Source organism: Rhinichthys klamathensis, unplaced genomic scaffold (genome assembly GCF_029890125.1).
Source record: "Rhinichthys klamathensis goyatoka isolate OS25496 unplaced genomic scaffold, OSU_Roscu_1.1 h1tg000311l_1, whole genome shotgun sequence".
NCBI lineage: Eukaryota > Metazoa > Chordata > Actinopteri > Cypriniformes > Leuciscidae > Rhinichthys > Rhinichthys klamathensis.
This window is the reverse complement of record NW_026606829.1, coordinates 1158610-1230698: the sequence shown is the minus strand read 5'-3', so window position 1 is coordinate 1230698 and position 72089 is coordinate 1158610. Positions and strand designations below refer to the sequence as shown.

General features: G+C 39.0%; 2 protein-coding genes across 4 annotated transcripts; one reads left to right on the top strand and one right to left on the bottom strand.

Annotated features, from left to right (window-relative positions):
• Window positions 1-12861: 12861 nt before the first annotated feature.
• On the top strand, window positions 12862-25840 carry gipr (gastric inhibitory polypeptide receptor). Of its 3 annotated transcripts, none has more exons than XM_056271126.1 (13): window positions 12862-13224; window positions 14037-14133; window positions 14469-14576; window positions 14915-15036; window positions 19568-19678; window positions 20045-20194; window positions 21784-21943; window positions 22205-22265; window positions 22370-22439; window positions 23891-23979; window positions 24657-24795; window positions 24950-24991; window positions 25476-25840. In XM_056271126.1, exons 1-13 carry the CDS (start codon window positions 13168-13170, stop codon window positions 25821-25823), a joined length of 1554 nt encoding a protein of 517 aa, XP_056127101.1. In that variant the 5' UTR covers window positions 12862-13167; the 3' UTR covers window positions 25824-25840. The 3 variants fall into 3 exon arrangements, with proteins under 3 accessions (XP_056127101.1, XP_056127100.1, XP_056127099.1); XM_056271125.1 differs by having other exon boundaries at window positions 12865-13224; window positions 14466-14576; XM_056271124.1 differs by having other exon boundaries at window positions 12871-13224; window positions 14466-14576; window positions 19568-19674; window positions 20041-20194.
• A 3489-nt stretch (window positions 25841-29329) lies between these two features.
• On the bottom strand, window positions 29330-54748 carry LOC130104530 (cytochrome P450 2M1-like). The gene is made up of 9 exons (XM_056271129.1): window positions 54454-54748; window positions 35337-35499; window positions 35091-35240; window positions 34730-34890; window positions 30609-30785; window positions 30327-30468; window positions 30068-30255; window positions 29839-29980; window positions 29330-29603 (listed from the first exon to the last, which is right to left on the bottom strand). Exons 1-9 carry the CDS (start codon window positions 54643-54645, stop codon window positions 29419-29421), a joined length of 1500 nt encoding a protein of 499 aa, XP_056127104.1. The 5' UTR covers window positions 54646-54748; the 3' UTR covers window positions 29330-29418.
• Window positions 54749-72089: the final 17341 nt, after the last annotated feature.

Sequence of the window (72089 nt, the reverse complement as noted above, 5' to 3'; positions counted from 1 at the left end):
TTTAGCCTGGTGGAAAAATCATTTGTGATTTACATGAATACAAAGGCAAAATATTATTTTTTGTTTATTTTATGCATTTTAGACCTGAGCTCCATTTAAGTCTTGCTCAATTTTTATGCCTCCACATAGAAAGTTGATTAGGCTAATACTCTATTACACGACTTGTGATCAATTTCTGAGAGACGAAATCAAGTAAATTTGCTTTTATACTCAATGTATTGTTAATGTACCATATTATTTTAATGGATTTTGATAATAGTTTTATTTTAAACATATATATTTTTATTGTTGGTTTATATATGTCAGAAAATAAGAGTTTGTCTCACATGTGTGTTATTTTGTTTATCATAATTATTAATGCTGTGTTGAATAATCTAAACAATAGGGTTACTTCTTGTTTTGCAAAAGGCAGAACAAGAATGCTGATGATAGATCATGATGACCTTTTGGCATGATGAACAAGCAGGCAGAGCCATTGTGAGAAAATTTCTTACAATACAAACATTTCAGCACAGTGCAATTTAGCCTGTATGTGTTCTTTATCTATGTATGTCATTTCACTATAGCCTTCACATGATTTAAGTCGGGTTAATTTCGCAAAAGCGATCGAGTTAGTGTATTCTCACGAATTATGACTTTATTTTGCTCCTGCCCCTTTAAAGAAAAAGAACATCCTTCTGTCTCACTGTGTTTTGTAGGTGACGCGCGTCCACACGTTGTGTTGTGCGCGCGCTCTCATGCTGTCTATGTGATGAACGTGTGGAAGCGCAGTTTCATTTCTTCTGACTTTTGACTTCTAGAATGATTCATTTTGCCCAGAAGCCGAGCTACACAACTTTTCTCATTTACTAAGGATATTGGATTGGCTAACAGCACAGCACCATTTCAACACGACCAAAGGAATTCAAAGAACATTTCTTATTATCCAAAAACATGTTTCTCTGAACGGTAGGATGTTGAATATTTCATACTAGTGAAATTGTGTTATGTGTGTCTATACCTCTATGTTCTGTTACTATATGCTTAATATGAAGTATGGACACTATCTATAGCTAATTAAAACGAGTTTATTTTTATAACCTGAGTGATAAAATATTTTCTCTGCATATGGGTAAATTGATTATCATGCTGTTGTGTATGGTTCCTGACCATGGTGCTCTTATCATTTGCAAATTAATTTAGGTGGTCAATATGCTTGACTTGACTAACTATCGAGCTAAATCTGTCTGTGTTGTGGTATTTAGCAGATTATAAATTATTATTAATCAAAGAATTGCCATTGCTTGACGTAGCTTATTGAATTAATGTAACCGTGCTCTTATGTAGGACTAAGTGACATTTTATAGCCTATCTAAGATGTTCATAGCAACAAGGTGCTGTGCCATTAGACCCGGCTGAGGGAGTTTTAACCAAATGGTCATAAATGTAGGTGTGATTCAATTGGTCATAATATGATATTTAATTTTAGATTGACTATCATGTTAATCAATTTCATCATCTGTTTTGTTTGGTGTTCAGCCCATTAAAGTCTTTTTGAGCTTAAAATCAATTAACGGCATGCAAGTGAAACTAAAGAACGTGGGATTGTCTTGAAAAAAAAAAGCCCAACGCAACGAACATGTCTCAACAGCGGGCAACACGACTCTTCTCGTTCTCTCTCTGACCGGCTCTATATTGTCCATAAGGCTTTATATAAAATGTAGGCTATTTTAATATAAGTCAAATATGTCAGCTGCAAGGAAACGATGTCACTTCAATTGAATTTCTGTGGCCTAAATATAAACACTTTCTAAAAAAAAAATTCACCGTGGTTTGTGTCCAATGGTTTGGATGAACATAAAACGATGAAGAAGACAGACTTTATTGCATTAGAATGTGCTATTAAAATAAAATAAAAATTACAAAAAAATAAAAAAATAAACACTACAAATAACCAGTGCAACTTAAAAATGTATAACATCTGAAATCATTAAGTAAAACTTACGGTGTGGCAAATGTTGACTTTGAAGAACAATGAATGTAGTTTTATAATGTCTATTGGGTTCATTAAAAAAAATAATGTGTGAATTATTACAAGGGATATGAAATTGAAAAATTTCAGTGAAGTGCTAATGTTTTTCAACACTTCGTCATAATGTCATAAGTAATAGGACTATGTCTATGTGTGTGTTCATGTGAAAGTTTTCCACTCTAAAGTTAAAGCAGTTAATATGCTCACAGCTGAGCTCCCTCAGTCAAGAGTTCAGTTTATCATTGATTGTTTTTTTATGCATACAGTACTTTTGTTTGCCAATTTACTTGCTTGATTTGAGATTGATCAATTTGTATCCATGATTTGGTTTGCAGAATTGTCTGTTTGTCATGATAGTTCATGGAAAGACCTGTCTCTTGTTCTATTTGATTATTCACCCTGTTTTCAAATCCCCTTCCTTATACTAGCAAATGAATTTATACTCCTTACTTCTTCCTTGTCTTTAAATGTTAATGTTCACATTTCTCTCACTGGATACCAGCATCAGTATTTATTCCTGGATTATAAATTGGTGCCATTCTGATCGTCTTGCTTTGTATTTGGATATGCCAGACTGATCCTCAACATACAATAATACAGCTGTGGGTCTCAGGGGGCAACATGACATCATGTTGCATCATGACTTTGCGTAAACATACACGCCACTTTCAATTCAAGTGGCGTGTTATCTATACGCATTTTGATCTATCCGCGTGTATGTCCACGCCGAAATCTTTTGCGTGTATGTCTACGCCATTAAACGTCCGAGTGATTCCGCGTGTATGTGTACGCCGTTAAATGTCCGAGCGAAACGAAGCAAAATCTATATTCTACATCTGTGGAGCGATATTTCTTTTCCTAGGATGGTAGGAGAAGACTCATAAATGGTATTAACCCCAGTGACGGGTAGGTTTAGGGACGGGGTTGGGGTAGGTCATATATTTATATGTACATAATACAGTAATATAACGTTAAGTCAAAGGCGTTGATAAACACGCTGAAAAGCGATTATGCGTGTTGATAGCACGCCAAAAATGGAAATACGAATTGGCGTGTCATACATACGCCATTTCATGAGATCAGTCTGCAGGGGGATCTTGCATTTGCATTTACCTAAAATAGAAACTAATGAAAGTTGTTATGAGACTGTACATTCTCAGATGATGTTTTGTTTACTCTTGTGCAATACATGTTGTGAGTGGATGTGCAGTGCAATGCAGTTCATCATGGGATAATATTGCAGTGTTATGGATCACTGAGTTTCCACCATATCCTCAATTGGAAATAAGGAACATGCCAGAAAAGAATCTGACACATGATTTTCTCATTTGAAATGAGAGACAATTTAAAATAAAGTAAGGTGAAGTTAACTTTTTGTGAGGTGATGTTTCATGGTGTGTTCTTCCCTACAAAGGCAGAGAAGGAGATAAAAGGAAATTTGATATTAAAACAATAAAATGTAATTATAAAATATAATATTTTTAATATAATATACTATATCATATTTTTTATTTATTTTTATTTGCTTTAGTGTTTGTTTTGGTATTGAGTTTAGCTTTTGTAGGGCCAAAAACAATCATTTCCAAACTCATCAATTTGTTTTGTGCCCCTGAAATTAGTAGTTTGATTTCCTATAATTCAGATTGTAATACTAATCTGAATCATAATAGGATATCAAACTACTAATTTCAGGAGCACAAAACAAATTGATGAGTTTGAAATGATTGTTTTTGGTGTAAAAGTAGAGGCACGAAACAGGACCCTAGATGGAGGACGTGGACATTTGGGATGTGTCTCAGTGGAGTAACTTACTTTATGTACCAACACACTCTCGTGGCAATTCCTAATTATTTTACATTTTGGTAAAATAGTTTGGTGGCGAATTTGTATGAACATTTATATGTTTTTGTAGGATCTGCTTATGTCCCACTGAGGGTTCGGTTTATGGGTGGGCCTTCAATGCTTTAAAAGAAAAAAATCAATCGAATCAATTTTTACAAATTCAAATGAAACGTAAATTATTTACCGGTAAGTTTTCTTATGAGATTGGATTGGTACGTACTATGTATTTTTTTATAGTAAATATAGTTTAAGTCACTATACTATTATTATATATATTGCCTTATAATTTCACAGAACTTTTTTTGTATTACACTAAATTGAGGAATCTTCAATTGTGCACAAAATAACCTCATACACAATCTTATCTTAAATAATTCTAAAGTTCTGCATGTTGGCTTTCTTAAGTTTGATATTCTAAACTCTTTGTGGACTTATTGCCAAGTCCAGTTTTTAAAACAAAAAACCTTTGATTTGAGTCATTCTGAATCACTCTCTAAAGAAAGGACTGCACTGAGGATACATTACAGTCCTAGAAATAAATAAACTGATACAGCTAATGGAATCCCCGCTTTTATCCTTTTTGAACCTTCTAACTTTGGGACTAGTTTTGGGAAAACCATTTTTGATCTTCATAGATGGCTTTGAAAGATGTAGTATATGAATGTTAAACAAGCTGCTTTGAACAGAGAGTGTATGCCATTTAATTCAGTGCAAGAAGGTCCTGTGTTTCAGTGCTTTCATAGATCTCCAAATATGCCCATTCTGCATTCCTCAGAGTGGAGAACAACAGTCACCCATCAAACGCAATACTGACCTTTGATGATTTATATGAATTATATATCTGGCTTGTTGAACTGAGAAAGCATCATCTAAATCAAACTAGCCAGGGGTCTAAAGCAATGGCTATCATTTCTGTGCTGGGTGAGCCACCAACAAAAGTACTCTTTGCAAACAACTGTGACCTTATTATGTATTTGTGCACATTAATTGACAGAAATATGATGTTGCACACGGTTGATGGGGGAACCCTTACAAAAAATAAAGTTTATTCAAGTGTGCTGTTAGTATACTTCTTTTAAATTAAAAATGAGCAAGTATACTTTTTTCAGTCTACTTTTTATGTAGGCTACTTCTCAGAAAAATAATTAAAATTACACTTAAGTATACTTGATTTATACTGACAAAAAAGTCTAAGTATATTTGGCATATACTTGTTCTCAATCTTTTTATCCAGATATAGGCCTACTTTAATGTATAATTATGTAAGTATACTTGGATTGCCTTGTAGTTGTGTTTAGTCTTTTGATTCGGTAGCCTATTAAATACGTTTTTTACTTAGTTTTACACACTGTCTTATAAAATATTGTTTGAAAATATTGATTTATAAAGAAAACAGATTAAACAGTTCTAAATTCTGAGTATCTGAATTTTTGTGTAGTGGAATTTACTTCAAATCTATGTAGCCTACGTGTAATTCTTTCCCCTCCATTGACATAATTTCCCGGCAATACATTTTTTCACTGTTATACCGTAGTGGGCGATATTAGGCATCTTCTGGAATCTGGAATCAATAAACTGAACTTAAGTATACTGGGTTTTTTTTAAGGAAGTATGATGTAACCCTTTAAAAATTCATTTAAAGTGCATATTGTTACGATGACATTTTATTGTTGTTACGAGTTACGACATCATATTGTTACGAGTTACATTTTTAGGCTACACTGTCTCTGGTCTAACAGCGCTCGTCAAAATGACTGAGATGGCCAATCAAATCAAAGAAGGCAGCCCTTACTGTTCACAGAAATGTTAAACCACCTAGAGTAAGATATAGTGACGCAAACTACTTTTTGATATACAATTTTGCTGTTTTGTATATTTGCAAACAGGTAGGTTAATTCATAACTGAATGTGACAAGACAAGAAATGTTGCATTTTCAACTTATTAGACATACAAATAAGAGTGAATGTGTGCATATTTAGATGGTTTTTCAATTGATTAAATTAGACGTAGAATAATCTAAGCCCCACCAATGTTCAAGACATGGTTACAGCCCTGGTTAGATGCCACGGTAGACTGTAGGATACGTAGTCCACTTACCTGGGTAAAAAATGATGTCTGGTGCATTCAAGGTCAGATCGCAGGCAGACGTTGAGTTGTGTAAACAAGTAAATAGCCGTAGCAAATCTGGCTCATTAATGTTGCTGCTTCTTTTAAAGTTTAGTTGGTGTTGCACTTGTTATTAGTGACAATGTTAGTGCGTGAAGGTCTCTGAGTGCAGGACTGCCTGAAACATTAGCTATATTACTCTGAAAAAATCTTTTCAGTTTCTGTTTCTCTCAAGCATTAAGAAAAGTGCAGGATTGATCCCAGATTCTATTTGGGTTGAATTTTAAGTGATGTTTAAAAACAAAATGTTGCTTTCCGGAAATTGCATTGAAATGTCTCATGTATCTCAGCAAACAATCATTAAAGTTTCCTTACAAAATAATGGTTACAATAGTTTTGCATAGACAGACAAAGTCTGGTCCTCATTGAAGCTCATTCTTACTCCTAGATATGAAATAGTTGATGTCACACATGTTACGTTATGGTGCACACTGTAAAAAAAGAAGAAAAAACTCAATTTAAACCGGTAAATCCAACAGCCCTTTCCTGCTGAAGTAGCAATTGGTCAAACTGCTATAAATCTGTTTTGTACTTTTTACATATTGACATAACACAGGTGGTAAATAGAAAAACCACATGATGAATCAAAGTTAATCACAAGATTTTCCACAAGAGGTAAATACTGAAATATAGAAGGTGCACAGTTAGCACAAACACAAAACACATAATGGCAACACACTAAAATAATAACACTAAAATAATGGAATAAACATTTATTTAACAACACAATGTAACATAAAACCCTAATGTACATAGCTGATCAGAAAAAAATAAATTTATATATAATAAATTTATATATATAATAACATTTAAAAACAATTTACAAATATGAAGTTTCATAAAAGGAATTCTGGGATATGTTTACATTTTTTTCACTGTAAATTTTTAGATGATTTCTTCTTTTTACTTCCAAAAGTGGTACATTTAATAGTATTTTACTGTACAATTGCTCAAAATGTAAGGTTCGATCTATTACAGTGTCCTCTGTACGGGAACTTACCGTTAAACAATTAACAGGTTTTTACTGTCACATTTTTACAGTCTTTTACAGTTAAAATTACAATAATTTTTTACAGTATGCACTCTATGGTGGATTTTTTGACAATAACATACAAGTAACAGAAATGTTCAAAACAAATGTTTCTGCACAACTGTTCAAAAGTTTAGGGTCAGTAAGATTAAAAAAAAAAAAGAAATTAATCATTTAATTCAGCAAGGATGAACAGTAAAGATGTTACATTGTTACTAAATAAATGTCATTCTTAAGAAAATTTTACTTTGGCATCACAGGAATAAATAACATAAAATAATTTATCAATTACATCACAATAATACTGTTCCCTTTCGAGAGGTCTCTCGTATTGCGTAAGTTAGTTTGGCTGTGCTGCGGCAACTACCCGAACCTATGGCGTGGCGGCTAAAATGAGCGAACCAATCAGGTCGCTTCGCGCCAGGATGCGTCATAGCCCGCCAGTATGGGCGTGGCTTATAGCTAAATAAGCCTCCATTTTCGCCATAGAATTCAGATTTAATCTCCTTCAGCAAGTTCCACTTCGCTGGCCTCCGGTTGAGAAGCCTTAACCGCCGCCGTCGAAAGCCTTCAGCGGAACAAGCCACCAGCTAAGCAGCTCTGAGGACGCCGGCTTCCTGGTTTTCAACTAGAGGCCGCCTTCAGCCCGCTGTTCTGCTGTGCCATCATGCGCGCATATATCCTTTTTAAAGCAAACTTAGTGTGTTCGCCGCTGTGACTCACTATTTAAAAGAGCAAAGTTTCTAGGCGTTGTTTCAAATGCCTCGAGACACCTGGGCCTCGTGCAGAGACCCTCTCTTCGGCGCGGATCGTCACATCTTGTGCGCTCCCTGTCTGGGCCACGACCACGCTGAAGCTGCACTCTAAGGGCGGCTGCCCAGAGTGCACTGAGATGGCCCAGTCCCCGCGTGCCTCGCTCTCACCCAGAGAAACCCCCTCGCCGGTCCTGTTCACACAGGCAGACCAGCGCCCCTCTCAGCGAGCGGCCGGTCTCGTCTCTTTTGGGGGATCGGATGAGGAAGAAGAGAAGGATGACAGCCTTTCCCTTGCTGCATCCGAATGCGAGGGGTGGACAGGCTCCATGACGGACCACGCACCCTCAACACAAGCCAGCACCAGCGGCATGAGAGTCAGCCTTAACTCTGAACTTCTCTGCGTGCTAACTAAGGCTGTCAAAGACCTCGGGCTCGAGTGGTCTTCGCCCGAGGAACCCACGCGAAGCAGGCTGGACGAATGGTTCCTGCAGGGGCGCCGACAGGCCCCTCAGCAGAGACCTGCTCCTTTCTTTCCTGAGGTACACGACGAGCTAACGAAGTCGTGGAAAGCGCCGCAATCAGCTCGTCTCAAACCCTCCACCTCCTCAACGCTCTCGACTGTCGCTGTGGAGAAAGGATATACTAATAAAATGAATAATTTGTTACATTTATTTAGCGCTTTTCTGGGTACTCAAAGCGCTTTACATAGAAGGGTGAATCTCCTCAACCACTACCAATGTGCAGCATCCACCTGGATGATGCCATGGCAGCCATATTGCGCCAGAACGCTCACCACACACCAGCTTATTGGTGGAGAGGAGACAGAGTGATGAAGCCAATCAGTATATGGGTATGATTAGGAGGCCATGATGGACAGAGGCCAAGGGGCAAAGCTGCTTCGGCGCTTCACACCATGGCTGTTCTCCAGGTTTTTCAGGTCAAACTTCTCCGCTCTGTGGACGAGTCTGGTCCTGACCCGGAAGCTTTCAGGGACCTGCACAGTGCCACAGACCTGGCTTTGCACACCACTAAATCAACCGCCCAGGCGATTGGTAGAAGCATGGCGAACTTGACGGTGCTAGAGCGACATCTCTGGTTGAACTTAACAGAGATGAAAGATGCAGACAGGGCCGCCTTCCTGGACTCCCATATCTCCACCACCGGCCTGTTCGACCCAGCGGTAAAGGGTTTCGTGAAGCGTTTCACCGAGGCAAGAAAGCACCGCAAGCGATGCGCCACTTCCTCCCTAAACGTTCCAGCTCTGCTTCGGGCCGCCACAAGAAAGTGCCGCTCCCTCAGCCAGCAAAGCCAGCGCCGCCGGTCTCTCAGTCTGTCACCGCTCTCGTTCAACGAGACGACGGCAGTTCCCAGAGCGCTGGGGACCCCGACCCAAGATTGTGTTGGACCCCGAGCCTCGGAAGCATTCCTAGCCTGGCTGAACAGAAGGAAAAGAGAGTGGTTAAGTCCCGCCGTGGCCGGACCACCCTCCAAAAAGCCGTTTACACATCTCCCAGTCCCCTATTTAGTTCAGGCGGCTGGAGATGCCAACATTGCAGTCAACGAGTCTGTTCTCCCTCCTGCTCACGTGTAATAAATAGGGCTCGAGTGTATTAAAAGTAAATTAATTAAATTAACTAAATTACCTTTTACCTGCTAAATGACTGTTTTCATGCTGTTATTTCATAAGATGAATAGTAATCCTGTACGTTATAATCAGCAGGACGTACAACATTCTAACTGATTTCCTGCAGCCCGGTGATGATGTACCTCTCAGCAGTGTTGCTCTGTAAAAACTGTTGATTGTCTTTTGGAAACTGATATGTCTGGTATAAAACACAATTGCCAAGCTTAACTGGCAGGCGAGTTTTGCCTTTAAGAGATGTAATATCTAAAGATATCTTTTCTTATCCTTAAATGGTTGCTTGTGAAAGGTCGGTTGATGTGCCAAAAGGGTTGGCAAACTGATGTAATTTACAGTCGTTCGACTGTGTCCAGTGTTTTGTGTGATTTATATGTTTGGCTTTGGCACAAGTGGATATACTGGGTTATGAATTAATCAAAAGAACCTTTAAGGTGAGGCAATATAAACATTGCAGAATTGGTTTCTGGCCTCCAAGAGTAAATTATTGCATACTCATAGTCATGGAGCACACCCCACTTAGAAATTACTTATTTGTTTAAAAATGTGCCCAGAACTACAACACAGTCATTACGTAAATAAAGGCTGATGAGATCTGCTGAAGATACTTTAATGAGGTGTTGACTCAAACATCTAGTCCTGGTCATAGACAACAGGGGAAAACAATGCTAAATGCAGTTAAAATAAAATCCAACTATTAACTAATAAGGGTGTCACGATTTCGATTTTAAATCGAAATCGATCGAAATTAGAAAAAATTCGAATCGATCGAATTAAAAAATGGAATCGTCGATGCTGCCATGCCCCCATGTCACGTCCGGTCAGCGTGCCAAGCGGGAAAAAAACACGCGTGTTGTAAAGCTGCGAGTCTATGGTCAACCTCCTCTAACTTAGCTACAGCCATTCAAAAGATAGCATGGCAACTGCAGATGCAGGAGACCCATCGACAGAACTTGAACCCCCTCCTCTTTCATTGAAGTCGCAGGTGTGTACGTTTTTTGGATTTCCAGTGAGTTATGTTGACAACGTTCGCGCTTCAAAAAAGCCACAGTTTACTTTGCAGACATCCCAAGTCTCGCGGAAGTTCCTGGAGTCTCCCGCATATTGATCATAGACAGTATAAGAAATGGACAGAGCTATCTCATTGGAACTCAGTTGAGACAGTTGAAGCCCATTTTTAGCGATTTTTGAGCACTTCCGTTCCTGACGCGCAGACTCAAACCGACTCAAACTAAGCTTGATGACGTGAGCAACCTGTCTGACAGACGTAAATATTCTAGTGGCTGTGCCAAGAGGAATCTGAATCATTCCCTTCCGAAACTTGCAGAGCCGGAGATCGTGAGTATTAGCTGTCCATGAGCTAGCAGTAGGAGCAACTTTACAACTCTCTATGGGCTTCTCCCTTGACTTTATGCCTCCACGTCCCCCCGATTGCGCGCGAGTTTCTACTTCTGTCTATACGGTAATTTTCTCCAGTGTGCGCCAGAGAGTCGCGTGTTATGACGCAATCGTTAGCCTAGTTTTTAAAAAACGGCTTCTACGGGGCCATAACGTAAGATACAAAGTAATGGAGCCTTTTATACATTGTCGTGTTTCTTTAGAAATAAATAATGGACAAATGGAGTCTTTAAATGCCTCAGATGTAAAGTTATTCGCTGTCAAAGTGACGCCAAAATGAATGGGAGTCAATGGAAATGCTAACGCAAGTGAAGTTCTGCTACAAGATGGCGGCACCCGGCCGGCTTCAACTTCCGGTCGATGGATTACCCCCTTGATATTGATAGCGGCTCCCTGATGCCCGCAAATTAGTTAAAATCTCCCGGAATCTAGAGTGAGCGAGCGAGCAAGAGCGCGCAATCGCGCATGCGAGACAGAAAAAACTGTGCTCCAAATCGTATAGCTCGCGCACGGGAGAGAGCGAGAGATCTTGCGTATGTGCCTCATGAACGCATGTAAGACAGAGAGCATCCTGATTGGCCGGTTTCGGCTTTAAAAAAATAAATGTAAAAATCGAGAATCGAATCGAACCGTGACCTTAGAATCGAAAATTTAATCGAATCGAGGATTTGGAGAATCGTGACACCCCTATTAACTAAAATAGGCAACAGCATTTAAAAGGGCGAAGAAAAAAGACTTAAAATTTAAAAAAGACTTCCTGCATGTTTTGTTGTTGTACTGTATTTTGACACAAATGATTAGAGAAATGGTTACAAACATGGTTAAATATGGATTGTGTCAAAATATTTGCAATAAATTATTCTCTGTTCTATTCATTTTTTCTATTCAGTTTATTTCATGCAAATAGTTTTGTAAAAAAAAAAAAAAAAAGTTAAATAATACAATTCAGTATTTGATAAGATTTTTTAATAACAAAACCAGTTGAAAACTACTGCTTCAGTGTACCACTATTTAGGGAAACTTTTTATATAAAGGAAATATTACCATTTTCCATGTTTATATAATGAACTAAACTAATTATATAATCATAATTATCAACTCAAGCATTAAGACTTCACAGACCGCACTCAAGGTCAAAGTTGTGCCCTTTTTGTTGAATTATTGAAATTACAGGTAAGGTTCAAGGGAAAGAGATGGAGTAATCTGTTTCTATTCCCCTAGCAATGTGATTAGAGTGATTACATGAATCTCCTCTTCCGGAATTTCCTTCTCTAAGTCCTCCATGTGTGTTGTGTTTATACCCTCAGCACTTTGCAGCCTGTTTAGCACAAAACCAACTAAATTATTCAACACCTACCTGATCATACATGATTTAGCAGGACACTCATTTATTTACACTTCATCTCGATTAAGCATACTGTTTCCTCCTTTCGGGCACGCTTGAAGAGACTTCCGTCAAGTGTTCTTTTGAAGATCAAATGACCTTCCTCCTTGAACCATTATCGATTTAAGTTGAGATTTAGCAACAGTGTCTGGATTATATTGACTTCTGAAGGACAACCTATTCAGTCAACCAATTCTGACTAAACATAAATGGTTATTTTAATCTTTTATGCATTTTTTCTAGTTTGCCCATCAATAATTCCTGTTCAAATACACTACTTTTGCAAAATTAAATTAAATTTTCTTTCTGTATTTAATTCTTCTTTTTCCGCAGACATTATTTTAGTTGTTTAGGGATGGTTTAATATACGGATAATTATTAATATTAAATTCTATACTATTTAATTCTATACATTTAAATAACTAACATATATAAAAATACATATATGTTCATATTTATATTGAGATTTGTACAAGATTACATTTAACAGTGTTATTAAAGTATTAATGTATTTCATTCATTTTAATAGGCAGATTTATCTTTCTGTATAATGACTGTAAATTGTTATGACTATGTAAAGACTGAAGTACATACAGTGTATGTAGATGTGAGGGGAAGAAAAGAATCGAGCAGTATTCAGGTTGAAGTTAAAGCAGGTTTTGGCCACATGGAGTACTTTCATGTGTTACGCAGTTTTATTTCAAAGGATTGAATAAGACCACATAAAGTATAGACTGACAGAGACTGGAAGTTCAAGAGCTTGAAGCCATCTGGTTATTAATTCATTTTGAGCTGTCAGATTTCCCTTAGTATTCTCTGCTATGTTTCGGTCCTGAAGGGCGCAGCTGGTGGCGTACAGGTCTGAAAGAATGGCCTGCTCTGGTTCTGGTTGGACGAGGGCCCAGCTCTAAGATGTCTGGCCCCTGGTACCTGTCTCAGTGATGAAGAACACCTCCACCATCTTCCTCCTCACTCTGTCCGTCTTGTGCAGAGCTGAGGTATTGATCGACATACATTTTGCAGCAAAAACTAATAGCTTGCTGTTAATGCATTTCTTTGTGTTCATTTTGAAGGAATAGTTCCTAAAAATACATTAATTCTGTTTGAGTGTGTGTTTTCCATAAAGCTCTCATAAGGCCTGCAATACTATAGGCCTACTTATATTACTTTTAGGCTGTGTGTCCACCAAAGTATTTTTAGCCAGCTGCTCGATAGCGCTATGGAAAATCCATGGAAATGTTACTAGTTTCTGATTTCGCTGATAGTTTGTTTCTGAATATAAAAATGTTGACACAATGTAAAGTACTTGCTCTGTCCCTTGATTTGGATAAAGATATGGCTGAACCACGTAGAAAGAGAGGACAGTTGGTCAGTGTGGTGTTTGTCCTGCACTTCCATTGTGATTGAATGGCTTGGTAAACAGTGACAGTGATGAGCACTGCGTTTTACCCACTGTTGAACATTTTTCAACTCTCGACAACCAGACGAAAAAAAAGCCACGCGCTCAGCATGAAATAGACGCTCAGCACCTCGTCACGCTGCTGCTGTAGTTTTCAAACATGGGGCGCTCTCATTGAAAAGTCTTTGGTGGACACATGGCCTAATAGTGCTTTTGTGTACATCTTTTACCTTTTTTTTTTAATTTTTCTGTTCATTAATTGCAAGGCAAAAGACATGGTAACTGTCAGCATTTCTTGCATGCAGCGTTGTGTACAATAAGATCAGAAACATGTATTAAGACAGTAAATAAGGCCAATTTTGATTTAGTTTTAAGAAAGTTGTAACCTCATGGTGTCATGTGTTATTTCAGAGTGTGAGTGGGAAGACGGTGAAGGACACAGTGCAGGAATGGAACAGGTATCGGAACGAGTGCATCTTGAAGATAAGCTCACAACCCACACCTTCGGGTAGGCATTAGCTCTTCCCATCCGTGTGTGTGCATGTGCGCTTCTATATCAACACTGGAAAACAGCTAGTTGAGATTTACTATGTATATAAAGAGAAGTAAACACACAGACATACACTAACCACCCCAAATGTTTGTCATGAATCTTTCTTGCCATATAAATCTTGCTTGCATAAGGAGTGTCAATAAGGATATTTTTAGTTTTACTTCTAACATGGAATGCAACAATTAGATATAAAATTTTATATATGAAATAAGCTCTGGCAGGAGTATATAAAGTTATTAAACCTCTCTGGATCACCTTTATATTCACATTAACTCTATTTTCTCAAGTAGGTTTGTTTTGCAAAAGCATGTTTGATATGTACGCTTGTTGGACAGAGGGAGTTCCCAACACAACGGTGAAAGTGCCGTGCCCCTGGTATCTGCCTTGGTATGATCAAGGTACAACTGCCAAAAATAGTGCCTGTTGGCATAGAAAAATAAAAATATATGCTTCATAAATGTCATTCAATTCACCATATTCATTTTTAAAAGAGGATCTTAAAGCTTACCATTTGTTTATGTGAAAATGTTTATCTTAAACTCATTTTATCTTCTACCGGTAAAAACCATAAGACAGATTTAGAACATACTAACATAAGAATGAGTGACTACCATAAATGATGCTGTTGGTTGTCATTCCCATGCACTCAATTAATAAAAAGGTTCATAGAAGACTCTCCAATACTAGACATGTTTGGAGTAAAAGAAAACCTGTTATGCATTACTGTCCTCTTTAGTGCGTAATGGGTTTGTGTCACGGGAATGTGGTCCAGATGGCCAGTGGCTCACTGTCAACCACAGCCGCACATGGAGAGACCACTCACAATGCAATGCAGATGGCAGCCAGCAGATAGCACAGGTAAAGAGACATGTATAGCATCTAAAATGAATGTACATGTATACAGCTGTGGTCAGAATTAATGGCACCCCTGTTAAATATGATCAAAAATGTCAGTAAAAAATAAATCTGCATTGTTTATCCTTTTGATCTTTTATTTAAAAAAAATCGCAAATATCGAACCTTTCATTGAAGTAAAAGAATTGAAAGTGGGGGGGAAATCACATTATGAAATAAATGCTTTTCTCCAAAACTCGCTGGCTATAATAATTAGCTCCCTGTTATTAAATACTTTTTGCAACCTCCTTTTGCCAAGATAACAGCTCTGAGTCTTCTCCTATAATGCCTGGTGAGTTTGGAGAACACCTGACAAGAGATCAGAGACCATTCCTCCATACAGAATCTCTCCAGATCCTTCAGATTCATAAGTTCATGTTGGTGCTTCTTCTCTTCAGTTCACACCACTCATTTTCTATAGGGTTCAGTTTAGGGGACTGGGACGGTCATGGCAGAAGCTTCATTTTGTGCTCAGTGACCTATTTTTGTGTTGATTTTGATGTTGGTTTTGTACCGTTGTCCTGATGGAAGATCCCAACCACAGCCCATTATAAGATTTCTAGCAGAGGCTGTCAGGTTTTGATTTTTTATCTGTTGGTATTTGCTAGAATCCATAATACCATGTTTCTGAACAAGGACCTCCAGAAAAAAAAATTTGCCCACAACATATAAGATCTTAGCCTGATGTCGTCATACTCAGATTCTAGTCAGAATGTGAGTCTGATACTGCTCCATTGGGCTGTGATTATGGGGCGTGTTTCAACCGAACCAGGAAAGAAAATGCCTCTGCACTCAATTGGATCGACAAATGCCTTGATCGCGGTTCTCTGTTCCTCTTTTAAAATGAATGCGCTGTCTACATCTTCTATAACAGACGCGATGGCTGAATCTACACATCTAAATTCTCCAGCGGCAGCCATTCTTTGTTGTAAACGAATTCAACCCAAGCGCTCCTTGGTGACGTGGATGATTACGTTATGGTTGATCATCTGTCCATCATCGTATAAAGCCCGCCCTGACAATTTGATTTGTCCGAACAGCTTTGGTTTGGGCATACTTGCTTCACAACGGATCAAGTCACTTCCCATCCTCAAATGTTGTGGGTGGGGCTAAGTTCGGCTGGCATCCTAATAAGATCCAGCAGTATATTTAACCGTAGGCATGGGGTACTTTTTATCCGTGTTTGCACCAAATACATCTGGTAGGTTTGCTGCCAAAAAGCCCTTTTTTTGTTTCATCTGACCATAGAATCCGGTCCCTTTTGAAGTTCCATTCGTGTCTGACAACTGAATAGGCTGGGGTTTATTTTTTGAAGGAGCGAGGAGGATTTTTCTTGACACACTCCCAAACAACATGTGGTGATGTAGGGGTTGTTTGATATATCTTTTTAGGCTTTCTGACCCCCAAGACTCAAGTAATCTCTGCAATTCTCCATCTGTGATCCTTGGAGAGTCTTTGGCCACTCAAACTCTCCTCCTCACTATGCATTAAAGGGTCATGAAACCCCCCTCTTTCAGCTCAAGTCTAGCTCACAATCTTTTTGAAAAATGCAACTTAAATGGGCGTGGATGGCTGTGAGAAGGGGTGTGGTAAGGCCATCACTGTCATCGCCAGTATCCCATGCATATCGACTGTCACTAAAAGCAGTGGTAAAACGTGAGGAAATGCTAGATTTTTTTTTATAGCTGGCAAAGTTAAAGTCTTATGAAATACGACACTTTATTATTGTCCTTTCAAAAGTAACTGAATGCCCTGCTATATTAGCCTAGTAAGCCTACAGTAATCGTAATTCTATTGAGAACATATTAATGTAGGCTACATGTATAATTATAATGTCATTATAAAATATATAGTTGTTTATAGACTCTATACATATATATTTGAAAATTCTTAATTTTCCGCTTTAAAAAAACGTTCCGTGCATAGCCTAGATCTACGCGCCCCCTGAACCCCCATAATAAAGATGGCTCTGTGGAGGGGGATGACTTCTCATTTTAGACACACACACACACACACACCTCTGAAGGGATAGAAAAGTCCTCGGGACTTGGTGCCGCATCACTCGGAAGACGCAACCTGCATTGGTTGTCAACAAGGCGAAGTCCACCATTCTCCAATTCTCGAAGCTCAAAAATGTTTGCGGCACACACGTTTAGATGTGTCCGTGGTTGATGGAAAACCAACCGCCCAGAGCCAGAGTCTAGCCCAGGCAGCATCGCGGGGAAACATATTCAACCCAATTGGACTTTTGCACCACGAAAACAAACACTTGCGTGAGTCCCATGATTGCCTCTCTCATATACTATGCGATATCACAGTTTGACATGTCTGTCACTGGAAAGATCCAGTGGTGTCATGAATAATTAAGAGACAGTGTCTTCTCATAGGATATGAAAACTCAGTCTCATTAATAATTGTGAGACACCGATGAGTCATCAACGCACTATACTGTGCTATGCCACGTCACAGCCTGCGATGAAGATTTTAAACCCGGAAGACGAAAATAGCGGAAAGAAACTAAAATTTCACCATTTTCACCCTACTATTAAATCTAACAGGTGCTAACATTGTCTTCAATGGTGTTCAACACACATACCTCTGATAAAATCTCAGAAAATTTGGTTTAGGGTTTCATGACCCTTTAAGACAATATAGACACACGTCCTGTTCCTGGCAGATTCGTAACATCTTTAGTTGATTAGAACTTCTTAATATTGCCCTGATGGTCAAAATGGGGATTTTCAATTCTTTAGCTATTTTCTTACAGCCACTTTCTATTTTGTGATGCTCAACAATCTTTTGATGCACATCAGAACTATATTCATTGGTTTTACTCATTGTGATGGATGATTAAGGGAATTTGGCCTTTGCGTTTCCTCATATTTAAACTCCTGTGAAACAAGAAGTAGATAATTTCATGTTCCTAGTCACTATAAAAAAGGTAAATATTAATGGGAATATACTTCAGAGATATTTTACTCAAAAAGAAAATCTAGGGGTGCCAATAATTGTGGCCACGTGTTTTGGAGAAAAATATTTATTTTATAATGTGATTTTCCCCCAATGAAAGGTTAGATTTTTGCAATTTTTTTGAATGAAAGATCAAAAGGATAAACAATGCAGATTTATTTTTTACAGCCATTTTTAATCATATTTAACGGGTGCCATTAATTCTGACCACAACTGTATATGGTTTGTCAGTGGTCCTGAAGTTTTTAGCAGATTGCATTTTCCTTCTATGTAATGTTTTCGTAAGATTTTTTCTTTTCTTCTGCTCACCAAGGCTGCATTTATTTGATAAAAAAACAATAATATTGTTAAATATAATTTAAGAAAAATTAAAATAACTGTTTTCATATTTTAAAATGTCATTTATTCCTGTAATGGCAAAGCTGAATTTTCCAGTCTTTATCAATTTACTCCAGTCTTCACAGTGATTTCTCATTGATCATTTTTCAGGATTCTTTTATGAATAGAAAATTCAAAGGCATTTATTTGAAATAAAAAACTTTATTACTTTTAAATCAATTTAATGCATCCTTGCTGAATACATGTTTTTGTTGAAAACAAATTTTTTTTCAAAAACAATTCTGACCCCAAACTTTTGAATGGATATGCCCTATGGGTGAGATGATTAAAATCTTCAAATATATAAGTATATGGCTTCCTATGCTTTATATTATTCAGTACATTTTGTTGAACTTGGTTTAAGAAAAATATCTGCAGATCAGGAAATAAATGAGTAATTTGTCAAATGAATCATGTAATTATTTAAATGATCCTGGACCAATTAAATTAGTTTTGTGGCTTAGTTGAATCATGCGAGTTGCAATTCAGTAAATTCCACTTACTGTCATACAAGTTCAAATTCCAATTTAACTTCCTGTGGTACCAGTTCATTAAAATTCCAATTCATGAATTGAAGGGAGTCAATTCTTAAATTCCGCCATGCTGACAGCCATTGAAAGCTTTCTCAGGCAGAGAGTAATGACATCTTTATTTTCATGGATCACATGTACATGTTGTTGTTCAAAACGACTGGAAAAAGTCTCAGTGAAAGAAACCAGTTTGATTTGTGGTGTATGGAGAATTTATGTAAAATATGAAACTGGCTGTGTGAATTTTTATGCGGTTCTGTAATTTCAAGAACCAAAGCACTTGGAAAGCAATCCCACTAGTGTCATTTGCAGAGCTCTGCTCTCATTTCTTTTTGGCAAAGGAGACTTTATCTCCTGCTCGCAGAGTTATTTTGCAGAGTTATTGGCTATTACTCGCTAGTGTGATTCGTGAATATAAAGATGTCATTACACTCTGCCTAAGGCAGCTTTCAGTGGTTGTCAGTATGGCAGAGTTAGAAAAATGTCTGAATTGCTCTGAAGCTTTGCCTTCATGTCCCACACAAGACATTTGAGAAGGTTTTTCTTTCAGAGTAGTCACATGAATTAAATTTGCTCATGTCTGTATAGTGCTATTCTTTCTCTCGCTCTGTTCACAGGAGAATCAGATGATGATCTTGGCCTATTTCAGGGTGATGTACACAGTTGGTTACTCTCTGTCCCTGGCCAGCCTGTCTTTAGCCCTCGTCATACTTCTCATATTCAGGCGAGTGACCGCTTTCCTCCAGAAAAGTGAGCAGAACATGGCATGCAGAAGAAGAAAAACAAACAATATAAAGCTGTTGGCCTAATTCATCATCCTGCAATAAAAAGACAAAAAAGCAAGAGCCTTAATGTAACCATGCCGCGTGCTGTTCGCCCAATCAATGACACTGCTCCAAATAAGAATGTTAATCCAGGGTTCAGGAATTTACAGTGTGAAACATCAGTTTATGAGTACCTAGGATTAATTGTTAAGTTATGAGCAGTCTGAAAAGTGAAGCAAGATTTGTTCACCCAGGGTTTAGATTGACCCAGGGTTAAGTATTTCAAGTTTGAAAAGCCATAATGTATTTTGTGTGTAATATTGCAGGAAGCTGCGTTGCACACGTAATTACATCCACACCAACCTGTTTGCCTCATTTATCCTGCGAGCTGTGTCCATCCTCACGAGAGACGCGCTTCTCATGAAAGACGCTCCAGAGTTCAGGGACAACAAAGATGTTTCAATCGTGCTGAGTGACGAGGTAAGCAGAAATACAGTACTGACTCAATTACATTACAGTAATTACACGCTGCAAAACAGTTGCTGTTCTGTAAGGAGGCAAAGTCCTCAGTATTTTGTTAATCAAATGCAAATTCATGTTACAGTTACACTTAAAGCTGCCGTCGGCAACATTTTTCTAATCATATTCAGTGAAATCGACACTATAATCCGACAGAACAATATAAATAAAGTGGTTTTAGAAAAAAACCCGAGCTTCTAACTCCTCCTGGAGCGTGTTATTTGTTTTGCAAAAATCCACAGCTCCCGGATCATCAGGTCCAATCAGCGCAGGGGGTTGTGAGATCTGACTGTCAATCACAGATCGGGCACAAGCCACCCCTCGCGCACGTTACAATGACATGCACACGCCGGAAGTTCGCGCAGTAACGAAGAGTGATGGCGGGTGTATCTCGCTTTCAAAACACTAACAAATCAATAAGCTCATTTAGAGTATAAATGACGTTAGCAATTGCAATCTATCGGTAGATTAGCCAGGGCAGCATACCTCCAAATACTCCATGGTGTTGATGAATGCTAATGAGACGGGCGCGTTCACAGATAACCTGGTGCACACGCACTGACGAGCACGAACACGAACTCGAACTATCAACAGAGGGTATCCGTTGATAGTGGGGGATGGGCATGAGAGTTGTAAACATTCAAAATTTTGCCTAAGTCCACTCAATCTGCCAGACTTGCCGACTGCAGCTTTAATGTTTTGCAGTGTAAATAAACATTGCTTATACAATTCTATTTTGTATTTTTATATTAACATTGTAATTAATGTTCTATTTATTAAACGTATAAATCTAATTAAGTTAGTGTTTTTTAAGCATCTTTAAATTTATCACAAAAAATAAAAACTATTTATTTCAGATTTCATGTCTATTTTATTTGTCAACTGATGCTTTTTTAATAGTCTTTTAATAAACTTATTATCGTATCATCAGTCATCAAAATACTGCTCATCAAAGATCAGTAAACACTGGTCACAGTCAGAGATGTAGCCTACCAAGGGTTTCCACCAAGCTGATTGCTCTCTAAAAATGAAAGATCATGTTTTCAAGTCAGTTTCAAGTTTGTTTTTGATGTGTTGTAAAGCGAGATATCTGTGCATTAGGGTTGTATTACTTTTTAATTAGTCTTCCCATTAACCATTATTTAATTGTCTAGACCTATTTATGAATCCAGATTGTATAGTATGAACATGGTGATAGGCCAATCAAAGCACAATGGAAGCATTGTCTCCTCTCACATGACTTTTTCCCCATTCGTTCTCCGTTAAACTCACCAAACCCATGACACACTTTAGGGGGGTCTGTTAAAAGTCATTGAGCTGAGGGGAATCAAGAAAGACGTTGCATCTCGCTGTAACTTTAACCGCTGGTGTCACTGTTGGACAATGTCATTTTTAGAAAAATATGGGATTTATACACTTTTTAATTTCATATTTTGTAAAATTTGCTGTGGATTTATTTTCATCCAATTTTGCCTCTGAGGAAACGCTCCTGCTCCAAAACTATTCAAGTACATTGTTTGGTACAGTAAACCCACATTAAACTCCCACAGGTGATGTCAGGCTGCCGTGTGGCTCAGGTCCTGATGCAGTATTGTGTTGGGGCCAACTACTATTGGCTACTGGTAGAAGGTCTATATCTTCACAACCTGCTGGTGCTGATGGTCTTCTCAGAGAACAGTTACTTCTGTGTGTACCTCTTCATCGGCTGGGGTGTGTAACAAACTCATTCTACTTTTTTTGTAGAACAATTGTCATGAAAATAAGTGTAATACTTCATTTAATAAATGTATAAAAACCATTAAATATAGTATAAAAAATTAAATAAAAAAGATTTAATTTAAATGCATATATTTCCATACATTGAATGAGTTTGAACAATTACCACAATTATTTTTTTTTAAAGAAAGTATAAATGAAATGCTAATGTGGATGCACAAATGTGAGGCATGTGTCTTGCTTGTTTTCTGACAGGAACGCCTGTGCTCTTTGTGGTGCCTTGGATAGTTGTTCGTTACTTGTATGAGAACACTAGGTAAGATGGGCCAGAAGTCTTGATGCAACAGCCTTCTTTCATTTGGTTAAAGATTAAGAGCAACTTTGGTTAAGCATTACAAATCTCCCTACACATTTCTCAAGGTGCTGGGAGATCAACGAAAATATGGCATATTGGTGGATCATCCGAACGCCAATCCTTTTGGCAATTTTAGTGAGTTTTCCTCTGTATTTATCTCATTTTGTCTAAAATTTGAATCTGTTCTCTGATTGTTTTTATAGTCATTCACAGCAGGACGAGGTCGAGGGACGTGAGAGATACGAGACCCGTGCGTCTCACAGGTGTCGTTCATCATTAATCACGCCACCGGCCTCGCACCGTCCTCCCACGTTCCTCGACCTTGTCCTGCTCGCCACAATGTGCTTACAGATCTTTTATTTCTACTGAAATTTCCCAATTCCAACCTGTGTTCCAGATAACTCAGAACTTGACATTTTCAACCAATGGAACATTGCGTTAGTTTCTACCATCTTGGAAATGACAACAAATGGTGCTTCTCATCATAGTCAGGGCTGAAAGATCTGCTGCGTCTTTACTAGTTGGATTTCTGACCTATGTTCCAGTGGTTATTTGTGAGTGGGAGGTGAGAGAATTCCAAGTTCTGAGTCATCCGGGGACGGTTGCACCAGCTATGCTAAGTTGTAGCATACAACTTGACATAAATGGTCACTGTTACAACTTGCGCACTTATTACCTAAATATTTTTGTGTTGCACCATTAAACTTAAAGCATAACTCTACGTATTAACTAAATATTTACGGAAGTCTCCCATCGGGAGTAAGGGTTAGAATAAAATAGCAGACTGACTGAACTGCATCAAAAAAGCTTTTGTTTTACCCGACGGACTTCAAGTCTTTAGACATATACTGTATGATAATGCTGACATTTACACTTACTTACATTTAAGAGAGAACATTATGTGCAGATTACTTTGTTAGAGGCTCTTCAACAAGAACCCATCCTAATGCACTCCTCTATAAGCATCGGCCCATGTTGTGCATTTAAAATAATATAATGTCATGAATGTAATTTTCAAATTTCAAATACAGTTTCTGAATGTTATTTACATATTTAAAAAAAATACATGTTATTCTTGATGTTATTCACAAGTTATGTATTTGAAGGCTGCTATTGGATCTTTGAGGGTAAATGTCACATTATGTGACTACGCATTACTTTATGGAGAGCTTACAAACTATTAGCTATTCTGCCTTATAAACAAATGGTGCAACCAAATAGAGTACAGAGTTGGTTACAAACTAGCTAGTTAAGCCTCTAGTGACTTTACATTCTAATTTAAGAACGAATTTACGAATGGCTGGTGCAACACTACCCTGGAACTCACCATAACCAGTTAAATAACCAGTCACTCTTGCATTATACATGGATGACTCATTAGTCTTGAGCACTCTTGAGATTGTGTTGAGGAAATGTTTTTCTGCACTCCGAAATTATTGTGGCTTGGTTTGAACGGATCCGTCACACTCAGTTGCATGGGATAATTTATGCAGTGTTCTGCATTCTCCAGAATGAGAAGTTTTGTGTGCCTTTACATTGAGCATTCCACATGTAATTATTTATATATAAATAATCATATTTTGCAGGTGAACTTTTTCATATTTATAAGGATTATTCAGATCCTCATCTCCAAATTAAAAGCACATCAGATGAGATATACAGATTATAAATTTAGGTAAGAATTTGTCTTGTTATTTTAAATTAATTTAATAATGAAGTGTTTTTATTTATTTATTTATTTATTATTTTCAACAAATTAATTCATGTTCATCAGTATCTGTTAGTCTGTTGTTGTTTTTTTGCTTGTTGTAAAATTTGCTATTTAAAACAACCTGATCTGTCGGTTTTTCCTTGTAGCCGGTATTTCTGATTTCATCCATGTTATGTAAACTGGAACTGTGTCACATAAAGTGCCTAAGCAAGCTTTTGATGTTTCAACCATGTTGAAGAAAATGTTTCATCCTCTTCTTCAAATGTCAGCCTTGCGGACAGCGTATATTTTAGGGAGCTATTCTTTTCCCACCAGAGAATATATTTCTAGCCTTTAAGACTAAATCCTGCTTATCCATAGTGGAATAAAACGTGTATTGAAATATAACAAGCACATGTAGTATTGGTAATAATGATGGAAGCTAATTCGATTTTTGATTTACCCACAGTGCCTCACTATTGACAATTTATCTGCCTATGAAATCTCTCTTCAAACATTTATAAAACCTAAAAGGATTTGATTTTTTTTAAATCTGAAACAATGAGATCACAAAAAAAGAAAGAAAAGTTGATGGCATTTTGAAGCGAGATGGGTCGGATTGTGTTTTGAATAATCTGCGTCTAATATTCTTGGTTCCTCAGGTTGGCCAAGTCGACACTGACCCTCATTCCCCTGTTAGGGATTCATGAGGTGGTGTTTGCTGTGATGACAGAAGAACAGACTGAGGGCGTACTTCGCAATGTCAACCTGTTCTTTGAACTCTTCTTCAATTCCTTTCAGGTACAACTAAGGGGATCAAGCGAGACAGACCGTGTCACAACATGGCCTAGATCATCAAGTGTACTTGCTTTTTTGTTTTCCATGCACTATTCTAATGTAGTGTATATCCTTACAGTTAATGCATTTTGACACATTTGTTGCTGTTGCCCTACAGGGTTTTCTGGTGGCCATACTATACTGCTTTGTCAATAAAGAGGTATATATTTTTGCTATACTGTATAGTGTAATATTTTTTATGTATAGTCTATAATGTATTTAAATAAAATAAAAAACTATATAATTAGTGGTGTTTTATTATCATTGATGCTATTATAGTTTGTTAATATTTTGAATTAGATTTAATTTGATATATTCTGTTTTCAATTTAATTTTTACGTTTGAGTAATTTTGTTGTTTTTTGCCATTTTTATTAATTGTTTTTTATTGTTCTATGTCTATAACGTTTTAATTTTAGAAAATGTATTTTAGTACTTCAGCTAAATGAAAATTATGAATGCTTAAATAGCTGAAATAAAATAAGTTTTTTTATATCTAATTTTATCATTTTTATTTAAGTTAATGTTTTAAATTTAATTAAAATATATATATATATATATATATATATATGATAATAACCCTGCTATCCTAGGCCATATATATTCACATAACTGCTATTTTACCTATCATGTCTGTGATTTCAGGTACAGTCAGAAATCAAAAAGAAATGGCAGCGATGGAGATTGGGAATAAGCATTTTGGATGACCAGCGTAATACAGGTAGCAACACACAGCAGGGAGGTGCCAGTCCTCTGTGCCACCATGACCCAACCTGCTCTCCAGAGTGCCCTCTGGACAGTGGCTGCCAACTGTGCTCAGACCCAACACCAACAGACGCCCACCTTCAACAACACTACCATCCTGGAGCAAAGAAAGACAAGGCGTACTGCTACATCTCTGCCCGAAAACAGGTTCTGAACGGGTTGGATGTGCCAGCGTTACCCCAGTGTGCCGCAGAGGGCGAAACCATGTTTTCCGAGAGCTACTGCTGAATGATGTGGACTGTGCTGGCCATACAATGCTGGATATCACAGAGTGTCTTGGAATAAGAGATCTCATTGTTTTTGAACTATAAAAAGGATATTCCTACATCAAATTTCTCACATTACACCAGACAGACCTGTTTTTGTTTTTGTTTTTCTCATTTGATATTTACCACTATACCTCAATTTGGACACAAGATGAATTCTGTTATGCGGCAACACCGTGGATCTCGTTGCCACAAAGTCATATTTTTGATTGAATGAGGATTATCTGTTGAGAGTTAAATGGTTAGGCACACAAACATCGCCTAGCCTGTGAAATCACCAAAATAACCATCAATATAGTCACCCCAAAAAGTATTTGGACCCTTAAGCCACACATCCACTCAAACAAAACAAAAATGTAAAGAAAGAAATTCGTTCACTTTTATTTAGCAAGGATGCCTTTATTGATCAAAAGTTTCAGCAAATAATTTTACATTGTTACAAAATATTTCTATTTCAATGAAATGCTCTTATCATAGAATCCTTAAAAACACGTATCACAGTTTCAACAAAAATATTAAGTGGCACAACTGTTTTCAACATTGATAATAAGACCTTTTGAGTTGCAACAACAAATCAGTAATAGAATGATTTTTGAAGGATCATGTGACACTAAAGACTAGAGTAATAATGCTGAAAATTCTGCTTTGCATCAGGAATAAATTGCATCTTAATATATACTAAAATATATTTTTTTGTTGTAACAATGTTTCCCAATATTACTGTTTTTACTGTTTGTTTGTTTTTTTGATCACGTAAATATAGGCCCTGGTTTGATGTTTGTTATCTAATGCAGTCAATTTTATGTGCAGGTTAAATACTTTTGGGGGAGACTATATACATACAGAATAAGGACCAATAATAAAGTTAATAAAACTTATAAAATGTCCATAAACAGCAAATTAGCACTAGCATTATGTCTAAAGCACATCCTCACCCTGATATGATAAGTGCCTCTGGACTGGAGGCATTAAATGTCTAACATGGAGGTTTTATATGGCTCTAGTCTTGTGTAACCCGCTCAACCAGAATGGTGCGGTCTAGGCACTCTCTTAAACAGCAGGAAATCTAATTCCTTTATTATGTTTCTGCATTCCACTCGATGGCTTAATCCCTTTTCATTCAGTGCCATGACAGAAACCAACTGTGAACTGTATGTCTAAAAGGATTAGAGGGTAATTTAGTTATTAGGTAACAGTAACAACACTATCAAACATGGAAACAGATTGTTTCTAAAACTTTATGAAGGCATAAATCAGTGTATCCCCTCTTTTTTTGAACCACTCACAACGTAGGCTACTAAGATCTATATTACATTAAGTAGTCTATACTCTTTCACTTCACTGGACACATTCTTTTTATGTTACTATGAATGGAAGAGTTCAATAATAATAGTGATATCTACGTATGCTGTAGACTATCTGAGCTTTCACTGTGATTTAGGCAATTTATTATATTTCTAAATTTCATGCATCAAGCGGAGGCCGTTGTTCTGTCGCTTTCACATTGAGGTTATTCCCCGGATCCATTGTCATCTAAAGCCACCTAGTGGACGTAGAGAGAACTGCACAGATGTGTTGTAGAGTTGCGTTCGTCCCCTGGGGAAATTTCTTACCATCCTGTCAGTGCTGAATGACATTAACCGAGTGCAAAGAGTTTGTGGTCAGGCATGAATTTGTCAAAATATAATATGTCTTTGTTGTAGTCTCGGGTACAGTTTGTCTAGTTCTGATGAAGCCACTGTAAATAGTTAATAGCCTAGTTAAAACCGTTAATAGTTATTTTTGTCCAATCATAGATTGCAGAATAACTGTGGCCGTTAACACAGAACAGTTTTTATTTTACGCTTAAAAACGCGAGATGCAAGGCACTGGAATGAAAAAAAAAGTTAAAACGATAAAGACCATCTCTGGTAAACTTATTTTAACTTGCGCTGCGCTTTTGTCTTGTGCATGACACGGCGTTCTAAAAACACGGCGCTCAAGTCAAAAAGTAGCCTACAGCTTTTAACTCTTGGTATTCCTCACCTGTACTGTATTTTGTTTCAATAATATTAGGCTACTTCAATAATATGTATTAATATAACTTTAATATTTTGTATAAAATAATACAAATATTAGAAAATATTTGTATTAGTTTTCAATATTTAAAAAAATGAGTTTTTAAAACTTGGCCCTCTGGGGGTTTAAAAAACAAAACTGCATTAATTTTACAAAAGAATATTGTTTTGGTTCCTCTCTGACTAGGCCTACTGCTCATAAAACATACACTTCTGGGTTTAAGAGATATAACCAGTTTAGATGGAAAGGATCTTAAGCTGACTAGCTGGAGATGTTACTGTTCCAATTAAACATGGTCTACTTGAAAATAAATTCTTACCCAGCCTTACAACAACCATAATGAAATGACCCTGTACAATAATGCTTTAATGAACTCTGTTAGAGAACTACATATGGCAAGTTATCTGTTCAATAAAATAGGCCTACCTTACACACCTGCTGAGTAATAAAAACGCCATTTCCCCCATCTTTTTTTACAACATCCCAAATCCCTCGGTTCTCGCCATTTCCTAAAAGCCAAGCTGATGTTGATTCTCATTTTATTACGAGCTCTGTTGTGTTCTCTTTTTGCGTCATGTGAGCGCCCAGTTTGGCATCATAGATCTACATAATAAAGGCCTTTATTATGTATATCTATAGTTATGATGGCGGTCGACGGAGTATTTGTCCGGGTTGATGTAAATGACAACTTTTTTGAAAACGATGTTGTGTGCGCGATGTTATTATTGAAAACGGAGGGTGGAAAATATTCGTTTCTCTAAATACCCGGCTATGTGTAAATGTGGCCTTAGCTTTCTTGCTCGTTGTGACAATTAACCTATACCACGCCCACATCATACACCCATTAAAGTAGTCGAGCAACTTTGCTCTATTTACGGATATGAGAGACATGCATGGGCAAGTGACATAGGTATGTAGGCTACGCAATTTCCCGCAAAAAACATCCCGCTGGGTCTAAAATATAAACAAGTAGGCCTAGCCTAATAGGTTTACCATAGTGAATTAGGGTGAGACAAAAACACTGTAGATGAAGGATTGATGATGTATTGACTCATAATTAAAAGTCACAGTGTACCAGTTTGAACACAAAAACATGTTCTGTGTTAAAAGCCCCCAGGTGTAGAAAAAAAATAAAATAATGGACTCAGACTGTGCCAACTCAGATGTTAAACTGCATTATTTGTTAAAGTGCCAATAATATTGTTTGACCTGTAAAAAAAATTGTTGCTCATGTCCTCAAAACATTCCACAGACATAAGCTTCTGTGTAAAAAAAATAAAAACATATCAGGTATTGGAGGCTTTAATTCATCAGAATGTACACTGCAGAAAGTGGGTAACGTCTCCTTGAGGACATGAACATATCAATTTTGTATTTGCCAAAAAAAAAAAAAACACTTGTGCAATAATATCATTTTGGACATATTTATTTCCATTAAAGCATCAAAATAAAATGAGAGTATGTTGAATGCTTTCTTTGTTATTTTGTGGACTGTTCCTCTAGATCCTAGGAATGGCATAGCACTCGTATGTACGGGGCATGCGGCCAAAACTGCAATTTGTAGGCGTTGTGTCGAGCTCCTCTGGTGGCACCATGGCTTTGAAGGTGAAGTGTTGAAGGAGGGAAGTGAAGAAGAGGAAGAGTTCTGTGCGAGCCAGAGCCTCACCGAGACACACGCGCTTGCCTGTCAAGAGAGCACACAGAAGTTGGTTTAAAAAATGTTCTCTAAAGAACAAATCAGACAAAAATGGATGATACATAAAGGCAACTACTGAGGAATCAATTATTTAACATGGTTATTGTTTGTCCCAGAATGACTAAAACACTGATAAACAATTATTTAGCATGTGTTGACTTCAGTTTTCATCTAAGAGCAACATTTTTATGGTTTAATATGCACAATGAAGATCTGAGCTCACCCATGCCGAATACAACAAATGCATCATTCTTCTTGAATCGGCCATCTCCATCCAGGAAGTTTTCTGGATCGAAACAATTTGGGTTCTTCCACAGTTTGGGGTCTATAAGCACGGAGGATAGTAGTGGAAAAACCATTGTTCCCTTCAAGAAAGTATTTTACAAATAAATAGAAAGATGTTAATAATAAGCACATTTAATGAATCAAGATGATGTATGAGAGAAGAATACCTTAGGAATGACATAGCCATTGTATTCAGTGTCGCACATGGTCTTGTGTGGGACAGCGATGGGGGCGAGATCCATGCTGCGCTGGACATCGTGAATTACAGCATCTGTATATGGCAGCCTCCGTCTGTCTTCAATGGAGGGCCAACGGTCCTGTCCTACAACCTCATTGATTTCTCTCTGAACACGCTCTGTACAGAAGAAGTGAAAGTAAACTTGAAACACTTAATGCTTGGAGAGAGACGCATTAGTTTGACCTCACCTTGAACATCTGGGTGCTTCATCATTAGAAGTAAAGAGTGTCTGAGGGTGGATGAAGTGGTTTCTGTGCCGGCGCTGAACAAGTTCCATGCTGAAGAAACCAAGTTGTCAAAATGATATTCTGTGTCAGGCTTGTCTTTCTCCTGCAAAAGAGAACAGGTCTGAAAGTTAACATTGGGTTTAATTGACATCATGTCATGGTCTCACCACCAGATGGTGCAAGTAAATGTCTTCAGGACCATGGCGAAATATGTTTAAATTACCATTTCTTTCAATGATTTACCTCTTTCATTTTTAACACAAAGGCCTCAATGAAGTCCTGTGGGCAATAGGGATCCACATTATTCATCCGAGCTTGTGCCTCACTCTTGAAGTACTCTCTGGCCTCTTCTAGGTCTTTAAACAGCTGATGGTGTTTACCGGGGAAGAGACTGACTAACTTAGGGAATACATTATAGAGCTGAGAAGAAAATAAAGAAACATCAAGGTGAGTCTCAAAATGCAATAAATAATTTATGCAAAAAAACAAAAAAAAATTGTGTGTAGGCCTACTATTTTACAGTTTAAATTTTTTTTAATTTTTTTTTGTATGTGCACGACCCTTCACCTGTTTTAGGTCAGTAAGATTTTTCTCTTTTTTAAGTAAATTTATTATTGTATTCAGCAAGCATGCATTAAATTGATCAAAAGTGACAGTAAAGACGTTTAAAAAAGATTTCCATTTCAAATAAATGCTGTTCTTTTAAACTTTATATTCATTAAAGAATCCTGAAAAACAAATGTATCACGGTGTCCACAAAAACATTAATCATTAAGCAACTGTGAAAATAATAAACGTTTCTTGAAGAGCAAATCAGCATATCAGAATGATTTCTGAAAGATCATGTGACTGTCACGTTTTGCGTCTGTTTAGATCTTCAGTTTGTTTTCATTCTGTCACATGTCTTGTTTTCCCGCCATTCTTCAGTTACCATGTTAACCATTCATTAGTTAATCTAAATCACCTGTGTCTTGTTAATTATCATCATCTGTGTCACCTGTTTCAGTTCATTAGTGTTTGTATTTAGTTCCTTCAGTTCAGTCAGTCCTTTGTCTGTCGTTAGTCTTATTTTGAGTGTGTGTTCGTCCTGCCTGCCTGTCAGTACCTGTGTGAATTATATTTAGTAAATCGTGCGAATTGGTAGTGGTGGGCAGATCGAGGCTTCGTGAAGCAATGAAACAGTTGAAGCATATGTGCCATATTGTTTCGAGGCTTCGAATCAATCCGACACCCGTCTCCACGGTGACACCTAGTGGTCACTTGCAGGTGTTGATCTGAAACAACCTTGACAATGAGCCATTACATTTTTTTTATTTTTTTTATTGTATTTTTCTAATATGTGAAGCTTGTAACCTGTAGGCTCTTCACAGTGCATAATGTTATTTTGGTCATGAAAAATGAATATTAATAAAATAAATCAAGCCACAATGTCTCACTTTCTTATAGATTTTTATTCAAAAATATTAATTTCTCTGCTGTCGAAGGACTTAGCCTACTTCTGTAAAAAAAGAAGTAGGCTAAGTCCTTCGACAGCAGATAAATTAATATTTAAGTTAGGGGATCATGAATTCTGGGCAAAAACGCATCATTGAGGTATTTTTTCACTTTCACTGTGGCATCAGCTGTAGCATTGTGTATCATCTGGGTTTCACGGATACGATTATCAAAATGTTCCCATAAACTGTCCTGTGTTTCTACTGGTGTTGATGATGATGATGATGATGGGCCTGATGTTGACATTTGTGGCTCTGAATGAAAATGAAAACAGCAATTAGTAACAAATCCTAAACTGACGGCATATATGAAGTATAAATTCCATGAATCAGATTACATAACATAACGTAACATAGACTGAAACTGCTCACCAGGAGTTGTGTTTGAACGCATCAGTGAAGCACACTCCAGTGTGATCTGCTTTTCAGCGTCCTGGGCTTGCCGCTGGAACCTTGGGTCCAGATGTACGGCATTGGAGGCTCCTTCTGTGGAGCCTCCATTTCTTTCTTTCTTTCTTTCTTTCTTTCTTTCTTTCTTTCTTTCTTTCTTTCTTTCTTTCTTTCTTTCTTTCTTTCTTTCTTTCTTTCTTTCTTTCTTTCTTTCTTTCTGTCTGTCTATATATATTTATATCTATGCATCTATTAATATGTCACTATATGTACTCTGTCTGTCTCTCAGTCAATGTGTAAATTTAAATGGAAGCCTAAATATAACTAAACAAATCGCACTATAAATGTCACTATATCATCAAAAATCCGCTATCTCAAAACCAAACTCCTCTCACAAAAACCCACGATGTGAAAATGCGTTGACTTCACTTTTATACTGTGCGATTGTGTGATCAGTTCCCGACCCTGTCAATCAAACCCTGATTCGGCGGAGCACTCCACCTGTTGAAACACTCAGAAGCTTAATTTAGCCGTAGTCACGTGACGTGGGTGTTTTGAATCACGCTTCGGATCAGTGTTTCGAAACATCTGCGCTTCGGGATCTCGCAAAGTTTCGGAACGTCTGTTTCGCGTCAGCCATCCCTACGAATTGGAACTCTGAGCCTTGTTCTTCTTCTGCCCGCACCACACCTGTGACAGAACTACAGACCGCCCTAAGATGGATGATGGGGTGAGAATTATCGTCCTGGCTCAGGAGAGCCAAAGTTTTTTTTCTTTTGTTGGGGGCTTTGTCCGCCTTGCTGTCGTCAGCGATCAGGATGATGAGCGTTTTTGTGCACCTTGTTCCGGATCGGGGCCACCTTTAACCACCCTATCGACCTCCCAGACACCACTGGTCTAGGCTGGAGAGACCCTGTCATCTGGTGTCTGGAGAGCGTCGTGTCCCGATCCGGAGCACACTCTCGTCCTGTTGAGACCGCCCATCCAGTGTCTCGTCCTGCCAAGACCATCCCTTTAGAGGATCTTCACATTCTGGACCAGCCCATTCTCCACATCCTGCCTGAACCCTTGTCTCCAGCCAAGCCTCACATAAGTCCTACAGAGCCTTCACCGCTGGTCCCGTCCAACACAGAGCCTTCACCTCGGCTCCCGTCCAGCCCAGAGCCTTCACCACCGCTGGTCCTGTACAGCCCTGCCGGTCTCGTACAGCCCTGCCGAGCCAGAGCTCCTCGTCACCCCTGCCGGAGCCGGAGATTCACGTCATGCTCCCCGAACCTGAGACTTCTGTTCCCAAGCCTGATCTCCCATCTGCCACCTCTCAACCCTTCTCCCATCACTGCCTGCCAGCCCCTCTGCTCCAGCCTGGTCGGTGGATCCCCGGCCTCCGCCTCCTACCTCCTCAACCAGGACTCTACCTGGGCCTTTCGTCCCATCTGCTCCACCTTGGCTCTTACCTCCCTCAGCTCCACCATGGCCCTTCAGTTCCCTAGTTCCGCCAGGCACCCTCGTCCCCCCGGATCCACTTTGGTCATTCGTCAACCTTTCCTCACCTCTGGACTTCTCTCCTCTGGCTACGCCTCGTCCCTTGGTCCCCCCGGCTCTGTTGGACTCCTCACTCCCTCTGTCTCCACCGTGCCCTTCTGTGCCCCCGCCTGCACTTCAGTCACCAGAACCTGCGGCATCGCCATGTCCCTTCAGTCCCTCAGCATTGCCCTGTCCAGTCGGCTCTACGGCTCCACCCTGGTCTTAACCTCCTGCTGCGCCTCCGTCAGTCGGACCCCTGGTTTCGTCAGCCCCGCCTCCACCTTGGCTCCTTCCTGTCTGCTCCACCATGGATCCTCCCTCCGTCTGCTCCGCCCTGGTCCCTCTTCTGCGCCAGCTCGTGCCTTACGGAGGGGGGGGGAGTAATGTCACGTTTGTGTCTGTTTAGATCTTCAGTTTGTTTTCATTCTCAGTCACATGTCTTGTTTTCCCGCCATTCTTCAGTTACCATGTTAGCCATTCATTAGTTCATCTAAATCACCTGTGTCTTGTTAATTATCATCATCTGTGTCACCTGTTTCAGTTCATCAGTGTTTGTATTTAGTTCCTTCAGTTCAGTCAGTCCTTTGTCTGTAGTTGGTCTTATTTTGAGTGTGTGTTCGTCCTGCCTGCCTGTCAGTACCTGTGGGAATTATATTTAGTAAATCGTGTGAATTGGAACTCTGAGCCTTGTTCTTCTGCCCGCATCACACCCATGACAGTGACACTTAAGACTGTAGTAATGATGCTGAAAATTCAGTTTTGCACAACAGGAATAAATTATATTTGAAAATACGTTAAAATGGAACAAAAACCAAAAAAAATTTAAAATGGAATTTTAATGGTAATTCACAATATTACTGTTTTCACTGTATTTTTTATAAAATAAATGCAGCCTTTGTGAGCATAAAAGACTTCTGAACGATATCTTATATAAATATATATCTTTAGAGTGCAAACCTGTCCAAGAGGGCTACTGAGGATTCTGAAGTAAGTATTTACTGTCTGAAGGAGAAACTTAAACTGTGGATCCTCAAATTCAAACCTATGACCAAAGACAATGCTGCAGATCACATTGGTCACGGCATTAGACAGCATGTCTGCAGGGCTGATTGCAGAGCCTTTAAGAAGAAAAGAAGAGCAAAGAGATCAGGTTTCTTCAATTAAATGTTTTGTAAAAACACCTCTGTAACATGAAATGACACATTATAGTCCTTTTTTGTTTTATTGACACACCCTTTGTCAGATGTTTTTGTAGTTTATGTCTGCAGTTTGTTTCATCTGATAATCTGAATATAAGATTGTATAAAAATGATTTAACCTTCAAATTTTTTTATCATTTCCACAAGATATTCAGCCTCCTCCCTGACTCGTTCCTCGATGCTCCTGCGGCCCATTCCAAAGTTCTTCAGTGTCATGAGAGAGAATTTGCGCATCTCCTTCCATCTGTGTCCACTGGTGGACAGAACACCTGCGCATAGAGAAAATGTTTCTGGTCTAGGCTACTACATAATATATAAACAGATCAAATAAACGATGTAAAACATTGGGCATCAAGCGACCTCACCATATCCAAGTGTGGCCTTCATGATCAAGGGATAGTTGTCCCTGCCACTGAATTCTTCACCAAGACCAATCATAGTTTCCTTTAGGGCTTCATATCCAGAAATGATCACTACAGGAGTGTTTGCCAACCAGATGGTGAGAACAGAGCCATACTTCTTACTGAGCTACGGGAAGAAAAGATACATTTTCTTTTCTTTCAAAAGATGTTTGAAATGGGACATTCAATGTTATATGTGTATTCAAACGACACTTCAAATTAGCTCTAACAACCTCAAATTTAACCTAATTCTGCTTTAATGGGGTCAAAAACAATGTAAATTGGTGGATTGTTATTGGATGATGGTTTTGTTTGTAGTGCAAGTTTGGATACAGATATCACTGAAGTGCTACAAACAGCAATTCAGTGTGTTAAAAAGTGAAAATAATCTTTGAGCAACAGAAATAACTTTCAGCCCTCTTTAACTTCTCTAGGGGTTCAGAAATCCCAGAATAGTGACGCTCACCTAGTAACGGTGGAGCGGATGCACCACACAAAGCCTAAAAACTACATTGTAATTTGTTTATTTAGATGTAGGCCTATAGCTAGATATGTAAGATAAACCTCTCACGCTGACTTTTCTGAACCCTATATAGGCTTCAAGGGGGAGAGGGGAGAAGCTGTTCTTGTCCCCTCCTTGTTTCCACCAAAAAAGAACTGGTTAGGAACTGGTGCTTGGTTCAACTTGCAAACCTTCCCAGAAACTGTTTGTTTTTCCACTATAGGCTTGTTTGAGATGAGCAAAATCTGCGCAGAACCGATCACCGGTGATCAGCGCGAGATGCATGCCGGTTAGAAATGTGTCCGAGTGCGGTCCGCCTTGCTCTTATGTCATGCCGACGTATGTCAAAAAACTCTCGCGACCGCAAGGCGCACATGTCAGATTCTGCAGTCGCGCGCAGTTGCTCTCCACCGACTGCGCTGATCAAAAGCATGATGGGAAACGACTTGCTGACGACACAGCTTAATGCTCATTGGTTTAAACAACCTGATGTATTGTTCTCTTTTAAAATGTTTGATTTTAAAACTCTGATATCATATTTTATGTGTATAAATTATGTGTGGATATTCCCAAACTCTCTGACAGTGCAATATGTGATGTAATTTTTATTTTTTTTTATTTTATTATAATAACACATGTCTGTATTAAAGAAAAATTCTTGATAAACACGTAGGCCTATTTAAAATGGAATTAAATAAGTGCTTTGGGTGTCTTGTTCATTATATTTATTTTCATATAAAAGCAACAAAACTTAAATTACATCCAGTTTATTAGCAACACCGTGCACGGGCGTGAATCCCGGGATATCCGCCTTTGATCTCACAGGTGTCTGATCCACTGCGAGAACATGTGATCTGTCGAGATCTGTCCGGCTTGCCTGCGGTTTTTTTCACTCCTCCCCTCACTGCAGCCGCCTACTCTCGACTACATTTCAGGCGAGGCAAGGCGCATCTCAAACAAGCCTACTAACTAGAGAGCCCAGCGAACGACGTCACTGTGTACACTGTAAAAAAAATCCCGTTGTTTTTACGGAAAAAAACTGGCAGCTGTGGTTACCAGAACTTTACCGTCAAAAATACGGTATCAACGTTTTTGGTTTTACAGACTTAACGTAAAATTTACAGTATTAAACCGTAATTCATTATCTGATATAATGATAATTTACCAACCTATTGAAGTATTAATATCTGTTTTGTACCATTGTAATACACTGACAACCAACAACCATCACAGCAGTGTTGAGCGTCACATGATAAATCAAAGCTCTTCACAAGCAATCATCCACAAGAAAATTAATACTATTATATTGAAGCTGCACAGTGTTATTCGCACAAACATTAAACACCATCATGGTAACACACATGAAATTTTAAAAATGCAATAAACATTAATTTAACAACATTAAATGTAACATAAAACCCTAATGTACATAACTGATTAGAAAAGAACTAAGAAAACTAAGAAGAAACATAGTTATTTCAACAAAAATAAATCAAATGTGAAGTGTCACGCAGGGAATTGTGGGAATGTCAATTTACGGTTCCCTTTCGAACGGTCACTTCGTATTGCGTAGCTATACGCAGTGGGGAAACTCCTTTTCCTCGATTTACTGAAGCCTATATGTAAAACGCATTTGCAGCTGCACAGCTAGCACACTGAGCGTCTGACACGCTCATAGGCTGTGCTGCAGCAACTGCACATCCAATGGCGCGGGCGACTCTGACGCGCAACCAATGAGCTAGCCCAACGTCAGAGCCCACCGAGGGGGCGTGGCCCAGCCTATATAGACCACCGAATTCGCCATTATAGCAGATTTTACTCCTTCAGCGACAGTACACATGTCCCTGAGCTTTTTACTGTGTATTCGCCGTCGAACAAGCCTTTCAGCCTGAGCGAGCTTCTCTTCAGCAGACTTCGCCTGCACGTCGATTGTCTCCTGACGCCGTCTCACCTGTGGCTATCCGGCGACATCCTATATCCTTTGTATTATTATTTGTATTCTTTTCAGTATGCCTCGTTCATCCTGCGCCACGTGCGGAGGCCGTCTGCACGAGGCAGACCAGCACACAAGCTGCATTTCCTGCCTGGGTGTCGACCACGCAGAGAATGCTCTCTCTGCCGGCGGATGTGAGGCCTGCGACTGCATGCCTATCTCCGTGCTGCGCAATCGGCTAGCTCTCTCCCGGGACGGCGAGGCCGCTTCAACCCCGCTTTCCATTCCGAGGAAGAAGAAGCGTCGCAGCCAACGGCAACCGGAGGGTATGGAGATTTGTGAACGCACGCCGGCCGCGTCCCCGCGTGCTTCACTTTCTCCGACTCAAACGCCATCACCGGTCCTGTTCGCAGGAGACCAGCGCCCCCCCCCCCCCCCCCCCCCCCCCCACACGTGGCGGGCCTCGTCTCCTTCGGCGGATCTCTCGAGCGCGACGACAGCCTATCCATCGCCGCTTCTGAGGACAAGTGGCCGGGCTCTCTCGACCCCGTCACCGCTTCTCAATCGGTGGCCAGTGGATTAGCGACCAGGACGAACTCCGACGCCGAAATGCTTCGGATCCTGACGAAGGCCGCCGCGGACCTCGAGCTCGAGTGGGCCTCGCCCGAGGAGCCGCCTCGTAGTCGGCTGGATGGATGGTTTCTGGAGGGGCGCCAGCAGGCCCCGCGTCACAAACCGGCGCCATTTTTCCCCGAGGTCCACGAGGAGCTAACCAAGGCCTGCCGCGCTCCATACTCAGCACGTGTGGGATCCGCAGTTTCCGCGACGCTCTCCTCCGTGGATGGCGCAGCGGAAAAGGGTTATGAGTCTTTGCCGCCCCTCGAAGAGGCCGTGGCAGCTCATCTTTGCCCGAACACTGCAGCTAGCTGGCGAGCTAGAGCCGCTCATCCCAACAAACCCTGCCGTAACACCTCAGCCCTCGCTGGACGCGCGTACGCCGCCTCCGGTCAGGCTGCATCGGCCCTGCACACGATGGCCGTGTTGCAGGTCTACCAGGCCAAACTCCTCCGGTCCATGGACGAGGCTGGCCCGGACCCGGAGACCTTTCGGGACCTGAGGAGTGCTACGGACTTAGCGCTGCGTGCTACTAAGTCTACAGCACAGGCCATCGGCAGAAACATGGCTAGTTTGGTCGTGCTCGAGCGCCATCTTTGGCTTAACCTCACCGAAATCAAGGAGGCTGACAAAACGAGGTTTCTCGACGCCCCGGTGTCCAGCTCCGGTCTCTTCGGCCCGGCGGTGAAGGGATTCTCGGAAAGGTACACGGAGGCACAGAAAGCGTCCCAGGCCATGCGACACTTCTTGCCGAAACGTTCGAGCTCCGCGTCCAGCAAGCCCAAGCCGCCGCCTTCGCCTCATCCAGCCAAGCCGGCGAAACAGGCCTCTCAGCCCCGCCCTGCGGCTGATAGCCAGCGCCAGTCAAGGCCCGCGAAGCGCTACCCGCTCCCCAGGCGTCAAGGCCCTCGACCCAGAGCCGGGACCGACCAGGCGCCTCCGAAGTCGTCCTAGCACGGAGGGGAAAGAGAGAGGGCTCGTGTCTCGCGCTAGCCGGACCACCCTCGAAGAAACCAGCAAAACTTCCCACAGCTCCCTGTTCAGTTCAGGCGGCTGGGGATTTTATTATTGTAAACAGGCCCGCAGCAGTGAGCGCGTCTTTGCAAACAAACGCCGTTTTCACGGCGACCCAAATAAAGCACAAAAAGAGCATGTTTCACAATCACAACACACAGGTTCACGGTCCCCCTTCACTAGGCGGCCCCCGCCCTGTTGTAACACTGACTTCCCCCCGGGCAAAAGCCTATATAGTCAGTCAAACACTCAGTATGTGCACAAATCACATTATAAGGGTATCAGGTCCCCCTATGTTAGGCGGTCCCCCCCATTCAGTGTGTCACGCCCTAGCCACACGAGTGATGGCCTGGCAAGCCATCCCTGGTGTGTCGAGTTGGGTCATAAACACTATAAAGCGAGGCTACTCGCTCCAATTCGCTCGCAGACCCCCGAAATTCCAGGCGGTTATCGAGACATCGGTGAGAAGCGGCGCGGATCACGTGCTTCGCACCGAAGTTCAGGAATTATTAGCAAAAGGAGCGATAGAGTCAGTCCCTCCCGCGCTAATGTATTCGGGGTTTTACAGCCGCTATTTTCTAATTCCAAAGAAAGACGGCGGGCTCAGACCCATACTAGATCTGAGGCGTTTGAACAGGGCTCTCATGAGACGACCGTTCAGAATGTTAACACTCAAACAAATTCTCGCGCAAGTTCGCCCGGGGATTGGTTTTTTTCAATGGATCTGAAAGATGCATACTTTCATATTCAGATCGACCCTCGTCACAGGCCATTTTTGAGATTCGCCTTCGAGGGGAGGGCATATCAATACACCGTTCTGCCGTTCGGTCTGGCTCTGGCACCCCGTACATTCACGAAATGTATGGATGCAGCGCTCTCCCCGCTGAAAAGCCAGGGAGTGCGTGTGCTGAATTATCTCGACGACTGGCTGGTGTTAGCGCAGTCGAGAGACGAACTAATAGTTCACAGGGATTTGATTCTCGGCCATTTAAAATGCCTGGGTCTCACAATCAATGTGGCCAAGAGCGAACTGAACCCCAGCCAGACTGTGGTCTTTCTGGGCACGGTTTTAGACTCGGTGACAATGAAAGCGCGGCTCACTCAAGAGCGCGCGCTCTCTGTGCAGACACTGGCAGCCGCATTCAGGGCGCGCGCGCGCCTCTGAAGAGGTTTCAGAAACTGCTTGGTCTAATGGCAGCCGCATCATCAGTACTCCACATGGGATTACTGCACATGCGCCCGCTGCAGCACTGGCTGAAACGCCGTGTGCCAACCCATGCATGGCAGTCAGGCAGCCTGCGCATTATGGTGAATCACGGGTGTTTGAGAACACTGATTCCCTGGCGGGCTCAGGACTGGTACCGCAAGGGGGTGACCATGGGGATAGTTTCCAGGAGGAAGGTGGTTTTTACAGACGCATCCAACACGAGCGCTGCACGAGGGCAAGCCTGCCTCCGGCCTCTGGTCGAGCACGGAGCAGAGCTTACATATCAACTGTCTGGAAATGAAAGCAGTTGGTTTGGCCTTGGAAGCTTTTCTGTCAAACCTCAGGGGTCACCACGTCCTGGTCCGTACAGACAACGTGTCTGTGGTGGCCTACATAAATCGCCAGGGTGGCATCAGGTCAGGCAACCTGTATGCTATGGCGAGGGACCTCCTCTTGTGGGCACAGGCCAATCTGAGCTCTCTGAGAGCAGCGCATGTCCCGGGCGTCCAGAATGTGGGCGCGGATATGCTCTCAAGGGGCAACACTCCCCTAGGCGAGTGGTCCCTGAACCCTCAGACGGTCAGTCTAATATGGGAGATGTTCGGCGAGGCCGAAGTCGACCTTTTCGCCTCGAGAGCCAACACCCACTGCAGGGTGTTCTTCTCGAAAAACAGGGACGCGCTGGCTCATCTCTGGCCCAGCCGCCCCCTTTACGCTTTTCCCCCCGTCTCGATGATCCCACAAGTGATCGAGCGGGTCAGGGAGAGCGGATTCCCAGTCCTTCTGGTGGCTCCTCTCTGGAAATCCAGACCATGGTTTCCGGAACTGGTTCAGTTGTCAGACACGACCCCCTGGCCTGTTCCGATGAGGAAGGATCTCCTCACAAAGGCCAACGGAACGATATGGCATCCCCGACCCGATTTATGGGCCCTACATGTGTGGCCCCTAAACGGGTACCCGGGGACCTTCCGGACAGGGTCTTAAGCACTATCTCTGAAGCAAGGGCCCCGTCTACTCGGCGCCTTTATGCTTTAAAGTGGTCGGGTTTTTCCAGCTGGTGCTCGAGAAATCGTATTGACCCAGAGTCATGTGAGGTTTCGGTGGTGCTCTCCTTCCTGCAGGAGCTACTGGACGCGGGCCGCACCCCGTCCACGCTCAAAGTGTATGTGGCAGCCATCGCAGCGCATCATGCTCTGATGGCTGGCCAATCACTAGGAAGGAATGACCTGGTGGTAAAGTTTCTGAAGGGTGCTAGGAGGATTAACCCCTCAAGGCCCGCCTTGGGACCTCTCCACGGTCCTTAGGGCCCTGAGGGGACCACCTTTTGAGCCGCTCCAGTCGGTTGATCTAAAACCACTTTCGCTAAAGACTGCTCTCCTGTTGGCATTGCCATCTATCAAGCGAGTGGGAGATCAGCAGGCCCTCTCTGTGAGTCCTGCATGTTTGGAGTTTGGATCGGATGACTCCAGAGTCATTCTCAAACCCAGGCATGGTTACGTACCCAAGGTGCTCTCAACGCCGTTTAGAGCACAAGTTATTACACTGTTAGCCCTTCCCCCTTCTGCCGAGGATGGGGAGGTTAATCTTCTCTGCCCTGTCAGGGCGTTGAGAATCTATCTGGAGCGTTATGCGTCTTTTAGACAATCAGAACAGCTGTTTGTCTGCTTTGGTGGCCGATCTAAGGGTGATCCAGTCACTAAGCAAAGACTGTCTAGATGGATAGTGGATGCCATTTCTTTGGCCTACACCTCAGTGGGTCAGGTTTGCCCCATAGGTGTTGTTATGGAAGTTTTATATTCTATTTGATTTTTGGCTCCTTATTCCTGAGTTACGAGAACAGAGAATCTTGTTTTTCTGTATCATGTTTATACAGCTGGAAAACCCACGAGAAGACATCTAATAGGGTGAATACAGAGCCCACACCTTCTGCCCCCCAGGGGAGCGGAAGGTAATTTAGGTTGTAAATGAAGACCTTTTGACTTTTCAAGAACAAACGACAATTTGACCTGCCTGGGAAGGAGGGGTCTTTTACAATGCAAAAGACTATATAATGTGCTGCCTGCAAAAACTGGCAGGTCTTGTTCATGCCACGAGGCAGCTGTCGTGGAAAGTTTTTGTGAACAACCTCCTCTAAAAGAATAAACATCTTTTAGAGTACAATTTGACTCTGATGTCTCTTACTATGATGCTCTTTGTTTAATTATTGATTTTGCCATATCAATTGGTGTCAGAAAGTGGAGATCTCACGGCGTTTCCTTTCTGGTCCTGAATACGATTTTGACGACTGATCATCCCAAAGCAACAGGCTCTGGTCTTACCTCGAAAATTGAGAGAGAAGAGCTAAAACGGCTTTCAGGGCCAGAAGGAATCGACTGAAGATCTAAAGAATCCGTTGGCAGTCTGGGGTAAGAGACCTAAAATTTATTTTATTTTTGTTTTTTCGTATGGTGTAATTTGATATAACTATTAGGCGAACCATAGTGGCTGAACTATCTGTTTGGTACGGGCAGAGAAGGTTTTCGAGGGGTGAATTGAGGTAGTGACGGGCATTCCGGCTCTTAGAAATAAATAAATTATAAAAAAACTGACACGTAACAAAATTCTTTATTGACACCTGAGGAAGTCGGATCAATTTTTTTTTATGCCGAAAACTGAAATTGACACCTGAGGAAGTCGGATCAGTTTCATACAATCGGAAAGATTTGTTGCTAACTTGTTTTTTGTGAATTACTATACCCGGTAATTGTAACACGTGGACCAGCACGAACGAACCCGTCACTACAAGCCAATTTTATGCCGAAAACTAGCTCGTAAGGCGGACGAAGGAGCCGCCGTGGCTGATTATTGGTTTTTCCTTGAGTAAACCATAATTACCGAGCATATTTGCTAACCTTGCCGGATCGAGGTGACAGAACCGGGTCTGTTGAAGACGTTTGACAGATTTAGACGCGTCGAAATTAAAAATCCAAGACAGTAAGATTCAGCCAACATGGGATCCTCTTTTAGTAGGCCTAAGCAAGACAATTTTTTTACACACCAGTTTTCGGTCAAATGAAAAAGAATTATGGTTGCAAAAGTGTGTTTGTGTTTTCCAAAATGTAACCGAGATTGTGTGGAGCTGAAAACCCGGAAACTGGACCACGATCTCGACTGCTCTCCGGTCCGAAAACGCACAGGAAGCAGAGCGATTGGGAGCGCGAGCAGCGGCAGAAGTAGCAGACCGAAAACAACCCAAAATGGCAATTGTGCTACGTAAAACAAACAAACCTAAACAAAAGACGAGAGGAACGGAGAGCAGGACGGAGAGGGTCTGGTTCGGGGCGAGCGGGTGGCTTTAACCACAAGAACAGATAAGTGATCATTTATTATTAACACGCAAGCACGACAGACACACACACACAGACACTATCCTATACTGATTTAAACTATGCTATCTGAAAGAAAGAATCTGTTGTAAAACCCTGTGTGTTTTGAGATAAGAGTGAGCGAACTATACGGGCTGAAACTGTTTTCTGTGGTGCGAGATCAAGAGATTTAAGGCATAGACTGAGGCAAGAGGTCCTCAACCAAGAAATTGAGACCCTAAACAGGTTAAGAGATTTTCTAAACTGAGGCTGAGTCAAGAAGTTTTGACCGAGAATTGAGCTCTCGCAAAGGTGAGAAATTGAGACCTACGAACAGGTCAAGAGATTTTGCCACATCAGGAGAGATAGATAGCGTTCAGCCAGTAGGCTATAGGATCACCTACAGTTTTACACACCAGTTTTTCTTTGTGTGTGTGTTTTTGAGCAATGTTGTGAATAATGAAACTCTGAGCAGTATTTTCTGATGAATGATTGAAAAATGCACAAAGGCTAAATTTGAGCCACATTGGGCTTATGAAAGGCAGATAAAAGATTGTTAACTGGGCCCAAAGATGATTTGAAATTGGCTATAGATTAAATAACAACAGTTAGAACAGATTTTATGATGCTTGATAGAATGCATTGGAAGTAAAATGAGCATGATTTAGATTGAAGAAACTTGGTTTATTGTGTGTTTGAATAAAACAAAACAAAAACAATTGCAGTGTTATTTAATGACAAGAGACAGTGTTCTTAATTTATCTGTGTCCAGGAAACACGAATTAGCATGTAGAGAGGGATAGCAGAAAGAAAGTGTGGGGGTTTTTCCTGATAGAAGTTGAGTGAATGCACAGCTGGAGGCTGCAGGGTCAAATGCTTTCTAGAAAGATCAATGAGATGATAACAAGTCAGTCAGTAGAGAACCCAGAGAGACCAGTAAAAAGTTGGTTTGATCTATACAGTTTCATATAATATAGTTTATGCAATAACCAGATTGTGATATATATTATATTATAATGACCAGTAATAGCTTTAGTCTGTTGATAGATAAGCATTGGTTTAGAAGAGGAAGGAAAAGAAAGAATCAGAATGTAGAAATAGAATGTAGAAAGATGAGATATGCATGTAGGGGAGCAAGATAGGCAGGAACACTATTAGTGTTGGAAGAAAACACCAGATAAAAAAAGAGAACAGATAAAGAAGGAGCTGGAATGTAAAAGAAAAGAAAAGAAAATAGAATTCATGGAACTATTCATGAACGCCTGTTGAATCAAATTAAGTTGAAATATGAAAAATAAGTTTCAGAATAAAAATAATGATAAAATATGATTGAAATGATATGAATGCGCTTTATTGTATTGATGTTATGAAAACAAGGGTATTGAAGAATAGATTGGCATATTTTTATAACAAAAAATTGAAGATACAAGGAGCTATGAGTTGAAGGTGCAAGCAGCTATGATAGCCGTCTGTGTAATTTAGAAATAATGATAATGTTGAGTTGAATCTGCAGACTTGCCATTTTATAGAAGAATAGCTTTGAAAACAGTGTTGATGAAAAATGACATGCAAAATTTCTTTATGCTGTATGAAGAGTAACTGAACAGTCATGATAGTGAGCTGAAGATGATGTTTAGTTTTAGTTGTTTTGATTGTCTTCAGCAGAGCCATTTAACATATGGCTGTGAAAAGAATACAGAAAATTGCTATTGTGATTGAATTTGCAACTGAGATTGTATTGCTGTTTGCTTTCCTGAATGGGACAGAACTGCAAGTGGGGGTCAGAAGGACCACTATGTTATATTGTTCTAACTTCACAGAGGTGAGAACAATAAAACGCCCACTGTTAAATTGCATTTCTAACCTGTTAGATCGAGTTTCAATGGGGTTGAGAAAAGACAGATAAGAAATGAGTTGCAAAATACTTTTAAAGGTATTTCTAATTGCAGATTGGTAAGCTCTTAGAAAAGAAAACCATGAAAGTCAGATATTAAACTACGATAATTGAGAAACCTGACAACTAAAATTTAGATGAAATTTGAAACATTATTATAATTTTTTTATATAAAGATAAAATAGGCTAAGCAGTGTGAGGGGATTAACAGTTGCTAGATGTAAAAAAAAATAAAAAAAAATAAAAAGGCATTTGTTTAAACAAGAGCTTGTTAGTGTTGACCAAGAAAGAACTAGTAGTTGATATGTTGATTTTAGAAGACAAGCTTGTGGTTTGGCTGAAACAATTTGCATCTGAATCTTGTGTGCTGGGCTGAAGCTGCCAGCAGACAGAGACTCAATCTGAGTTGAAATTTGTAATGTCTAAATTCCCTGCATGGGCAAGAGAAACTATAAAAAAATTATGCTTGTATTGAAAATGTAAAGCATGGAAAACATGCATTAAGCTGGGCTAGAGTTAAAAGATAGTAGATAAAGTCTAAAGTTAGAAGTTATAAGAGTGCAGTGTGCCAGTCCTGAATGCCTAAGCAGTCTCTCTCTCTCATTGAAAGACAGCTAAAAGCTGTTATGTGTGCCTAAGTGTTATAAGTGATAATAAGCTATTTATAGCAAGGCACAGTGTTTCAGTTGAAAATCATAGACACTGAGATGTTAAAAGAAAAAATTGCCATTCAGAGGGCAATTTGTATTTGTAAATGTTTTAGAAGTAAAACTGAATGAAAAAAAAAAAAAAAAAGTATTTAAAATAATAATACAGACCTTAAACGATAGAGATGACATTTTGATTAGCTTATTTCAGGACCAGTAACTTCTTTGTCTGATCTTAGTCTCCACCATGAGACAGAGCCGATGGCTTAAGCTACAGAAAATGTACACTGAATTTACGTTTGTGATCTAAATTCAGAGTATAATCTAAGCATTGCGATTTTGCTGAGGATGTTTAATAGATTGATTTGATTAAACACTGTTGTTGATGTTTTAGGACACTCCTAATGACTGTGATGGCTCTTGAATGTCTTTTCACCCACACCCAAGGAAAAGTTTGTATAAAATATTGTCAAATTTTAGAAGAGCTTCTTTGATAATTCTGCCCAATTGGATGGAGCTGTAACCAGTGTGCTGGGTGTCAGCCCGACGACGGGTACAATCTTCCGAGGGCCATAGGGGGACAACCCAAGCCAGGGCTTTCATCACCACTGGGCACCTGCCCACCAGGTTGTGGAGGTGTAATCTGTGCGAAGGGAGTGGATGTGATGCTACTTTGGGCCAAGAGCATCAGAGAGGGGACTATAAGGAACTTTAGTCTGCCTCGACCCAGAGTCCACTCCCAAATATACTTTTAGAATGAACTCATCCTCCAAAATGGCTTAATTATCACAGAGATAAAAGAAGTGGAGTTATTTTGTTTCTTCACCATTGGGATTCAACACATCCTGAGCAAATGATAGTCAATTGTAGAATGGGGCCGGGACTGTGAGACACAGGGAACCTTATCAGAAAATGGGGTGTCTCAACTTCATTAACATACAGACCACAGCTGTTGATATGTTAGTTGCCTGAAGGGCAAGGAAAATGCACAGATGTCAGGGTATCGGGACAAAGGCATGGTGGTGGCTTAAGATGAAGACAACTCAAAAGTCTGAATAACAATGGTCAAAGTTTAAGTGTAAGGAATTTAAACTCTTATCTAAATTACAGCCTTAGGAGGCTGATTGAAAATATTAATCGTTTAAGGTGAGAGAGACTGCTTGAGGGGAGGAAGGGATGGTATTCTGTCTTTCTGTTTTCATTCAGACAAGGAAGCTGAAGCAATCTAATGATAATGAATCAAAACCAACACAGTTGACTTTTCTAAAATCAAATGAATAATGAATAAATATGTTTTGAAACTAGTTAAGAGGCCATAGAAAATAATTAGATAAAAGCTATAGGAATATGCAGGGTTTAAAATATCATTTAAACTGTAAATCTTTTTAGAGAAAAGATATGAATAAGAAAATACGAACAGTTCATAGATGTATGTATTTGATGGTGATTGCACTTTATATCTTGGTAAGTGCGAGTTTAGAGGAGCTACTCTGTCTGAATAGTGTATGTCATTTAATCGTTAGAAAATATTGTTTTATCGTCACTGATGAGTTAAGGCGAATAACAAATTCAAGAGAGGTTGATAATTTTGAGTCAAATTGATAATCAAGCTTTGTCTGCTGGTCATGAATTTTGGTAATTTATGATGCACAGGTAGATTTGAATTACTTTCTGGATCAGTTTAAGTACTGATGAAAGTTGGAATTGTGAAGTTAAAAGAACATCAGTCATGGGTTGGGATAAACAAAAGGTTATATATTTTATGGCAAGAACAAAGTGACACATTGGCTCAGATATCGAAATTCAAGAGAGCCCTTAACATTTATGATTATTGTAAACAAAGGGAAAATAATGACTGACATTGACAAGTCTGTACAGCACGACCTGACCTGACAGAAACAATTGATGACTTTGGATACACTGTAAGACTGAGGGCTGTTGGCCTTCAAATGCTCTGATAAGAGGGCAAGATTGTGTTAAATTGATGCAAGAGTTAATTCATGCATCAAAAGGGGGATGGTAACAATTGAAAATTTGCTGTAAATTGCTGTATTCTTCTCCATAACAAAATTGCAGGACTGTTTCGACGGGAAGCGCTAGGGCGAAAAGAAACTATGTGTACTTAAACTCAAAATTTGTTTTTCTCTACAGAGCATGCAGATTTTGATACAGGCTGTTGGGTTTGGTTGTTTCCTTGGTGGAAAACTCTGTTATTTTCAATATAGCTAGAGTAAGACCAGATAGAGGAACATAGAATTACCATGTGACTACGATGTGCTTCACAATTGCATTAACCATGAAAATGTTTTTCTCACAACAGGAACTTTGCACCTTTGTCATGCTCCTTAACAAAACATTGGTGTGGGAAGATTTTAAGCCAGATCACATCTCATACTGACGTTCTCATGCTGGCTCCCTGTTAAGTCAACAGGACCAAATTTTGCATCACAATTGTAAAACCCACTCACCGTTGTTTTGGGGCATGATGAATTTACACATAGCCACAGCTAAATACAGCCACATAGATGACATCATTTGATCTTCACACAAAGTCAAATCTGCATCTATCTGATTCTGTCTCACAAAAGTTAATGTTTACAATTTTTAATTAGGTCTTTACATCTAGACTTAATTATAACTGTGAATTTCATACAGTAATTGTTTGTTTTGTTTTTCTTTGGTTTTACTTTATCATTTAAGTGTTTCATTTGTCTCACCAAGTTAAATTTTAAAATGTATGTCTCATTTTCACCCAAGCTGCTTATTTGGATTTTGTCCATTTTACTTTCAACAATGTTTTTGGACATTAATTCATGAAATGGGGTTTTTAACCAGCATTTGTTGTTTTTGTTGTAATGAAATGTATTTAAATGTTCTCCCTTGACCATATTTTGAAGTACATCAATTTAAGAAATGTTTACAAATTTTAATCTGACCATACCAAACCTCTGACCAATGAGGAATGATATTATTTTTTATTTTATTTTATTTATTTTTCTCTTTATTCCTACCATGTTTTAAACTATGACTGAGGGTCTGATTTTATGTCGGAAGTGCGATAGCAGTGTTTATCCATTTAGCCCGGTCTCAGGTAAAATGTTTACCTATTTTCTACAAACTGTTTACTTTTAAAATTTTGTATCACCTTCAAAATTCTTTCCAAAATTCAAGCAGAGCGATCAGGTACAAAAATCAGATATGAAGAGTACAAGAGCACATTTATGGGTTTGACGTAGTGATGATTTGGATAAATATGATGATTTTATTTGATTGAATCAAATTGGTATTGATATAGATTTAATGATTTGATTGGTTCAAATGTGTACAGGAAAAGTAAAAATCTATTAATCAAAGTGAAGCATAAGTAAAAGTCAAGGTTAATTTTGAACAACTACATTGGTTAGAAGAATGGATAAAATATAAACCCTTTCTCTGATAGATTTTATTGAATATGGTATTAAATAGCAAACTGTACTGCCAATTTCAATGTTGTAATGTTTGTCATGCATTGTGATGTGTTTCCAGCTCAGTACAGAGACTGATGGGGGGCTGGGATGTGTGTTCAATTGGATGAATGTGACGCAATGAATTGTGTTTATTGAAAATCAAAGAGAATGATAAAAGAAGTGGGAAATTGTTATGGAAGTTTTATATTCTATTTGATTTTTGGCTCCTTATTCCTGAGTTACGAGAACAGAGAATCTTGTTTTTCTGTATCATGTTTATACAGCTGGAAAACCCACGAGAAGACATCTAATAGGGTGAATACAGAGCCCACACCTTCTGGCCCCCAGGGGAGCGGAAGGTAATTTAGGTTGTAAATGAAGACCTTTTGACTTTTCAAGAACAAACGACAATTTGACCTGCCTGGGAAGGAGGGGTCTTTTACAATGCAAAAGACTATATAATGTGCTGCCTGCAAAAACTGGCAGGTCTTGTTCATGCCACGAGGCAGCTGTCGTGGAAAGTTTTTGTGAACAACCTCCTCTAAAAGAATAAACATCTTTTAGAGTACAATTTGACTCTGATGTCTCTTACTATGATGCTCTTTGTTTAATTATTGATTTTGCCATATCAGTGTCAAGGCCCATTCGACCAGAGGTATGGCCTCGTCGTGGGCTTGGTCATCTGGGGTTCCCATTCAAGATATTTGTGATGCGGCCGGCTGGTCCTCGCCTTCCACATTTATGAAGTTCTATAATATGGAGGTACCTTCCCTGCAGGCGAAGGTGCTTTCGGTATGATTGAGACCTGACAGTGGCTGGTCTTGTCTACAAAAATTACTGTGCATAATCACATTCATATTTATATAAACCCGCTTAGGCCGGTAATAAAGTTATACTAATAATCCCGACGGTGTCTGGTTTTGTTAGTATATTCTGTTAGTTGTACTGACTTTATATATATTTTTCAGGCCCGACTGTGTCTGGTCTGTTATATATATAAGTATATGCATATGTTATTGGGTTCTGGCTTGTTCTGTTAGCTCAGGGGTCCTGAGTTGCAGTGCAACCAGTTACTCAGGGTGCGGCGTTTTGCATGGCGTCCCCACTGCGTATAGCTACGCAATACGAAGTGACCGTTCGAAAGGGAACTACTCGGTTACTATCGTAACCTCAGTTCCCTGAGAGAGGGAACGAGTATTGCGTAGCCGGCCGCACTATGGTAACTGTTGAAGTTGTCGCTTCAGTCGTATAAACCTGCTATAATGGCGAATTTGGGGGTCTATATAGGCTGGGCCACGCCCCCTCGGCGGGCTCTGACGTTGGGCTAGCTCATTGGTTGCGCGTCAGAGTCGCCCGCGCCATTGGATGTGCAGTTGCTGCAGCACAGCCCATGAGCGTGTCAGACGCTCAGTGTGCTAGCTGTGCAGCTGCAAATGCGTTTTACATATAGGCTTCAGTAAATCGAGGAAAAGGAGTTTCCCCACTGTGTATAGCTACGCAATACTCGTTCCCTCTCTCAGGGAACTGAGGTTACGATAGTAACCGAGTAGTTTTTCACTGTAAATTATACAATGAGTTGTTCTTTTCACTTTCAAAAACTGTAAATTTAACAGTATTTTACAGTAAAATTACATTAAATGTAGGCTACCGTTAGATCTATCACAGTTATTTACCGTATATAGTAAGGAAACTTTCTGTTAACCAATTAACAGTTTTGCACTGTAGCATTTTTACAGTCTTTTACCATTAAAATTACGATCATTTTTTACAGTGTACGTCGCCATACGTCTTTGCCTGACGTAACCATGACGTGGTAAAAGAACGGTTCTAGTCCAACAAAGAGTTGGTGCCGCTTTGGAACCAATTTTCCTGGCCGAGAACCGGTTCTTCGGCTGTCGAAAAACAAAGAACTGGCTCGCGAGTAGGCACCGGCTCCGAAGCGGCTCTCAAAATGCTTTGGTGGAAAAGGGGTAACGAATGTAGGCTACTCTCCATATATGTATGTGTATGGCAAGCCCTTTTAACATTTAAAAGCTAAGTTTGATTATCGGAAATTAACATTGTAGATATCAACAACGTCCTTCTGACTAGTCGTAGTTACATTTTGGATAGTTGGAATTGTCATTCAAGATATCTGTAACGTAACTGTGTCTAGTCGAAACGACAGATAGAGATCACTTGTCACACATCTTAAATGACAATTGCAGATATCTGTAATTCAGTTTTGACTAGGCAGAATGAAATTTAAAGATATCTAAAACGTCATTATGACTAGTGCAAATTGTATTGTGCATGATGTTGCTCTATTTTAGATATCCATAAATACGTAATTTCCCCTCCCCGCCATAATCAAAGAAGAAGTGGGTTAATTTCCTTATTTCTATATGGAAGAAGAAAGAAGCAGTCGTGGCATTGGCTGTAATAATAATAAAAAAAACACCAGAAAATGTTTCCATGTTTCCAGCATGATACAAATTGTATTCATTAGCATTAGCCTGGGGGTCTCTCGAAAATATTGGCAACATGCAATGTTTGCAATGCATGTTTATGATCATTCTTAAAATTACCGTAGGTTAGTGTTGACGTAAGATTTATGCGTGAGAGAGATTCACACTAATTCAATTTAATAAAGATGCTTACATGCATGCTATTCTTGCCATGGAAGTGCAATAATTTTTTGAGGCAGAATGAAAGTTACAGATATCTCAAATTTCACATCTCTAATCAAATTTCATTTCAAGATATCTATAACTTTATAATAGATATCTACAATTAAATTATCTAATTAATTCTAATTAATTAATTATTTAATTAATTAAACTAGTCATAATTCCAGTTACAGATATCTACAACGTCATTTTGCCTAGTCAAAACTTAATTTAAGATATCTGAAAAGGAACATGTAGATATCTTGAATTGAGGTGAATTAAAAGATCTTGAACTGGAGTTATGACTACTCAGAATCAAATTGTATCTCAAACTAGAATTACAGTTATCTATAATTCAGTTGCAGATATCCATAATTCACATAGTGGATATATCCAACTGAATTGTAGATATCTGTAATGATAAACCCCATACAAATGAATGGCAAAAGTGAGTCATTTGTCCTAGGAAGAATGTCTTTGTGGATATCTGAAATGACAATTATGTATAAGAATGTAGTTGCGGATATCTGAAATGTTCTTTTTGACTAAAGGCAAAACTGAATTACAGATATCTGCAACACATATCCAGGCAAATATAGGTGAAAGTTGCAATAGATGAACTTGTTTTTCTCTTTGTATATTGTCGTCATTGGACGGTTGCTACACCACCCCTGAAACATGTATAAATGCTAACATACGAAAGTAAAGCTGAAGAGAGGTTTTGTGAACATAGATTGGCTCCATGTTCATAACTCTTCCCATATGACAGTGTCAATGCGTGAAAAGGGAGACTGAGAATAAAGCATAAATAGAGTTATAATCTTCTTTTTTTTTTTTTAAAGACAATGTAGTTTTTACAGTAAAAACTGTTTAATGCGACCGCGGAAAGTCCGTGGCAAAGGCCACAAACAGTGTCAATAGGAATTGTGAACCTTTTCAAAAGGTTTTTTTAAACCTTATTTTGAAGAGTGTATCAACGATTTCAGGTGAATATATATTTGTATTTATTTATAATTGTATTTTATTCATTACGGTTTTGTATTCTGTGCACTTAATGGTTAACAGTTTACCTGCACAGGTGAAGGGGGTCGCACACCGGACGAGAAGCGCAGCGCCGCGCCGCATCGCGTCTAGAGGTTATATTTGTATAACCTCTTATAACAAAAATTTGTATTGTTGCTATATTTGTAGGCTTCCTTGACTCGAGGTATCGCACAACGGACGCGCACTTTCTCAGTTTATGGCCAGCAATATTGTTATCTTTAAAGGCATTATGGAATTAAGAAGATAATGTCTGTGCTATGTTATGATTGTACTGAACAGTTGAATACAATCGTTGCTATGTCTTCAGTCTGAACACACTTTACCTCAGAGCGTTCGTTATGAGAATATATCACCTGAAAATCCGCGAACATAAGCCATTTTAATTCTAGCTGCTGATTTCTGTAAATGAATGTAAAACTAAATGTATATTGCAGCACAGGATGAAGTCAGTAGGCCTATACACATTAACGACGATTTGAAACAAATTAATGTAAATTGAATATAAAACTATGTAGGCCTAAATGGCGCACTCTGGCGCAGCAGGATTTTGAACAAGGTCCTGAGCCGTTGCTGGGCGCCGCCGGTGTGTGTAACTTACATTCATAGAGAATAATGTGTTCGGATTTTAAAGATGTGGCGCTGAGCGACGCGGCGCTGCGTTTCTCGTCCGGTGTGCGACCCCCTTTAGTAAAACTAAGGCAACCTGCGCATCTTTGTAAGCCTTGAACACAATCATACAAGCAGCCAATTATATGATTGAATTATGTTAATGAATAGGCCTACTAACCTCTAGGTAATATTTGTAGGCTTCCTTGATATTAAATTGAAATAAATTTCCCAGCAGTGGACTCGGAGGGGGTCCTGGAGGCAGCCGCCCAAAACTGCTCTGCTTTCCTCGAATCTTCCACAGCAATATCATAACCAAGAGAGTCATGACAGCAGACACTGCATTTGTCTTCAATGCCAACAATATATCCATCCTTCAAATTTCACTTGACTGTTCTTTTGAGCCGACTCAAAGAAAGTAACCAAAACTGACGTTTGCTTCTAGGTTGTATTTGGTAACACAATACGGCGCACAATGGCCGTTTCTCAATATGCGTTCAGGCCTAGCCTACTCCCCGGAGTGTTCTTGATCCGCCCCTTTTACCGAGGATGCATTGAGAGGTGACTTGTGCGGACCAGGTAGGGACAGCCATGCAGGTATCCCTAATTGCATCTCGACTCGCACCAACCAGCAAGCATCAATAGCAGATTAGAAACCCACGTAATTTAAAAATGCTAGGGTTGGCCTACTGTTATTGTGTCACGAAATGTAGTTTTAAGAGTTTTTCAGGCGAGAATGTAGTTGTTTACTGCTCAAATCTTTGGTTTAGGCCTATTTATAAAGATAGCGCCTATTTGAAAATTTGATCGGACGTTTTCGGAGTTGTGAGATCCAGGAAATCACTGGGCGCATAGATGTAAACATGAGATAGGCTATAAATCGGCTTGTGTATATCTAACGGGTGATTTTTTGTCTCATTAATCTAGCTATCATTTGTTCCCTGAGGAAACGTTGTGACTGAGGGCAAAGTGAAGTTTTATAACTTTATGTATTCATTTAACTTTAACGTTAGAGAGAGCTGACTTATGTTTGACCGAATCGTTTGCTTTATTTCTTATAGCTTCTTATACCTGCTACTTAAGTACTATATATAGTTTTATAACGGCTATTTATTGATTATTAAAACTGACATTTAACAAAAAGGGTTGTGTCATTTTATTTTATTTTATATTCATAAACATATAAAATATTTCATAGCCTATATTTATTTTATTAGGCAACATGTTGCCTACATACTCTTCACTGTAGGCTACATATACAATAACATAAAATGACACAACCCTGTCTCTTTTTGCTAAATGTCAGTTTTAATGATCAATATTATACTGTTTTTTATGTATCATATTTTTAAAATGAAAACAAATAGACTCAGAGTTGTGTTTTATATTTTGTGTTGTTGTAATGCAGTGAAGATAATCAATTGCGTTGCCTGAACCACATTTGTGTGGCCATTCATTTAAGATTTTTGAAAATGAAAATGAAAAGAGGCAGAGTCGTGTTTTATAACATATTTTGTTTAATAGTAAAAAAGACTTAGACAAGCGCAGGCAAGACAGACAGGTCTCTTCTCACGTGGATCTGACACCTGTCACTGTGAGATCAAAGATGGATATCGAGGGATTCACGGGATTCATGCTCGTGCACGGTGTTGCTAATTAACTGGATGTAATTAAGTTCTGTTGCTTATAAATATAAAGAACAAGACACCCAAATTTAATAACATTCCAAATAGGTGCTTATCAATCATTTTTTTCTTTAATAGGCTACCCAGCAAGCAAGCATTGCAATAGCCGTCATTTCAACGTCTCGGTTAAATATGGACCCGATATAGTCCGGCTATGTGTAACCCACTTCTAGCCCAGCATTACGAAAAAGAAGTATAGGCCTACTTCAAGTTCATTTTATGAAGTATACTTACGTAATGTTCAAGAATATTTTAAAGTATACTTTATGTAGTAAGTATACTAATGTCAATGTAGCCTATAGTAAACTTGTAAGTGTACTATTTTAATTTAGCTTGGGACTAAATTGGCCCACTTGTAGTATATAAAAGTATGTTTAAGTGTACTATAAGTGTAATAGTAGTAAACTTTAAGTGCACAACTAGTTCATTACGTTTCTCATTTGTAGGCTACTGCAAGTGGGTATACTAGTAGTTAACTTTTTTAATACTTGTAGAAACTTTTTAGTTTATGAAAGTACACTTTGAAGTATACTCATAGTATAAAACTACTAAACTAGTAGTTTACTGAGAGTAAGTTACACTAAAAGAGCAAAAATAATATATAAATAGTAAACTATAAGCAGGGATATAGTGGAGGCTAAACGCACGTAAACGCCGTTTACGCACCTCCCAATATTCGGAAATAGCGTTTACCCACCTCCAAAGTGTGTTTATCCACCTCTAAATAGCGTTTATCCACCTCTAAATAGCGTTTATCCACCTCTAAAAAGCATTTATCCACCTCTAAATAGCCCGTAGTTCATAAGACATTTTAAATTAAGCTTATGTCGTTTTAGTTTCATATTGTTCATTATTAGTTTCATAGGTTGTTAAAACTAAGAAGACTAACTCTTTCATATTGCGCTGCATTACTGTCAGTGTTGTTGACTTTTACTGACGGACGGTAAGGTTGCGCTGTTGACGCTCGTGCAGCCTCTCGAGGAGAAATCTACACAAATGAGCGCACACACACACACTCAGTTAACCAGTTAACAACATACTACCTATAAAAAATCTAAATGTGGAGTTTTTATATTTTTAACATATGTTTAGCAACCTCAATTATTTTTCCTGAACACCATCACGATTGAAAATGTGACATTTCCTTCAACAGTTCAATAAACAGTTAAAATTAAGTCACTTACATTTTAGATGCAATATTGGCTGTTTTTGTTCTGTTTCAGCAGCGAAAATAGTTCCAAACTAAAATCACAGCAGAACCACGGCGCATCTCACAGGAACACTCAACCTGTTTCATTACTGAATGATTCAGCATTTTGAACGAATCGATTGAGTCAAAGATTCAATGACCCATTCATAAACATCTGTCTCATTCTTGAATGAATCAGCCGTTTGAACGAATCGTTTGTTTGTTTGAATGAATGAATCAATGACTCACTCATTAAGACGGTCGCCTGCCGCCACCTACTGGCGGTTTAGTGTTATGTATAAAAGTAGTATCATTCTTTCCAATGTTTCTTATGTAAATTTAAATCAATTTCATATCATTATTTTACACAATTGTAATTTTTCAGTGTAAATTATTTAATTTGATCAGCCCCTAGGGTAACAGCCCTATAGTGTCTTATTATTCTAAATAATTGAATTTATTGACCAAATTTATGAATTTAAAATGAAAGATGAAGCATACATTTAATAATATTGGGGGAGGGGACGCCCTTTAAAGGTGCAGATATTACAATATGCCGATTTAAATATCAAAGCTGATTGAACACTGATGAGAATAATCAGGATAAATGAGAATATTGTTTCAGAATAAATTAACACACACACCAAAAAAAAAAAAAAAATCCGGACGAGCAATTTTTTTACTCAGACAAGTGAATGACAGATTTACTTGTCCGAAGGACAAGTGAAAAGGCTTAATGTCGAGCAATGTTAGCAATGTCATCAGGTAGGCAGTGGCCCACCTTACCGGGTGACCACGTCGTGGTCCACCAGAATTTATAGTTTACCCACCTCTTTTTTTACCACTACACCTCTGACTATAAGTATAATGTTAAGTTCACTTAAAGAAAACTTATAGTATAAAACTACTAAACTAGTAGTTTACTGAAAATTTTCTTTAAGTGAACTTAACATTATACTTATAGTTTACTATTTATATTATTTGCACTTGCAGTAGGCCTATACAACTACGTTGACGTTATTTTTACTTGAAAAAATACTTATAACTGTACTTTAATTAGAAAAAAAAAAACATTTTATTAGCTTCATGCATGCTTTTTTATCAACACTTGAATGTTGGTAAGTTTCATAAAGAAAGGAAACATTTTAAACAAAAAAGTTGAGAAAATCAAATTTGTGTCAAAGACGCCTTGATCAGATTCAGAACGATGATCAAAACACAGATGGAGTAGATCGAGTCCAACACCCCCAAAGATTCACAGTCGTTTTCTCTTCATGGGTTACGCTTAATTTCATTTGTTAACATTAAGCAGTTTTGATTTACACGCTGTTTAATGATCACGTTATTTTACATTTGCGTGAGCAATCTTCGTTCACTTGTTGTTACAGCTTCTTCTCCTGTGTTTTTAATCCGGAGATTCTGCACTAGAAGATGTCATAGCGCCCCCTACTGTATAACAGTGAAAACATAGCTGGAAAATTCAGTCAATGGTGGGGAAAGAGTAAAGTAGAATTAAAGTAAATTCCTGTACACTACCAGTGGACTAGCCTACACAAAAAATCAGATAGGCAGAATTAGAAACACATCGGTTTTATATCAATATTTTCATCAATATTTTCAAACAATGTAAGTTTCATAAGACTGTAGCCTATATGAAAACCTATGTAAAAAAGTATATTTAATAGGCTACTCGATCAAAAGAGTTGACAACTACAAGACAAGTGTACTTTGAATACTTAATTATACTTTTAAGTATATCTCGATCAAAAGATTGAGTACAAGTACAGGACAAATATATTTGGAATTTTCTCTCAGTATAAGTCAAGTACACTTAAGTGTAATTTTAAGTATATTTTTGAGAAGTATATAAAATGTAGACTGAAAGTATGCTTTCTTATTTTTAGTTGAAAAGGAGTTTACTAATAGAACACTTGAATAAACATATTGTTCGTATAATTATTATCGTGTACAAGATCAGGTTCAGTTCCATGCTTATTTTATTTACTCTCGAAAGCTTGTTACTATATAAACTTGAACATGTTAGTGTATAAGACAGTGTGTATGTTTTTAAAAAAGTATTTAATAAGCTACTCAATCAACATAGTAAACTAAGTACAAGCCAAGAATACTTAATTATACTTTTAAGTATCTCCATCAACAAGCAGGCCAAATATACTTAGACTTTTCTGTCAGTATAAGTCAACTTAAGTGTAATTTGAAGTATATTTCTAAGTACAATACAAATTATATTTCTGAGAAGTACATAAAAAGTAGACTGAAAGTATACTTTCTTATTTTTAGTTTAAAAGAAGTAGGCCTATAAGCACACTTGAATAAACTTCTTTTTCGTAAGGGTAAATAACATTAAACCTGGTTACATGTCATTTTTTTTACAAAATAACTTGCGAGATGTAAGATATTCCATCAAGTTAGCAAAGTCAACTGTAATTACAAAGTGTTTGCTTCATTTATTTGCCATGTGCGTAGACACGATCTAGCTCGTAGTAAGACGGGCTATTTCCCCGCAATCAATAGCCGTCATTTCACCGTCTCGGTTTTACCCGATATAGTCCGTAACCCACGAGCCAAAATAACCTTGAATTTGGATACATGTCGTTTTGGCCAAAAATAACTTACGAGATGTATGATATTCCATCATGTAAACAAAGTCAACAGTGAGTAGCTACAAGGTGTTCAGTTTAATTTCTTTCACGTTCTATGCATAGGCTGTGCGTAGACATGATCTAGCTCGTCAGTGGCCTACGGGTATTTGTAGCCCACTTATAGTCGAAACTGATTAATTGTAGTTTTAATTCATTGTTGGGCAGGCAACGCATGAGATGGTTGATATCCCATCATGTTCGCATTGGTAATAGCCTAGGCTAATATCTACAAGGTGCCAGTGTCATTTCATGACATGGTCGATCTGTAGTCACGATTTAGCTCTAAATTGGACGGGCTGTGTGCAGTCTGCTTTTAGCCCACCCGGCGTAATCGAGGCATGGCTTGGCTAGCCCTGATTTAGACCAGCGATTAATATAGTCAAAATAGTCTTAAAATTGTTTACATGTTTTTTGCCCAGGCAGCTTCATGTTTGCTGTCACACGTTCATAAAAAAATCTACAATATTATTTGACTGTATTTCATTTTAAATTAAATTAAAATGCAATTACATTTCTCAACCGCTAGATGGCAACAGCCCTACTGAGACATGACTACTGGCAACGCGAGACTTGATAACAGATCACCGTTCTCGCGATCGCGCGATAAACATTTGCACCATTTTGAAACATTTTAAACGAGCCAGAGCATTGCAGCAGCTGTCGGTCGAAGAGAACAGGTAAAAGACATTCCTACTTTTGTCTTGTAAGTGTCTGTGTTTTCGTTTTGACATGTGCTCATTTTTTAGCTAAATTATTTGTTATCATGTGTTGTTGGAATCGTGACATTTTAGCAATATTATGAAGCTGCAGACTCGGAGCCTGCATCTACAGTCCCCCACCGAGAGTCCCGCATTCTCAGACCCCTCGTTTTTCGAACACAGCGCCTCCTGCTGTTCGAAAGATCGTATAACACCCGCACACAGAGTACAGCGCACGCTTATCCAAATGCAATTAAAAACAATAGGAAGCAATATTACGGTCTCCAAATAAATGATCCAATAAATATTTGCGTTCCCTGCTTAATGCATGTGCCAAAAAAACTCATTGCGATGGAAGGGATACAATTACAGATTGAACTATCTTCTGAAAAATAGTATGTGATATTATATTGCTACAATGTTTTTTTTATATTTTTTTTATTCAAATTCCAATTTTTCTTTCAGTTCAACCTATAATGGTCTAATTAACATTACCATGCTAACATTACAAAATCTGTTTTTTTTTTATATTTTGAATGCGAAGCAAAACAAATCAGAATAGACAAAACACCAATAATAAACAATTCTGTACTTGATCACCTAAACATCATCTTGCTGTAAAGAAAAAAGGAAGAAAAAACTGTGTTCGTGACTTTACTTTTCGTCTTCAATTGCATTAAAAAAACTAATTTATAAGTCGCTTTGCATAATCATAAAATGATATGTTGCTGGGTTCGGCAGGGGCGACTCCATCGATGTATGGTGTACCCTGGAATAGCCTACAACAGTATAGGCCCGATAGCACATGTCTTATGATGTTGTTACAAAATCTTGTTACAAACTATCTTTACAAATATTAAATGGACTATTCATATGTTGTATCGATGAGCTAAATTAGTTTTATTAAAAAATAAATCAAACGAGTAGGCTACTACGATTCGCTAAATAAAATTGAAGATAGCCTACTCACGTTTTAGCTTAAGTTCTTCACATGTTCTTCACATGTTTATCCGATACAATTTGATAGGAGGCGCTGTCTCGAAAAACGAGGGGTCTGAGAATGCGGGACTCTGGGTGCAGGGGGACTGTAGATGCAGGTCTCCGAGTCTGCAGCTTCATACTACTCCATTTTAGGGGGTAACAGTGTATCATACATGCACGCAGGGCCGGATTAACATAAGGGCTAGGTGGGGCTGAAGCCCCAGGGCCCGCGGGACTAGGGGGCCCGTGATTGGCTGGAGGAAATGAGATTGTCAAGTCATAGGTGGTTGATAATAAAATAACAAGTTATTGGAAAATGTGCCTGACTGATATAATTCACCGCCCAATCAAATTAACTCTACAATGTGCGCCATGACGTTGGGAAACGCCTCTTTTCGTTATGCTTTCATATAGAGCATGGGTATAATAAATCGCTCGCTGGAGTTCAAAAATGATGAAAAAAAGTGATAGTGGTGCACAAAAAAGGAAAAACACGCACAATATGGAAACAGTCAATTTCGCAAAAACTCTCGTTTATCGCAAAAAAGTTTTTACGCTCACATGAGGTGGTTTTTCAGGCAATTCGAAAAAGGAATATTTCGCAAAACTGCAATAGAAACAGTTTTTGCGCACTTACTGTCACCTGACTTAGAAGACGCGGTGTGTTTGGGGTCCGTGGTATACGCAAATAATAATAGGCTAATAATTATCATCATTATTATAACATTTATTAGGCTATTTAGAAGACGCTTTTATCCAAAAAAGGAACAAAGCAATTCGTCAAATGTCATTCATAATACAGGTTAGACAATAATAATAATACAGGGCTAAGATTATCACAAATAAACACTAGATTTTGACGCATATCCAAGTGTGTGTGCACGGAGTGTGGAGCTCGCACTGCATGGCAGGAAGGCGCGGGCGTGATCACTTGCGTTTTCCTATCAACAGTGGAAACAACTTCTGGTCATACAGAAAATAATAATACATTATTCGCAACTATACTTTTATTTGTGTGAACTCACAATAACAAGAAAACGTTGTGCTTTTGTAAAATAAAATAAAACAACCAGGCGCGCTTTCATGGTCTCCGTGAACTGTAACGCGAGAACTTAAACAAAGTATAGCCTAGAAGCTAAAGCTTGAAATGCCCACTTTAAAACGAACAAATTCGAATCGAAAGCTAATACCTTCTGATTATGTAATCCGTATGAAAGGTGCATTTCTCTCTAAAGGTGCATCCGCTATGGCAAGCCGTTTTAACATTTAATCATTTAAACCTACTAGTCTCTATTTTCATGCTTCTAGTACTTATTTTTTAGATACTAGTATCTATTTCATTAAGTACTAGTACTTATTCATTAGCTACTAGTGTCTATTAAATAGATACTAGTACTTATTCATTAGATACTAGTACTTATTTCAATAGTGACTAGTAACTATTCTTTTGTTACTAGTAACAAATTTATTTTTTTTGCCATTGACTTCTATGGGGATCTGTCATTCAGATATCAACTATTCAGTTCTGACTAGTATGTATTCCAATTGTGACTAGTACATAGATATTAGATACTAGTAGTTATTCATTAGGTACTAGTGCCTATTAAATAGATACTAGTACTTAATCATTAGATACTAGTACTAATTCATTAGCTACTAGTACTTATTCAATAGATACTAGTACTTATTCATTAGATACTAGTACTTATTCATTAGATACTAGTGCTTATTCATTAGATACTAGTACTTATTCATTAGATACTAGTACTTATTCAATAGATACTAGTACCTATTTATTAGATACTAGTATTTATTCCAAATGTTACTAGTAAGAATTTTTATTTTACTAGTAAGATTTTTAATTGAACTATACAGTGGCCGTTCTGACTAGTCATAACATAAGACTAGTAAAAAATCAGTTGTGACTAGTAACAATTACAAAAGATACTAGTATCTAATAAATAGGTACTAGTATCTAATAAATAGGTACTAGTATCTATTGAATAAGTACTAGTAGCTAATTAATAAGTACTAGTATCTAATTAAAAGGTACTAGTATCTAATGAATAAGTACTAGTATCTAATGAATAAGTAATAGTATCTATTGAATAAGTACTAGTATCTAATGAATAAGTACTAGTATCTATTGAATAGGTACTAGTATCTAATGAATAAGTACTAGTATCTATTTAATACGTACTAGTAGAAATGAATAAGTACTAGTATCTATTTAATAAGTACTAGTACCTAATGAATAACTACTAGTATCTAATATACACTCACCGGCCACTTTATTAGGTACCCCATGCTAGTAACGGGTTGGACCCCCTTTTGCCTTCAGAACTGCCTCAATTCTTCGTGGCATAGATTCAACAAGGTGCTGGAAGCATTCCTCAGGGAGTTTGGTCCATATTGACATGATGGCATCACACAGTTGCCGCAGATTTGTCGGCTGCACATCCATGATGCGAATCTCCCGTTCCACCACATCCCAAAGATGCTCTATTGGGTTGAGATCTGGTGACTGTGGAGGCCATTTTAGTACAGTGAACTCATTGTCATGTTCAAGAAACCAATTTGAAATGATTAGAGCTTTGTGACATGGTGGAAGTAGCCATCAGAGGATGGGTACATGGTGGCCATAAAGGGATGGACATGGTCAGAAACAATGCTCAGGTAGGCCGTGGCATTTAAACGATGCCCAATTGGCACTAAGGGGCCTAAAGTGTGCCAGGAAAACATCCCCCAAACCATTACACCACCACCACCAGCCTGCACAGTGGTAACAAGGCATGATGGTTCCATGTTCTCATTCTGTTTACGCCAAATTCTGACTCTAACATCTGAATGTCTCAACAGAAATCGAGACTCATCAGACCAGGCAACATTTTTCCAGTCTTCAACTGTTCAATTTTGGTGAGCTCTTGCAAATTGTAGCCTCTTTTTCCTATTTGTAGTGGAGATGAGTGGTACCCGGTGGAGTCTTCTGCTGTTGTAGCCCATCCGCCTCAAGGTTGTGCGTGTTGTGGCTTCACAAATGCTTTGCTGCATACCTCGGTTGTAACGAGTGGTTATTTCAGTCACTGTTGCCCTTCTATCAGCTCGAACCAGTCTGGCCATTCTCCTCTGACCTCTGGCATCAACAAGGCATTTCCGCCCACAGAACTGCCGCTCACTGGATGTTTTTTCTTTTTCGGACCATTCTCTGTAAACCCTAGAGATGGTTGTGCGTGAAAATCCCAGTAGATTAGCAGTTTCTGAAATACTCAGACCAGCCCTTCTGGCACCAACAATCATGCCACGTTCAAAGTCACTCAAATCAACTTTCTTCCCCATACTGATGCTCGGTTTGAACTGCAGGAGATTGTCTTGACCATGTCTACATGCCTAAATGCACTGAGTCGCCGCCATGTGATTGGCTGCTTAGAAATTAAGTGTTAACGAGCAGTTGGAAAGGTGTACCTAATAAAGTGGCCGGTGAGTGTATATGTACTAGTCACAATTGGAATACATACTAGTCAGAACTGAATAGTTGATATCTGAATGACAGATCCCCATAGAAGTCAATGGCAAAAAATTAAATTTGTTACTAGTAACAAAAGAATAGTTACTAGTCAGTATCGAAATAAGTACTAGTATCTAGGGCTGCAACAACTAATCGATAAAATCGATAATAATCGATTATGAAAATCGTTGTCAACGAATGTCATTATCGATTAGTTGGTCTGCTTACGTCACGGGGAGCGTTTACTGGTGATTGGCTGAAACAGGCCAATCAGGATGCTATCTGTCTTACACGCGCTTCATGAGGCACACACACGCAAGGTCTCTCTCCCTCCGTTGCTCTGCCGCGCGCTCGCGCTACACGGTTTGGAGCACAGTCTCTTCTGTCTCGCATGCGCGCTCTTGCTTGCGTGCTCAAATCCCGGGAGTTTGAACTAATTTGCGAGCCGCTATCAATATGCGGGTGACTTCTAGAACTTCCGGGAGACTTGGGATGTCTGTATTTTGCGTCTCGAGCATCAGGTTGCGCAATCAGTTTGCTCGCAACATAAGTGATGGATTAAAATAGTGCTACCGCAGAAATATTAAATTAAAACGGTCTTTACAAAGCGAAGCACTAAATATAAAGGCAGTTAATAACAGCAGCAGTAAATTATTGTTTTTTAGTCACTGTACTCAGTGTTTTTCAGCGAATGTTTGTGCACTAATGCATCAATTTTCCTGTCTTTTTAATCAAGCCTGTCAGCTTGCTGCGTACCTCCACTCCGCTCTCTTTATATAGCATTTGTCTACTATTAAGTTTTAATTGTTTTTCAAACGCGATCTACTGCGGCTCTATGTTCACACGCTTGTTTTCAGTCTTTCTATATTTATTTTTACAAATTATCCTTATAATTCAATTAATTTTAAATAAAAATTAAATTAATTATATATTTGAGATGTTTTTAGTTTATATCTTCACATCTGAACAACATGTCTGTAAATTTGTTTTAACAAAAATTGTGTTAAAACAATATGTTGGATATAAATGTTTTTTGTTTTTTTTACATTAATCATGGTTGTCAACTTGCCATCAGCAATTATCATTAAAAACAATGCAAATATTGATATTTGTAAAACTCAATGTGTGGCTTTTGCACTTTTTAAAGTACACTTTTACACATAAATATCCTAATTTAGGGTTTTAGGTAACACTTTATTTTACGGTGTCCTTGTTACATATGTTACATGTACTTACTGTAGTAATAACAGTAAATTATGCATAATTACATGCAACTAACCCTCAACCTAATCCTACCCTATTCCTATAGTAAGTACATGTAGTTACTTAATATTACTCTGTACTTAAATATATAATTACACTGTAACAAGGACACCTTAAAATAAAGTGTAACAGGGTTTTATTTAGTCATAATAAACAAAAAATCTAATTGAATTTTTTATCCGATTAATCGATTAATCGAAAAAATAATCGTACGATTAATCGATTATCAAAATAATCGTTAGTTGCAGCCCTACTAGTATCTAATGAATAAGTACTAGTATCTATTTAATAGGCACTAGTATCTAATGAATCAGTACTAGTATCTAATAATAAGTACTAGTAACTAATGAATAAGTACTAGTATCTAATGAATAAGCACTAGTATCTAATAAATAAGCACTAGTATCTAAAGAAAAGGCACTAGTACCTAAAGAATAAGCACTAGTATCTAAAGAATAAGCACTAGTATCTAAAGAATAGGCACTAGTATATAAAGAATAAGCACTAGTAGCTAATGAATAGGCACTAGTATCTAAAGAATAAGCACTAGTAGCTAATGAATAAGTACTAGTACTTAATGAAATAGATACTAGTATCTAAAAAATAAGTACTAGTAGCATGAATATAGAGACTAGTAGGTTTAAATGATTAAATGTTAAAACGGCTTGCCATACATCCGCCTTACAGCGGAGATGGAGATATGTTTTAGCCGACACTCATTTACAAAACAATAGTTTATTTTAATAAACAATTAAAATGCCTCGTTTTTTTTTCAGACACATTTATTATCATAAGCCTATAACTCACCTATAAATCACCTTTCTGTAGGCTGTGGTTCCAGAGACATAAATATGGCTCTTCTCATTCAGCACTGCTGGAAAAATATAATTTCCAGGTTCTAATTTGGCCTTAGAAAACCATTAATATCTACATTTTTTTTCCATATTATTTTGTGAATATTTTAAATGTTTAAGGGGCAAAAAGTCATGAAAAAAAAATCTGAAACAATCTGGTGTACACAGTTCGATTTGGTTTTGGTGTTCAACTTTAAAAAAAATAACAACCGTTCATTTTTCGTTTTGCAATTACGGGTTAAATAAGGAAAAACGAATGGACACAAATGTACACTGACCGTTTGGACATAATACAAGGCAGTTATTTATTAAATTAATAAAAGAAACAATAATTACAGGAATACTGGATTATAAACCTCAAAGAAATGCCACAATCAAGACCTCGAAGCAGAAATGAGGGAGAAACAAACACAACACATACATGACAGGGATTCCGTTCATACACCGTTTATTTCATAGCACTATGATTGTTATTTCTTTTATACAAAATACGAGATATTGCAATGCTTTTTTTCCCTTAGTTGATCAGAACAAAAGTGGATGCTACTTACTTGTTCAGACTTTATTTTCCGTTAAAAATTCTAATATTGGCCAGACTTCCAAAAAGTATAATGTGTGATTCTGAATGCCAGTTGGCCTATCCACACCGGTGCGGTGATTGACAGCAGCACACTCACCTCAAAACATTGGATTCATCCGCGCTGTTTCATGCCGATGTACAACCCACGTAAAGTTGATAATTCCGCAAATAACTGCAATTGCAGTTTTCAAACAGAGATGGTGACAAAGAGGAAAAGCTACGGACTGCAGCTTTAATAACAATAAAAAATTTTTTTATTGCGGTAGAAAACTGTGGCGTGGCAATCAGATGAAAGGGGGCCCTTGGTGTTGCTATAGCCCCAGGGCCCAAAGTCCTCTTAATCCGGGCCTGCATGCACGTGTAGGCCTACTGTAACCCCATGTGTCCATGTGCCCTTAAACTCGAATTATCTGAATCCAAAGGTGTAAACATGAAACATATGCAACTTATTATAAAGTGTTATGAAAGCTTCAGATCATTATGATATGAAAATATAATTTCCTCACTAAAGCTCTCATCTTTGACAAAGTCCATCATTGATTTTAACTATAATATTGAATTTGTCTGAACAATTGCTTGTTACATACAGAGAGAGCATAAGCTAATAGAGTAGAATAATATTTGTCATTGTACAAGCACAATAAGATGAAGTTTCATTCTAAATGCCTTCATTCATTCAAGTTTGAAACTTTCAAATTAATTTTATACAGCATAAAAATACAAATGATTGGCTATATAAAATTAGCAATTCTAAAAAGTATCCGGCAGTATATCAATAATGCAAATAGCTCAGATGTGCATTAAAACCTAAACAACACACACACACACACACACACACACACACACACACAAAACAGTACACAGGTGAATGTATTATTCCATGCACACTTTTTATTTATCATTTTATATTGTATTTTTAATATTTTATTTGGTTATTTTTATGTTTTGATCTTTTTGTAAGTTGTTAATGTCCTTTTTCTAAATAAAACCTTTATATTTAATTTGTTTGGCTGGATGGTCATTTATGAGAACCTGTTATATTTGAGTGAAAAGAATCCTTTAGCCATCACTTTGTCTATTACATGTAGCCGTCTAATTGATGACTAGTCTATTCTTGGGCTATAGACGTCTTTTTCTTGGGCTATGGTTAGACGTCTTATTCTTGGGCTATAGTTAGACGTCTATTAGATTTTCACTGACAGCCCAATTTTAGCCTTGTTTTAGCCTAGACGTCTGGGCTGTGTTTTGACGGCTATTAGACGTCTTTTAGACGCAAAATTGCTTGCTGGGTACAGACATGGGTTTTTATATTGTTTTAATAAAAATGACATCACATAACCCATATCGTATACTAGTGATGCGCGGGCCGACTCGTAACCCGCGGACCCGGTTTGGGGCGGGTAAAGAAATTGTCACTTTATTTGCGGGTTGGGGCGGGTCATTATTATTGTTTTTTTTAATCCATGTATGTTGCTTGCAATTTCCAGCCTATATTAAATATTTGGGAATATCTATTTTCGTATTGTATTAGGTTATTTGATAAGGTTACAATACGAATGCCGTAGCAACTTAACTTGCGTGAGGTCCATAAACCTTTGGGGTCACGTGACACGTCACGAAAGCGGCGCGTCAAGCAGCTCCCGCCGCCAGCCAGGACAACAACAACAACGGAGAAATAAAAGTGAAGATGGAAGACGAGGTGCGGGAGAAATTGAGGTCGGGAATTTATCTGATTAAATTGAAAAGAAAAATAAGGTTATGTTGCTAAATCTAATGTTTGGGAGCTGTTCTCAGAAGTAGTTGCAGCAGGAGACAACAGTAGCTAGATCGGCTAGTGCGGGCGGGTTGTAAAAATAGATACTGCAGTGCGGGCTGGGGCGGGCCAAATAATTTCATAAAAGCGAGATGGAAAAAAAGCAAAAAGCCAACCCGCGCATCACTATCGTATACTGTCAGAGAGTTTATTCACACATTACATACGTAGGCATATAGGCCTACACATAAAACATGATATCAGAGTTTTAAAATCAAAATTTTTAAAAGAGAACAACACATCACGGTTGTTTAAACCAATGAGCATTAAGCTGTCGTCAGCAAGTCGTTTCCCATCATGCTTTTGATCAGCGCAGTTGGTGGTGGAGAGCATAGATATTATCCATAATAAAGGCTAGATGTCTTGTCCGCGCTGCTGGCCAATGGAGGTCGACGTCTGCACCATAGACAGTAAAAGAAATGGACACAGCGACCCCATAGACTTCAACGGAGAAAAGTGAAGTCAAATAGAAGCACTGACTTCCTGATTGCCAAGCGAACTGCGCAGGCTCAAACTGAGCTGGACGACGTAGATGTGACGTGAGCAACCTGACTGACAGTTGTATGTCTTCTAGTAGCTGTGCCAAGCGGAATCTGAATCATTCCCTTCCGAATCTTGCAGAGCCGGAGATCGTGAGTATTTGCTGTCCATGAGCAGCAGCAGGAGCAACTTAAACAACTCTCTATGGGCTTCTCCCTTGACTTTATGCCTCCACGTCCCCCTGATTGCGAGCGAGCTTCTACTTCTGTCTATACGGTAATTTCTCTAGTGTGCGACAGAGAGTCGCGTGTTATGACGCAATCGTTAGCCTATTTTTATAAAAACGGCTTCTACGGGGCCATAACGTAAGATACAAGGTAATGGAGCCTTTTATACATTGTCGTGTTTCTTTAGAAATAAACAATGGACAAATTGAGTCTTTAAACGCCTCAGATGTAAAGTTATTCGCTGTCAAAGTGACGCCAAAATGAATGGGAGTCAATGGAATGCTAACAGCAGGTGAAGGCTTGTTAGCCAATGGCGGCCCCCGGGGAGACTTCAGTTTCCGGCTGATGGATTACCCCCTTGGTCTGCACCTGGCGGCCATCTTGTCACAGGCAGCTCGCTCACTCGTAACATTGGGTCTCATTCATGAAACATTCGTAAATATACAAGTAAATATGAGAGTGATTTGCGCGTAAAGAGACCTTCCCGAAAACTCATCTCCTGATTCACAAATACTTCGTAAACATCAGATGTTTTTTGTGATAGTGAAATGTGTGTGTGTGTGTGTTAATGAATTCCAATCAGTCTAAATGGGATGCCGTGCACGCTCATTCTCAATTACCATAAATCCCGCCCATTAAATCCGACTGACAACTATATATGGGCATCATATTATGACACCAAACGAAGGATTTCAACGTGTCTTCTCAAAAGCGAATGAAAAAGAAAAATTTCTCAGATGCAGAAATCGAAGTTTTATTATCAGAAGTTCATTTAAAACACCACATTTTATTTTCAAGCGTAGGCTACGTACATAGTGGCGTATCAGGTCCTAAAAAAGGAAGCTTGGCAGCATATTACAGATGCAGTTAATGGAGTTTCATCTGATAATCAAACAGTCCCAGAAGTAAAAAGGAAAACCGTATGTAATTACTATATATAATATTTTTTCAAAATGCTGTGTAAATATGTAGCCTACCCGATTAAGGTGAATTAAAATGCAGCCTTAGTTATTAATGAGCAAAACGTTCGGATGTTAAACTCACTATTTACGCGTGGCTGGGGAGCAGGTGTAGATTTCTTTCATACCAACTAACATTTGGAAAAAATACGAACATTTTAATGAATCCGAAAATTTACGCCAGAACCACTTTACACACGATTTACACAAAAATTCGTTCTGCTCTGTTTCATGAATGAGACCCATTGTGTTTTAATGGTGCATGTACTTTTTAAATAACCATAACTTGCTCAATTTTCTACCGATTTTCAAACGGTTTGGTTTGTTATAAACGTCAGAGATGTAGTTATGACACTGCATACTTATGAATTATAAGTGTATAAATAAATAATCATCCATAATTATAGCCACGTTAATAACGTTTGTAAGAAACCAAACCGTTTGTAAATCCGTTAAGATTTCAACGAGATAAGAGTATTTGTGTTCGTGCTGATCACTCATCTCACATCAGGTACCACAGAGCCCGCCAGAAAGCTTGCCTGTGACAAGATGGCCGACGGTGATGGCGATATAAAGACATCTAGCCGTAAGACATCTAGCCTTTATTATGGATGGACACTGGTGGAGAGCATAAGCTGTGTCCCAATGTGAAGGCTGCATCCTCCGAAGGCCGTATTTGAAGGCCGATTGGCCCTATTTGAAGGCCGATTGCGTCACAGCGGCGCGACGAATGATGTCCCAATTCAAAGGCTGCACCCTCCGAAGGTCACATTTGAAGGCCGATTGCATCACCGCGGCGGATGAAGGCTGTCCCAATTCAATTCTGCATCCTCCGAAGGCCGTATTCGAAGGCCGGTTGCGTCATTGCGACGCGACGAAGGCTACCCTGATTCAAAAGCGACGCCAAATGCACCCTTCGT

Coding starts and splice junctions, on each gene's coding strand:
- gipr (XM_056271125.1), top strand. CDS start 13,168: ATGAAGAACACCTCCACCATCTTCCTCCTCACTCTGTCCGTCTTGTGC. Junction 14,577..14,914: donor TCTGCCTTGGTATGATCAAG/GTACAACTGCCA, acceptor TGTCCTCTTTAG/TGCGTAATGGGTTTGTGTCA. Junction 21,944..22,204: donor GTACCTCTTCATCGGCTGGG/GTGTGTAACAAA, acceptor GTTTTCTGACAG/GAACGCCTGTGCTCTTTGTG.
- LOC130104530 (XM_056271129.1), bottom strand. CDS start 54,645: ATGGATATATTGTTGGCATTGAAGACAAATGCAGTGTCTGCTGTCATG. Junction 34,891..35,090: donor AATGATAAAAAAATTTGAAG/GTTAAATCATTT, acceptor TTCTTCTTAAAG/GCTCTGCAATCAGCCCTGCA. Junction 30,786..34,729: donor TCAGTAGCCCTCTTGGACAG/GTTTGCACTCTA, acceptor TTTTCTTCTCAG/CTCTATAATGTATTCCCTAA.